The 71,579-nt window shown below is 46.4% G+C and overlaps 1 protein-coding gene across 1 annotated transcript; it reads right to left on the bottom strand.

Moving 5' to 3' along the window:
* Positions 1-20,740: 20,740 nt before the first annotated feature.
* Positions 20,741-47,323, bottom strand: ATP1A1 (ATPase Na+/K+ transporting subunit alpha 1). The gene is made up of 23 exons (XM_021549148.3): positions 47,032-47,323; positions 39,553-39,657; positions 38,279-38,338; positions 37,072-37,275; positions 36,605-36,718; positions 35,975-36,109; positions 35,705-35,822; positions 34,979-35,247; positions 33,802-34,000; positions 32,306-32,415; positions 30,778-30,912; positions 30,068-30,260; positions 29,417-29,592; positions 28,748-28,884; positions 27,312-27,462; positions 26,615-26,783; positions 25,868-26,022; positions 25,404-25,527; positions 24,479-24,624; positions 24,222-24,352; positions 23,561-23,662; positions 22,394-22,485; positions 20,741-21,960 (listed from the first exon to the last, which is right to left on the bottom strand). Exons 1-23 carry the CDS (start codon positions 47,041-47,043, stop codon positions 21,932-21,934), a joined length of 3,066 nt encoding a protein of 1,021 aa, XP_021404823.1. The 5' UTR covers positions 47,044-47,323; the 3' UTR covers positions 20,741-21,931.
* Positions 47,324-71,579: the final 24,256 nt, after the last annotated feature.

Below are 71,579 nucleotides of genomic sequence, written 5' to 3'. Positions count from 1 at the left end.
TTCTCCTAAAAGGGACTGCACAAGCCTTCTTCACTTGCCCTCTGTAAACCTTAGCTCCCTTAGCCGTTGTGGTGAGAAAACATGCGGAATAAAGAAATTTTGTCTTCCCTCCTTCCCAAAGAACCTTTATTTATTGTTTCTAGTGTACACCTTGATTTCAGGATGTTATCCTGGATTCGGATGTTTAAGTGTTTTCCCATGCCTGCTGCCTCCCTGTAACCATACAAGCCAGAGATCAGGAGATATGCATCACAGCAGGGGATCTGGCACAGCGCTCCTCTTTTTTCCTCTACTTGGAAAGAACAGGGACAAATATTAGCTTGAGATGAAAGAGAATGTCTTCACTTTGTTAGGAACAGAGCACTGATAATGGCTCTACCTCACATGCTTGGCTAGCTTTGTGCCATACCATGGGAGGCTGCCAAACTCGAGTTCAGCTGATCCCTCGCTATCTGCAAGGGAAGGCAGAGCCAATGCCCACTCAACGGGACTTTGTCCTCCCCATGGCAGGCAGCTTATGAAACGTCAGCCTTTGCGTGTGCTGGCATGGCAGCACGGCTCTGGCCCTCACAATAGCGGCGTTCTCCATGGGCTCAGCTGGAAGAGGTTCACACAGAGTTAAACCTGTGCTCAGAGCACTTTTCAGCAAGATCCCATCAGTTATTGGCAGGGCCTGAGGCAACAGCTTGGGGCTGGATGCACTTTCCATAGCATGAGTACTGAACAATGGTGTGTGTGTGTGTGCGTGCGCATATGAGTCTATATTGCACGCGTGCTCTGTACATGTAGGCTAAAACCCACGGGCTTTCAGAGCTGTTAATAATCACCCAGCACATTTCATACATTCTGTGGGGCACAGGGGAAGGCTGGCCTTGTCTGACCACGACATCCAGACACTGTGCCTTGGGCCCTGCTATCTCAGCGCTCTCTGCGTCGCTGCAGACCTGCATGCATGGAGCACCTCTTTGCCAATGCCATTAATTCTTTCCTGTTCAGAGATGTTTTCAAACGGTGAGAAAACACTGTTCTGGCTTCTGTAGTCCTTTCAAAGGGTGAGTTAACTGTTCCCTTGATGCCTTCATGTTTGGATCTGCTGCAGGCAGGATTGGGTGCATCTTCTGAACAAAAGTTGGCCCTATGGCTATTTATAAGTAAGGGTTAATAAGGAGGTGGGGCTCTGAAGAGTTTTGTCTTGTTCCTTACAAGGTCTGAGCTGGAACATGTTCCTCTGAGCCTCATTTGCACTAGCTGCTTGCAGATGGAGTTCTGCCTTCAACCTGATTTGAGAGAGCCAGTCAGGGTGCTTGAGAGGACTCTCTCCGGCTCGTAGGAAAGTAATTCATTGGCGTGACTGTGGTTTCCCAAGCAATCTGCTCTTTTGTTGGAAATCAAACTAGCTGACACAGGCAAGGGGAAATGTTTGTTCAGTTTGAGATCAGAGGCTCTTGTTTTGAAAGCTCAGTTTTATCCTCAGTCCCAACTTCTCTCTATACACCATTAATCACTTGCCTGGGAACAGTGGGTTTGAACCATCTCCAGAGCTGTACAAGCAGATTCGGTGGCTGTCAGTAGTACTCTGTAAATAAGTACCAGCAGGCAACTGTGTAAGTAAACAGCTTCTTTGGGAGCACCACTGCCTTTCTCCACAGTTTATGTTAGTGCAGCGGAAGGGCTCTGTCAGCTTTTGCAGGGACAGCCTAAGCACCACATACCAGGCAGGGACAAGCTGCATCTTCCAATTGACAGTTTTACCACCTGCTTCACTGCAGCTCAGAAAGAGCAGGATTTGTATTGGGAAGCCGGGAAACCAGCTGTGTCACAGAAACAGCTGTGCTGTGACATCGGCTTTGTCCCTTGGTGTGCATGTGTTTCAACATAGGCTATAGTTACACAAGTGTGAACTCACCTTACCTATGGGGCCAACATTCTTACAAAATGGGTTGTGCCTGCCAGAAGAAAGGCATGGTTTTAGGATGGATGACTGGAGGACAAATTCTATTTTAATAGAATAGATAGGCTTCTACAGAAAGGCATTCTGGTGCAACTGAGAGTAATATATGTCTTGAGATCTTGAGAACTCTTTGAAGTATTCTCTCTAGAAAATATTTTTATGACCATTTACATGGAATATTTCAGAATTTCTTTTTTATGTATGTGTGTGGTTGAAATGTAAAGAAAATGAATGTATTTTCCCTTAAAAATGTTCATTTCCATTAAAAGGCTATTTTTCTGCTAAATAATACCTGTTGTGTTGTTTTTTGTTTTTTTTTTCCAGCTGTACAATATTACCCAGCCCTCAGGGACCTGATGCTATTGGTCAAGACTCAAATTATTGAACCACTGAGGATATAAATAAATGCTGCTAAATGGCTTAGCTCAATGGCCTTTGCCCTTCCTGGGGGATGGAGCTCATCTTCCATCAATATGATTAGCGGAGGAGATTGTGTATTGATTAATTGTCCAGACTCATTTCTCATTAGCTGGCAGTAGCCTGTGATGTGTGACCTTTTCCTCTGAAGTCAAAGCAGCACATTTTACTCCCTAGTGGTTGGGTGCCCAAATCCCTCAGGCTCTCCAAGGTCCACGCTAACAGATTTGATAGCTCTCAATGAGGGTAAACAACCCCACACCCTCCTGCAGGAGGCCTCTGGGGCAGAGCTGAAGCTGCTTGATGGGCAGTGGGGTACGACATTCTGCTACTCCTTTGCCTTTCTAGGAAAAAGCAGTTAGTGAAAGAAGTTAGTGAAAAAGAAGCACAAAAAGCATCCCAGAGTGCAGGTGTGCTCTGAGGTGTGCACACCGCTCACCCGTGGGACCATGCATTGCTGAACAGTCTGAGTCACCCCAGCTGGGCACTGTCCACAAAATCCACATTTTCTTGCCAGGGCTGGAGTGCAGTCAGCTGGGCGTTGCTGCTTTCCCAGGGAGGAACTCGCAGTCCCACGGGTGAGGGAGTGCTGGTGCAGCTGGATGGGGCCCCAGGCTTCCAGCACAGCGTGTCCCCAGGTCTCCAGCTTCCAGAGCTGGCACCTCTCACTGCCTATTGTGTGCACGGCACGGGTTTCAGCACGAGTGTTAACCTGCACAACAACACCCGGGCACTACCGCTGCTCTCGGACGGATATTGCTTTTTCCCAGCTGAGCCTGGCTCTGGGTCAAGTGGGATAAGGAGTTAGAATTCACAAGCTCTATTCCTGTTGCTGCCATGCAGCATGACCTTGAGCAAGGCCGGTGGGAGGCAAGGGGAGAGGGGCCCGTGACAACAATGTCCTTTGCTGGGCTGTGACAGCTTGCTCCTCAGCCCAGCAAGAGGGAGCATCACCTCTTGCTCACCTTAGACAACTGTCGGAACCCCGGCCTGGTTCAGGGCTTCCGTGTGGTGGAAAAGTCTCTCCTCCAACCTGTGCTTCCAAAGAAAACTCTGCAGCCTCTTGTTCGATCTCAAGGCAGTTTATTGCAAGTTATCTAAAAGATTGTTTTCTCTGGCTGCTGTGGTTTGGTCAGCAGCTCAGGCAGAGACACACACACCCCTGACACCCTCTCTGTCTGATGTCTGCTTCTTCTCTCCCCCTGCCCCGGCTGCTGCTATCTTTTATATGGTACATTACATGATAAATGTTTACAGTTTTTCCCCAATACCTACTACCTATATTAAATAGTGCTTTTCTACTCTAAACCAAGCCATAAGTGCCAGCATCATCAAGAACATGGAGGTAAGGAATAAGAAAGAGGAGGAACAGGACCAGCCTACATTCCTCCATCTTAAAACTTCTGACTCCCATGTACAAAGTAAAAAACCCCCTGTACAGGTGTTAAACCCCCCCTGTACAATACTAAAAAATTCTCCCCTCTACTTTGTAACTACTTCTACTATAATATCTAAACTTTTGTGACTGCTTGTTCCACCTCCAAAGTTGGTAAATCATTCCCTGGCTCAAACTCAAAATCACAGCTGTTTCCAGCTGCCTGCCAGGGTCTCAAATGCCTTTGACCAGGGCCTGGAACCTCCAAAAATGTCTGAGGGGCATTTTGAGTTCCAACAGACAACAAAACCCTATCTATCTGGGGTGGAAACTTAGTGGAGGAAACACATATTTTCCACCTAAGGAATGCTGCCCAATGGTGCTGTGCCTGACAGTGCTGTAGGGCAGGACTGTGGTTCAGATGGAGGCTCAAACGCTTGGATGCAGTGCTCAAGATAAGTCCATCGTTTCCACCTCCACCTGTGTTGTCTAAGGCAGCACAATTAGGCTGAGATATCAACCAAGGAGGCACACTGACTGCACTCCCCACCTTCTTTGGCAGCTCACACCTGGTGCCAAGGGGCAGGAAACAGGTGTCTGGAGGTGGCTTCAGTCAACAACAATATGCAGGTTATTGAACCTCTGTCACCATGATGTACGATGCAAGTAGTAGTAGCTGCCTGCCTCCTGGAGAAATGAGATTCTCCATTCAAACTTGTAATTGCTGCCTTGAAGCAAAGGCTGTTGTATGTTCTGGCCTTGTGCTGCTACAGCCTGCTTTTCTACTTTAAATCAGCAGGCCACTTCAGAGCAGGGATCTGGGTAAATCTAAATTAGGATGACAACTTCTGTGCTGCTGAAACTCTGAGATCTCTTTTCAGGATTTCAGGTTTTCAGTGTAGACATGGATGCACTCAGGTAATCTCTACCATACCTGCTGAGCAAACAGAGCAGAGTTTATCAGGCACATGCAAGTTCTTCCTTGCAGCTTCTTCATTTGGAGTTCAAGAAAAAGCTTGTGGAATAGCAACAAGAAGGAGAGAAAAACTGAACATAGAAGAAAATGAAAAGAAGAGACAAGGATGGCTTGAGCTTAGATGCCAGGGAAACACGTGACCATAAACCTTTGGAAAGAAGAAGAGGCTGCAGGAAGCACTGCAAAGGGTAAGGGGAAAAGACAAAATGAAACTTTAGAGACCAGCAGGAGCACCAGGGAAAACAGGTCTATTTAATGGGGAACACCTTAGGACAAATCCTATAAAAAAGGGAATCTGGAATTGAAAATATGCTTGTCAGGAAAAAGAATAATCCAGGGATTCCTTTCATGTTGAGATAAATGAGGGAGCTAGATTCCCACTGAAATGGAAGAAGGATGACTGCAGATACTGCTCAAGGCATTTTACATACCTCAGTAAACCGTGTCCTAAGAGAACAAGGGCAAATCCATGGCCCAGACATTATGGATTCTTTGGGAACTCCTGCCAGCAGTGTGTTTTCTCTCTGAAGTCACCCAGAGAAAGAGGACCTCCCTTGGCAGCTTGAGTGTGCATGTGGAAGAACACAGCCTGCTGGGGACGAGACACCCGAGACAGGTTTTAGACTAAGACATAAGGAGGAGAGATTGGGAATGTGTCTGGGTGGGACTTGTGTGGTTTCCATCCTGGCTTTTCATGTTTAATTGAAGGAAGAACATAGATATTAAGACACAATGATGACTAAAGGAAGATAGCAGGAGTGTAATTTGAGCAGGAAACCAATACTCTATCCAAGATTATATAACCAATGTATATGGGGAAACTAGGAAGTACCTGAATGCTAAGACAAGGACCTCATGAGCAATATGCAGACTGTGTATGCCAGGACTTTCAGGGGCTGGATAGACAACTGGCATGGCTGGACCTCTGACACTGAAAGATTTGTGCTGCTTAGAGGAGCAAAGACCAGTGGAGTGTGTGACAGTATTGCCTGTGCATGATATTGTTGAATGTGAAGGCAAAAGCAGGAGCAGAGGTGATAAAACAGATTTTGTTTGGGTTCAAATCACCTTGAGGAAAGACAGCTGTAGTTCTGCTGCTGTTACCCAAGGTTGTGTCTGAATATTGATGATGGTCCCTTATGTTTTTAGAATGATATGCAGAACCAGGGATTGCCATTACTACAAGTTTTAACTTCATACATGGAGAAAAAATTGCTACGAACATAGGCTAGGCCTTGGATTTCTAGGATGACATTCCTTCACTAAAGAGGCAGCAAACGAACCACAGCTGCTGTTGTGTTTGACCTGGTCTTGACAGCCAGTGAGACATTGCAGAACAATGTGGCAGAAGATAACTTTTAACCTTGACTGTGCACAGGCTGATTCGGTTTCAATTAAATGGAAGAGTAAATATCGTGGGGCTCCAGCTAAGATCTTTCAGCCTCCAAACAGTCAGAGAAGTTATAAGACTGAAGTGATGAAGCAATTTGATTTAAAATTCTTAAGTATTTGCATGTGTCAGGCGTTCAGGCTCACTATGGCAATAGCTAACTTACTTTCCCAAACAAAGAGCAGGAGGAGACTGTATAGAAAATGTGGCTGACTGGGGAAAAAAATTCCTCAGTGAAAAATGGGAGTGGTCAGCAAAGAAATCTACGTTGCAGAGGTCACAAAGTTTAGCGAAAAGGACACGTCAGTCAGAAGAAATACAGGTGAGATATAGCTGGCAAAGCTGCTGAATGAAGTTCTTTGTAGATTAAAAAAGAACAGGCAAGGCATCAGACCTGTGTGCAGTGCAGATAAGATCAAAGCATGCTGCAGCAACCAGAAGTTTTGCTTCATTTTGCTGGAAAGATGGTGCAGAAGAAGGGGATTACAAGTTGATGGTTAAAAGTTTCTGGACACACAAAGAATCTCATCAGAGGTCAAGGCAAAATTTTCAAAGTTTGTTCAGATCAGAAGGTTCCTAGACACAGATCAAGTGGTAAATCCAATACCACTGATATACAATCAGCCTGTGCAGGTGGAAGTTGGATGGGGACCAAACAGTTGCCTAATATCAACAATTTTACCTGAATTTAATCAAGGAACAAAAAAGGGAGGTAGTTACTGACAGACCCAAGAGCTTAGAACAGCTTTTCTTTTTACCCTAGAACAAAAAAGGAATAATTAAAGATATGGAAGTGAACAGACAATCAGACAAAAATTGATGTGGCTGTATAAAAGGTAGAGTATTTGTTATTATTTTTATTTTTGGATAGGAGAAGAAATAAGTTTTAAAGCACTGGTTATGTGGTATATGAAAGATATCTGGATTTCACAGAGGGTGGTTGGAAAGTTGCGAAAGCAGGAGAGTGAAGGGATACACACTATAACTCAAAAGATGGTAACAAATTGTTTAATGAAGAGATCCTGAAACATAAAGCTGTGGGCTAATGAAATTCCTTAGGGATTGGTTTTGGCATGAGCTAATTTCATATCTTCACTGATGACCTTGGAGAAAAAATGTAAATATTAGCTGAAGAGACAAAACAAAGAAGCATCACTGATACAGAGAAAGAGAAAAATACCTTCCAAAAGGGTTGGAAAAGGAGAGAGAAATTTCTGACAAGTGGAAAGAATGGCACTAGAGTGTTCTGGACAAAAAGAGATGTGATGGTAGAAGTCTAGATGGTCTTTGCTTTTTTTAGCCTAGCAAAAGGAATGTTAAGAGGGCATATGATTTCTGCCTATTAATACATCAGATGGGTAAATCCCAATGAAAGGGAGCTGCTATTTCAGCTAAAAGGCTGAAGAGTACTGGCATGAGAACACAGAGACATCACCTGCTTAAAATAGAGGCGAGATACTAGGAGGTCATTTGAACCACAATAACAAAGAGATTTCCTTCTAGCCACATGTAAACTGTTTTCATATGTATGCCATAAAAAACAGCTTTGGAGACAAGCTCTCTCTCTCCCTCAAACAATCTCAAACAAGCTCAAGCCCTTCCCCCTGCTCTGCTGTGGGAAATGTTAACTAAGCCAAGCTGTAGGCAACTCGTAATTCCTGCTGCAGGTCAATCCCCACCTCCTCTTTAAACATCACAGATTCAAGGTCATGGTTTGTTGCCCAGATTCACATGAGCTGTGAGGTACAGCCCCTGGTCTCATTGCTCCTGGGATTTGAATGCATAGGTGGCTCCTCTTAGCATACAGAAGAAGCTTCTGTGCTGACTTTCCTAAAAATGTGAATATTTGGCATAGCTTTCACTACTGAGCAGTCCCTGACACAGGTGGGGATGTTACCACAGCTACTCCAGACAGTATTACAGGGGGTAAGGGAAATAAACACATATGGGTTAAGCAGGATGTCTTGCACCCCTAAACATCTTTAGCTTCCCTTTTCATTTTTCTCCTGAGCTTACATACTTATATATGGAGTCACTCGGCACATTCCTACTGTCAAAAATCAGCACTCCGTGATCCACATCCCAGAGGAGAGTCTGAGCTGTGTTTCTGAGCTGCCTGCAGAGTCCTCATGACAGAGCTGTGCTGCCTGGCATCAGACAAAGCCCTAAGGGGAAAAATAAGCTCCTAGGAAGCATAAGGATAGAGCAGAACACTGGTCACAAACCCCTTGTCATGTCTGATGTGGTCAACTCCACCTGTTCAGCTGCCACTCAGAAATGTTCTTCTATTGTTCAAGGAACTGCTCCTTGTGGTTGTGCTAGCTTGTGCAAACATAACCTGGAAACACAACTTCCAAAAAAAGATTTGGAATTACTTGACTGCAGGCATCTCCCAGTGGTGGGACCTGTGTGCAGACACAGTGGCCAACATGTGGTATTCCTGCTGAGGCCTTTTCTTGCACCAGAACTCCAGCTGAAGCACTGGCTCCTATGTTGACTTCTCCATACGCTGCTGTTTGATGCTCTCAGAAGTTGAAAATTATTTCCCTCTTTTCTGAAAGGGAGACACTGAAACATCAGCTTCTAAACTATTGGACTACACTGCTTTTTCCAGGTTCCCTTAGGGGACAATGACACTTTCTTGCAGAGCACTAGAAGATGTCTGCTGGTGTCATTATCTCCATGTACTTACTATTCTGCATGTCCATGCAAGATCACAGAAACACTTTGCAAGTGGGTGTCTGTGTCTCTGCCTCTAAACAGATTTTTTTGCATGTCAGGACCTGTGTGCAGGGCATGGGTTCTATTTTGTATCTCTGTATGCCTCTGTGCAGGTTCAACCCTCTGTACCAAGGACCTAAGAAAGCTAACAAGGGTGAAGTCCTTATGCTGACAAGTTAAAGAGCACTAGAAATGTGACTAATAATAATAATAATAATAATAATAGCAATAATAATCCTGCCATTCTAATAGCCCAGACTAGAACTGTTCAGAGTGCACAGATGGGGAATGCTGGGACCACATTAAATGGTCTTGCAAGTGCAATATCACATCTCAGGTCTTCATATACTGCACCACTGTGCATGCTCTCCCTTTGCAACAGAGAGATGCTGGGAGGGGAGACCTTCACACCCTGGAAGTGAGGTGGCAGAGGGTGGCTGAATGTGGCAAGTGTGCTTTCCAGCTGAGTTCCTTGTCTGGGAGAGCTCTGCCACTCAGCCTTGTATCCTTCCTTTCTGCCAGATGTTGGGCACAGTCACTTGCTAAAAATCACTGGCTGAGACACTACCTCTTCTAGAAAAACGATGCACCACATCTGGAGTTACACCAACAGCCAGAACTTGCCCCTTTTCAAGCACTGGCCAAACTTCCTTGTGTCTCTTCTTCCATAAGAAGGAGGTCCCCCTGATCAACAGCAGCAAAGACTCACCAACACCAGCTCCCTTTCCCCAGTGCTCATCTGCCAAGAAAGATGGGGGAGCAGAGTGCCCAAGGGACAAGTCTAGGAGAGCTGAGGGTAACCAGAGAGGTGAGCAAGGAAGTGATAGGAGCACTGTGTGTGCTTCTGGCATCCTGTGGACCTGCTGGCTCAGGGCTCGTGGTCATGTTTAGACTCTTGGGAGCACACAACTCCACCAAGCGATACGGAAAGGAGCCTTTGGCTGCCCCCGCCGTGGAGGGCTCTGGTGCCTGAGAAGGACACCTCCCACGGGGCAGGGGTGGCCAAAGTCCTGATGGGAGCTGGCCAAGGCATGTCAGCCATAGCTGATATAGTCCTAAAGCATCCCTGTTCCAACAGGCCTATGAACAGCTTGCGGGAGGTGCAGGAAAGAAGGGAGCCTTTGTCACCACACGGAACAAAGGCCAGTCTGTGAGGCCGAGGGTAATGCTGACCCAACCAGCATCAGCTGCCGCTGTTTCTTCCGTCACACTGACAATGCACACTTGCAGGGCTTCTCACCCTGTGAGGAGAATGGGATTTAGTGATACCATAAGTTAGTCAAACAGCAGCCAAGATACCAATTCAAGTCCCTTTCAATGGATGCAACGTTTGCTTTGTGCTGTTTTTCTTCCACTTCCTGTATTTTGCACTAAGCCTCATTTCCTCTCCCTTTTTCTCTACGGCACAAGCAACACAAATGCATACACAGACTTTCACTACTCTCCCTTCTATTTAGCTCCTATTTTGGAGGAAACAGCTGAGTATTTATCTTATAGAGAGATCAAATGTTTTTCCAACACAGCTCTCAGAGAAACAAACAATGTTAACCACTGAAACCACCACTGGCGTGCATCAGCTGTGTCATGTCCACCCAAATGAATGGGACAGTGTACCTCGCTTCTTCAGGCTGCCAGGACCTTGGGTAGACACTGGATCAGGGTCTTCCAGTAAGTTTGCTCTGGGGCTGGGAGAGAGGCCACAGCCAGTCCCTGCTGGGGGCTGACCTTGGCAGGAGCACAAGCGAGGAAGCCAGGCTGTGGAGTGACGCTTGGTTGCTGGCTGGTGACCTTGTGTTGCCATTAGATAACCCCTGGAACAAGAGCCAGCCAGGAGCTCCATGTGCCGGAGCTGGCTGAGGTGAGCTGTCCCTGCCCTTGCCACCCATCCACGCTGGGCAAAAGGGCTTTGCCCCTGTCTGCTGAGAAACACAGTCCTGGTCCTGTGGCTCCCACTGGCAGGGCTGCAGGCAGCTGGTAGAGCGAGGGAGAGGGGACAGGGCACAGGTCCTGTCACTGCCAGTGTCCTCACAGCACCTGGAGCAGTGCACACTCGGTGCACAGAGGCACGTGCTGAGCTACAGCTTCCCTTTTCTCTTGAGCTGTTATCCAGGTGTGAAGATGGCTCTCTGAAGTTTCCTCTCTATCACATCTGTGCCTGCTGTCTGCATGGTCCAGAGGAAGGCATGCTGTTGGCCTAGATTTTGTCTTTGTCTGCCAGCCACTTGCTTAACTGCTTCCCGTTGGTGAAAATTCCTGTAAAATCAGGGCAGTTCTGGCTGACTCTCTGAAGTTCTAGAGATTGGCCACAGATGAGCTGAGATGTGTGCAGCTTGAGCTGGGAAATCTCTCAAGGATCTCTCTTGTTCATGAATTCAAGGGTAAACCAGTGTCCAGACTGAAGCCAGGAAAAAAAAAATCTTTGTTCTGGTCAGGTAGGGAAGAATTGTGTGAATGTGACTTGACTTGGCTGCCCAGGATTTCATCTGGCAGATACAGTCCTGCTATTGCAAGGAGCTGGGAACTGGCACTCCTGTGCTTACAGGCTTTTGTTTGGAAAAGTTCCCATCAGTTAGAGGTGCTGGGAAGGATTTCTTGGGACAGAGAAGGAGCAGAGTTTGGAAGTAATAAACACAAAGGTGCCTCTTTATTGACCACAGGCAGGCCTCTGTCCTGCAAATTAATAACTGAATTATTAAGTAATCTGTGATGGTCACACAATGCCAGACATACCAAGAAAATGTCAGAGCAGAAGGTTGAAGGTCTTAAAGCTCCAGAGGAGCTCTGGGGCTACGGGAAGCAGCAGAGGAAGGTCAAAGACTGCTTCAGTCAGTGCCTGCATGAAATGTGAGCAAATAAAAAGATCTCAAGAAATAGTCCTATTTCTTACGCTGTCTGGCTCTGATGTGCTTGTTAGGTTTGGTAGTTTTAGGGGAGGAGAAAGGAAAAGAGGAGCATAGCCAGCTCCCTTAGAAGAGACCAGCCCATGGCTGGAACTGAAAACAAGGACTGCTGGAGAGCCAGAACTAACCCTGGCTGTGCCAAGCAACACAGTGCATCCCCCCCTAAAAACATGGCTATGCCTGGGTGAATAGTGTCCTGAAACTGTTTGCAGAGCTGGGAATCCACATCACTGCAAGAAAGGGAGCAAGGACCTGCAGAGCAGAGTGTGTGGACAAAGGATGACTGCACACAGACCTGTGGGCCCTGCGCAAGACATGCAAGCCACAAAAATCTGAATGTGGCTGGATACAGCTGATGCCATAATATGATAGTGCATGAGACTGGCTCCAGTTCAGTGGGGCTGTGGTAGAGCACACAGCATAGAAGAGATTCAGTTTGGTGGCTGCTGATGCCTATCATTGCCAGTAAAATAGAGGAATGGACAAAATGGGAAATTATCCTGCTTATTCTGAAATTATCCTTCTTATTCTTTTATCCTTCTTGTTCTGCTTAGATCCCAAGAAGGTCATAAACTGGCTCAGAAACTTTCTACACAATTCATCTCCCAGAAACCCTCCTATCACAGTCTCAAGAAGCTTTCCAGTGCAGGGCAACTATGATGTAATAGTGTAATGCCATGTGTGTAAATACAGACACAGATTGCAGAGATATACACATGTCTGTATAAAGGTGTATGTTTGCATATGTATGCATGTATATGTGGCACATATAGAGAAGAAATCTCTTTCAAAGAGCCAGAGACTCTGAACAGCCCCAGAATCACTCAGTGGGACGTGCTCTATGCCCTGGCAGTGAGGGCACTGCAAAAGGGGAGCACCTGGGGCACATAGACAAGGGCAGAGCAGCCCAGGGTAAGTTGAAGCCAGCACTTTCTGGCCAAAATTAACAGGCTCCTTGTTGCCTAATATGTAGAACTCATCCCAGGGAGTTGTGAGAGAGTCTTGAGCTGTGGTATGCACATGTGGAGGGCAGAGCAGTACCTTGCTTGAGTTAACAGTACCATCATGTGTTAACCTGGGCAGGAGTGTTCTTTTGTCACCGTTGTCACCAGGGTGTGAGTGCTAACTGGAAAGCTTCTTTACCCTGGAGTGCAGAATCTAAAGGGAAGAAGCTGGATTGCATCCTCAGCTCCCCTGGCTTTGGCACACATAGCTGAGCTCCCCAAATATTGCTTTAGCAGAGAGTTGGACACGGAGCAGAACAAGGAGGGTGTCTCTTGCACAGTGCGGTGACCCGAGCCCAGCTTCACAAATTCAGCATAAAGGAAGAATAGCAGCAAAAGCATCCTTGAGCCTCAGCCAGAATCTGCCCGAGAGGGAATTTCAGGTGCCATTTCTGCTGGAGGTCAGGCCAGCGTGGTCCAGGTCAGATTCCTGTCAGAGGTGGCTCTGCTGTCTGCAAGATGATCTCCAGGCTGAGTCTGAAATGCTGGTGGTGGGCAGCAGATGCACCTCCACCTCGTCCAGCACTGCCAAGAGTGTGGAATTTTTTCTCATGGAAACTGTCAAGCTGGGTTGAGCATGGAGATAGCTTTCCACCCTAGAGAGGGTGGATGGAGGCATTCTTTTGCTGTGGAGAGTTGGGGAGTCAGGAGGAAAACATGGCCTCTCCTGTTGCCATGCTGGTCACTGATGGCAGCCTTGCTCTGGCTGTGCCCTTCTGCCCCAGCCCCAAGTCTGCATGCTGGCTGTACTGTCCCTGCAATTTAAGGTTTGTTTGACCAGCAGGGAACCACCAAAGAGTGTGTTCAAGATAAAGACAAGACTGTATTGTTTGTGGAAGAGGAGATCAGACTGGATCCAAGGAGCAGAGGAAAGATCTCGTCTGAAGTTCATTACCTTCATGTAACTCAGGGTGGGTCAGAGCCTTGAATGTGCAGGGCAGGAAAGAGATTAAATGAGGAAGAATGGAAAAGGTAAAGCCACAAGTATTTGAAGGCCAGGAAGGGAACATTCTGCTCAGCTGCCTGGACAGGGGTTTATGATTATTTTCTATGCAGTTCAGTTGTATTATCCTCCATGAAAAATCATTGGCCGTGGAGATATCTGATAAGAACTTAGCTGGCATCAGCTGGGAGAACAAAATGTCAAGAATGCATCACACTGCACCCCCACTTTTACCAGCAGGCAGAACGTTGGTCTGGGAACAGTGTGTTGCTCACCCTTATCTCTAATTGCCCTGTTTGCCTAGCTTCTTTACTGCCTCCTAATGAATGCAAATATGATGTGTTGAGATTTGATCTTCTTCTAAGAACCCCTTCCCCTCCTGCCTCTCACCTCCTGACCTGTGTTCCCTAATACATGGCCTTGGATGGTGATGGGAGGTCTGGGGAGCTGGGAATTGTGTGAGCACAGAGGAATACCTCTAATTTGGCTAGCTCTGCACTCCTGTGCCAAGCTTCCCCACAGAGCAGGAAAAGGTTGCCATTTTTGGCAAAATCTATCTGCTCCCAAGTGCTTCACAGTGAAGCAAAGCAAAAATCCCCTTCCTCACTCATTTTGGCAAGAAAGGGGATACGAGCTGTGGGTTGCTGAACAGCCTCAGCCTACACCATGACTGTCCAGGGTAGACAGGAGATGTCAGGATCAGGCACCACCAGGAGGAACAGCTTCATGGGGAACCGATGGATTGAGGTGGGACACACAGTACAGGAGCTCAAGGGCTTTTCTTTTCCTGCCCATGCCACAGCTCCTTCCATCAAACCTGCCCCTCGCCTCCGTGGGACTGGAGAGCTGTGTCACCAGCACACTCAGTGGGTGCAGGAGCTCATCCCACACATATGTGAGGAGCTGTTTTTCTAACAGTAACACAGAAATGGCATCTGAAAACACTTTTGTTCCTCAGTAAGGTGAAACAGGCCTTGTTAGTGTGGAATCCTAATGTTAGCCTGAAATTCAAAGATGGACTGACCTCCCTTTTCCTGATCAAGCCTTGATAGGCATGAAGCTGTGAAAGAAAAGGCTTTTATTTACTCCTTCTTTTCTCAAGCTTGACTGTAGCAGAGTGTCTTTCTCAAGACTTGCTTGGAAGGCTTTTCTTCCCCCATCCATTGTGAACCATCACATACTTATGGCCCAACAAGGCATGTCCTAAACTGCTGCTCAGATCTGCTGGCAATTCGGTTAATTTCTGTGAAACCCTGGGTAAAATACGTCTCTCCCTGTGTTGTTGGATGTACAATGCAATCTCTGTCCCTGGGGACTACTGCACCCTTCCCAGACTGCTGCTGGAGGGTATCCAGAGCCAGCTCCCTGATCTCCCTTAGGGCACAGCTGGGATGCTGAGCTGCTGGGGCTCAAGCCCCAGTGACACCCTGGGAGCAATAGCATTGCTGAGCTCTCCCTAGACAGCAGGACAAGCCTACTCAAACCTGAAAGGTGGTCAGGCAAAAGAGTATTTATGTAGCTGTATTTATACAGCTGTACGTGGAAGATATTTGTGGGCATGTATTTAAACAGCTAGATCTTGCTTGAGTGATTTATTAAAAAAATACGGATATTGATCTAGTACCGATATCCAACTGTGATGGACAAAAACTCTCTAGCAGTTTAAAGTTAGAAAGTGTGTGTTTATTCAACACTGGGCAGCGTGTGGGATCTCTCCCAAATACACATGGCACCTTCCAGGTCTTTTATCCATACAAGTATTGAATACCCAAAATAGAAATACATATTCATAATTTTGGTACATCCCATTACTTGCTCCATATGCTAATAATTTCAAAAGCTATTAAGCATGCATAGTTTGTTCCTTGAAATGGGTCGGTGTCCCTTTCATAGGGAGGGGCCCCAAAATGAGGAAGTAAATGAAGTCTTCCTCATTCTGACCTTTCTACCTTTTCAATGCAAATATGACAAATGAACTCTTGGTAGAACTCCCATTCCTTGTCTTCAATTGGTTTCAGAACAGAGGAGGCCCACAATTGTCTTATGTTCCTAAAAGCTCTTTGTCAGTTTCTATATTCTTCATTATAAACCCAGCTAACTAAACATTGTGCTGACAAGCAATCAGTTATTAGTTAACTACTAACTCCTAACTTCATCAAGGCCTACTCATTTATTATTTTAATTAACTCTAGTAAGGCTTATTTCTAACTAAAATCGTAGCTCCTCTAAAATCTCTAAATTCCTTAAAGTTTACGTTTCATGAGTGTTCAGGAGTTAATATTCCACTGATATGAGTGATACAGGCCAGTCCTTCAGGACAACATGAACAGAGAACTCCTGACATGGTTGTTACACACCACGTGTGTGTGTGTTCTGGGGAGGCAGTTCATGGATGTCAGCTGAGAATCCAGCAACCACGTGCATGCAGCACTGGGTGGAGAGCTTCATTTGGGGGTAACTCATGGATATGGCACTGAGGACAGGAAGAGGTTCTGGGTGCTTCTTCCAAATTTGGTTCTAATTTGGGGATCTCACCCATGGCGTGACCCTGCTGACACCAGTGTGAGTTCCTTGATTTTAGTAATGATGTGTGGGGGTTTAAAGATGTGGATGAGTTCAGGCAACTGATTGCAAAAAACACACTGAAATCCAGAATGAAAAAGAGGAAGGCTCAGGCAAACTGTAGCTAGCTGACTGCTTCCAGAGGAGGTAGTGAGGACTCTGCCCTGACTGCTCTGTCTGTGACCAAAATAGACCTTCTCCAGCAGATCCTGGGGGTGGTCATCTCAGTATTAAGTTTTCTTTCCTATCATACCTTCATTATTTCCAGGTGATCACACTGTTCCCAGTAGCTTGTTCTGACTGCCAGCAGTGCAGCTGAGATGTTCTTGACCCCTGGTCTATGGTAATTAGAAGGCTTTGCCGGAAGCCTTCAAGTGCTATCTGTTGCTTTGGGAGTGATTTGTCCAAGATGGTCAATTTTCACTGTGGAGGAGAAGGAAGGTCACTCGGAAATGTTCTCTCCAAGGAAAAACTCCCTTCATTTCTATTTTAATCTCTCCGGGGATTAATTGCCTCCTAAAAAAAAACCTGGAAGAGCAGAGAAGTAAGAGCATGCAGGCAAGCACGTGTGATAAGGACAAGCTGGGGACAGCCATGTTTCAGACTGGCTGTTGTACAGACTTGCTTTTAGTAAGTATTTTGTAAAAGGGAAAAGCCATTAAAAAGGGACAGGAAAATGTCCCTGCATGATTAGCTGTAGACACAACTTTAAAAAACAGCAGAAAATACCCTAACTGGACAGAAAAAGCCCAGCTGTCTGCTGAGCACTCCCTTTCCCTTCTCCTCTGCCTGTGAGCCCGCTTTGTCTTCTGGGGCAGCACGGAGCTGTGGGGAGACTGTTCTCAACCATTTCAGGTTGTAGCTTGACAATGTGGTAAACCTCCTGCCATCAGATCAAACACACCCCAGCCATACACAGGGCAGATAAGTATAAACTTGTTGGTTCAAAATACTTTTTGAGCTTTTGAGACAATAGTTCTTGCACAGCCAAGCTTCATGGCTGTGCTGCTCCATTTTTTCTCTGGGTCAGGTGCTGCTCATTCTCCCACTCATGGGATGAAGCCATCAAGAGCACCACACAATGCTTATTTAATGGAAAGGAGCCCTGTCACTGTGCCTTAGCCAGACCAGATTTATAGGGATGGGTGATGCAGGAGGGCATTGGCTGGATGAAAACTATCGGATTGTCACTACAGAATACCTGTCACCAAAGATATGTGTGGATAGACAGGCAAGTGTTTTATGACTGGAGGGTATCAGGAGGTTCTGTGAAAGCCAGGTAACCAAGAGGAGTCACAACTGAGCTGGGTCAGTTTGTCTGGGCAAGGCTCACCATCAGAACTCCTTTGGCCAGTGCTGGTGCTGAGCTGTGTGGAGCTGCATCCTCCACAACAGTGCTCTTGTTGACTTCTGGGCTCCATTTAGTTGTGAAACCTGACCCTTGTATCCTATGTCCAGCAGGTATGAAGACCAAAGTAAATAAGCCTCAATAGAATCCACACTTGTTAGGGACAGAACGCGTGTTAGATTTCATAATTCACCTTGGGACTCATTTGCTGAAGGCTGCTCCCAGCCCATTAGCACTGATGTCTGTTTTTAGCCCTGATTCCTGTCAGCTGTGGGTCCCAGTCCATGAATGTGACATGCTGTCAAGAATCCCTTTTTTTTTTACCCTTTAACATTTAAAAAACAGCTGTGGGGTTTTCTTCTGCGGGCTGTTCAGCATCTTCTGCCACAGGAAAGGAAAAAGCTGAGCTGCAGTGCCTGTGGAGAGGTTTCCCATTCCTCATGGCTGAAGATTTTCTAGCCATCCCTGAATTTCTGGCTTATTTCAGTGCATTAGGGATCCAGTTCAGTGAGCACATAGGACATGGGAGTGCTGGCTAGGCAAACTTCTGGGAAGTGACACCAACCTTCCCAGGCATGCTTAGAAAGCACAGCTATTTTCCAGCTAGAGTTGGAAAGTTCTGGTGGCATTTCATGGGAGGGTTTTCAGTATCTCCTTCCTGATCAGATCTCCCCACTGGGCTGTTTGAGCTGGCTCTTTGCCAGACAGCAGCTTAAGCCTCCCAGAGGCAGAGGGAAAGTTTTGTGTACCATGCAGGAAAGTGTGGGGCCTCCTAAAGTGAAAGGAAGCACATAAATGAAAGATTGTCAGCTGCTGTTATCAGAGCTTGGCAAATCAGCCATATTTTCTTCCCAGCCTTCTGAAGAGTCAGACAGCTTAAAGGTTCACGCAAGTGAAGGAGTTACTGTGCTTGGAAAGCCAGATGAAAGAAGCACGGAGATGGATGATATAATGGGAGCAAAGATGAGTGTGATGAGATGGATTTCCATCCTTCCATAAAGGGAGTAAATCTTTCCACAGACACAGACCTTCTGCCATACTTTTCATCAGCAAAGCCCAGAGGCCCTTGGGATGGCACATGGAGTGATGGGGAAAGAGAAGGGCTGGAGAGACTGAAGGAGAGGTAGAGGAACAAAGCAACATCTGAAGCAAGTGCAGGCAGGATGTGAGCAAGCCTGCAGCAGTGAGCTGTGGGAGGGCACAGAAGGTGCTCTATGCATTGCCACAGTTTAGGAGGTGATGGAGTAAGAAGCTGTGAGTGTAAGCTATAGAAGGTCCCTGGGATGCATGTTCAAAGCCAGACTCCTGGCAAGCATATCCACAGAGCTTTACTGAATATAATTGTTTATACATTTTCACCTAATTGGGGTTAATCTGCTTTCTACTTTGGCTAATCAGCTGATTCGGAGGCCTAATAGGTTGGAGGGGGAAGTTTTGCTTTTCTCCTGTTTTCAAGGCCATGGAGTCAGGGGCAAGCGAGCACTGTGGAGGGGCTCAGAGCTGCCTGTTGTCAAGTCTGGTAGAAAAGTGCTTTATCCCTTGAGGAATGGTGCTGGGGAGCAGGTCCTCAGGAGGGACTAGTGCCTTTCTTCTTGCTAATTGGCAGATCTTGTGAAAACAAAGGATTACTAGGGAAAAATCTCCTCTGCAAGAGCCCAGCACTGAGCGAGGTACCTGCTCTGCAGAGGTCTGCTGAGGCTCCCACCTGCTGGGGGGTACCATTCCCAGCTGGCCCCATGCCCTGCCCTCATCCTTCTGCCCCAGGCCCCCACCTCCAGCAAAGGATATGCATGATTCTGGCACAGACATCTGGTGTCCATCCACTCAGGCATTGATGCTATTTCAGGCTCCTTTGCTGGGTGGTGAGTCATGGGCATCTCATGCAAAATCTTCCATGTCACTTCAGGCTAAAGGAGATGGTGTTGCCATCATAAGCACATCCTGCCCTTTGAGGGTGGGAAAAAGTCAGGGTGAGCTCAGCCATGTGTGTGTAGCCTGTGCTACAGGGAAGCTGCTGTAAATGCTGGCTCTAATTACTGCTCATTACTTAGCTTGTGAATATTGACCAGCACCTAGAGCCAATACAGAACATCCTCCATTTCCTTCTCTACCACCCTGGCCCTGGTTACCTGCTCCCTTCCCCAGGCATTGGAGCTCCAGCCACCCGAGTCACAGCTCCCTCAGCCCCTTACCCAGGCAAGGATGTCAGAGCACAGTGGGGTGAAGCTTTCCTTTAACACAAGTCCCTGCTTGTCCAGACTTGGCTTCAGAGTAGTCTTCTTTGAGAAGATGGCAACTAAACTGGTGAGTCACAGCATGAAGTGCAAGAAATGCTCCTGGCCTGGTGTGAAATGTCCAGGTGAGGTGGAACTCCTGAAGATCAACTGTAGCCAAAAAAACATTCCTGCAGGATGTGGTTGGAAAGGAGCCTCAACTACAGTGAAGCACAAGGATAGCCCAACAAGGAGCCCTGGGAGCCACTGGGGAGGGGGTCAGCTCTGGCCTCGATGTTCTGAGCAGCAGCTGGACCTTCAGGGGTCCCTCCTCACCTACCCCCTTTTGAGCCTTAGTGAGAAGCCCAGTGCTAAGGCTGTTTAAAACTGAAATGTCAGGGAGAGTAACAGGACCTCTTTTTTTTTTCCTTCTTTTTTTTTTTTGCCAGTATCTGACAACCAACACTGATTTTGCAACTTCACTGCAGTGGGTCTGAAGCACTGACTAAAATGTTTAAGGAAGTGTAAGGCCCGAGTCAAGGAAGGGTCACGCCTGGGAGGACCAAGTGTCATGTCTGCATCACTTCTCAGTCATCATCAGATCCAGTAACACACATCCCACCTTTTTTCCTTCCTCCCTTAGTGCAACTCATCCTCTCCCCTTCCCAACTGGGATCACCTCACGCCCAGTTGCATCAATTCAACTGTTAGCATGGGCAGACTCCAACAATTGGAAGACTTTATTATTATTATTTTTAATCATCTCCAACTGGGGGTTCCACAGTAGAGTGTCCAAGACAAAGTGAAAGTTGCCACCCTCAACTTCTCATTGTTTCCCTCCCTAGTGCTTTCTGAGTTTATATTGTTCAGTCCATGAGGTAAGCGACCCAGCTTTAAAACACCACCTTAAAAAAACCAAAAAGTTATGAGAAAAGAGGGATGCCAACATGGAGATTTAATTGCAGAGCCTTTCAGTGCTGTGGTTAGTGATCCTTTGCAGAGATAGACACATAGCTAAGAGGGGCACAGGCCAGTAGTTCAGGAACAGGGCTTGAAGCATCTCCAGCTTGCATAAGGAGAACAGCACTAGGAGCAATGAATAATTAGGACTTCATGGTGACTGCCCACATGCAAAAGGCCAGCTCTCTCACAGAGTTCTCACAAAAGAGAGCCATACAGGCATTAACAGTAAATCAAAGCATACAGAAAAAGGTTAGATACTCAGAGGGAAGCAGCATGACTCACTTCAGCTCAGAGACAGCTCAGACCCCAGACAACAGCAACACCTTCCTCAAAAGTGGAGGATGCAGAATCCATGGATCAGCCCCTGCCCTCATTCCACAGGAGGCACAAGCCAGGATCAGGAGGGGGCAAGTGCCATGCACAGAGGACACCAGGAAACACTATCTGTTGCTTGGCTAAGCAAGCAGGAAAATCAGCGTTGATTTTGAGAACAAGGCTGCTTAGATCCAAGTACCAGTCAGTGGAAGCCTGTTCTCACTCAGAACCCAGCAAAGAGCCCCTTAAGGCAGGCCAGCTCCTCTCCACTCAGTGCTCCATTTGCTCAAAGAAGCCAGGATGCACAGAGGCCAGGAAGCTTCCTGAGCTTTAGGCTGTGAGATGCAAGTGCTGGCAAACAGTAAGGTGCACTGGGGCTTTTACACATGCTGTTGTCTGTGGGTCAAGCAGCTCTGCTTCCCTATTACAAAAACAGGAAGCCAGGGACTAACCCTTGCACTCACCACCACACCCTAAGCCAGGGTAGGGAGGCTGCCCTGAACCAGTTTTTGCCTTGAGAAAAACATCCACCTAAGACCATGTGGGGGCATCCTCTTATAATCCATCTTTATTTGTAAAAATCCACATATAAAATCTTCGGTTTCCTTTTACAAAAACATAAAGGCACATAAAACGACTCAAACTCTCACCCCCTGGACTGATGGTCAGACATTCCCCCCCACCCCAACCTCCCCCTTGCTTTCTCCTCCAGTCCATGTTTCTTCATGTTTCCTTTAGTTTTTCAGCTCACTCCTGCTCAGACAGTTCTGCTCTTGCAAAGATGAAGTATGCACACAGGGGAGATGGTGGAGAGGTGGCATGGGCTGTGCGTGGAATGTTTTACAGGTACTTTTTAGTAGTAGGTCTCTTTTTCCACCCAGCCTGAAGGAAAAGAAGGAAAAAAGCACAGTTAGTCTCAAGGCAAACCAACTATGAGGCTCATAAGAGTTCATTTGCATTTCTTCAAAACTTGCACTGTAGCACCTGAGCTAATAAGTGACCTGCCAAATAAGAAAATCTTGCCAAATTGATGTTCTCCAGCTCTCATGACCTCTTCTAGCTTTCTAGAGCTATCCAAGCATTAATGAGTCTTTTCCACCTACTTCAGTGCATCTGTACTTTTATATAATGCAAGAGAATGTAGCAAGAAGTCCTTAATTTGAACTAACTGCACAATTAATGTTGAGGAAGGGGAAAACACAGCAAAATACAGCCCCAAATAGTGCTTAGGTGTTCCCAAGCTTTCCTGGGGTTTCTGGAGAACTTGGCAGCATGAAGAGGTGGGGAAGGAAACAGACGAGCAGCACATTCTTACCGCCAGGGTTGCGCCTGATAATGAGCTTTCTGACTTCATCATACACGAAGATGAGGAGGGAGTATGGGAAAGCACAGAACCACCAGGTCGGCCTGTGTGGGAGAAAAGACCGTGAAAACACAGGCTGTGGAGATGCTCTTTGCCTGGCACAGCTCTGACTTGATGGCACACTCAAGCACAAGAAGGCTGGCATGACCCAGCTTGCCAGTTCAGTCAAAAATCCTTCAAGCCAAGAATTACTACCAGGTTTTCTGCTGCAATAGATTAATTCACTTTTGGATAACTCCAACACAAGGTGTGTCATGGCACCTTTGCTCATCTCTGTACCAGCACCTCCCCACCTATCAATCAAGCAATATTTCCTCTAAGTACACAACCTTTGTGCCCAGAGCCTTGCTTACTGGAACTGTATTGTTTCCCTCGTGACTTACACATACTAACATCCAGCTGCTGCAGGCACTGGGCAGAGGCCAACTTTCTTGTTAGGAAACGCTCACACTTCAGCACTCAACTCTTGGAATGCAAGATGTACCCGGATTTTTTTTTTTCCCATTAAGATTTCACGACACTTAAACTTTGAACAGTCCTCTGGCTTAATACTAAACCCTGCCATGAAGTGTTGCAATGCTGTTGAGCAACACCTTAAATGCTGGCACCTTCCCAACCATTAGCAATGTTACTGTGCATCAACTGGTCATCTGCATTTATGCAGCAGCTTTTAAAAGACTTTACTACTTGTTCTTTTCCCAAGGGATGTAGGAGAAAAGGACAAGACGTCATCAGCAGTTCTTCAGTACCCAAGAGTCATTTGGCCTATGAATTACAGTGGTGCAACTGGCTTTCTTTGGAGGTGCAGGACCCTACCCATAAAAATACTCCATGAAAATAAGTGCAAGAGGCAGCTGCACTAGAACACACTGGTACTGAAGTTGTATTGTTGATTTTTAGTGAGGCATTGGACAGGAGGCTCCTCATAAACATTCCACACACAGTGAAGAAAACCCTAGTGTGCCACAGGACAGAAAAGAATTGCTGAAACCCTCTAGCCTGAAATCTAAAGACTAGGTTTGATGCTCCACTGCTCACAACTACTTTTATCCACCTCCCTACCCCAAGCACTATTGTTCTGTGGTACAATCTGTTACACAAAAAGCACATGCAGCTTACTTCAGAGGATACATCCTTAGAGCAACATCCATCCCAGGGCAGTAGGACAGGAAGGCAGCCAGAGCAGTCTCCTCAAAGAGACCAAATATTAAGATCTTGTTCCTAGAAGAGACAGGAAAGAAGTCAAGGAAAAGTGCTTTCAGAGATGACCTCCTAAAAACCACCTAGTTGCCACATGGGAATGAATGGAAACAGACATTGCAGTCTAACCCAGAAGATCGTCAGGTGGGGACTACCAGGCCATCCATCCAAGGCAACAGTAGAGTTGCCATGATGGTATTTTAAGTTTCTTCAGAGACAGCTCATGATCAGGTCAACCAGCAACTGCTTTCACCACAAATTCAGGAGGTGGCTGGGGTGTCATAAGACCTCTTAATGTACAAGATCAGGAGATCAAGGCTGTGTGCTGGAGTGCAAGTGTCCTTTGAGTTGGGCTAGCTCCTACAGACAATGCCAACAGAAGCCACCTTTGTCTCAGCCTGAGAACTGCAAGTCTACAAGGAAGAGTGCACCCAGTCTTCTTTCACCTACTACCAAGGCAGTCTAGTCAAGACTTTTGCCAAAACACCCAGACACTGCTGGGATGAAGGACTAGAATGCTATGTGCTGGAGAACACACAGAGTCCAATTTTAAATCTCTTCCATGGACAGGCTGACTTACTTCATCCCCTGCTGGAAGACAGAGTTTCTGCGGGTCTTACAAATGATCAAGTCCGCCCACTGCACGACCACAATGCTGACAAAGAAGGCTGTATGGCAAGTGAACTCCACTATCTTCCTCTGTTCATAGGTCTAGGAAGCAGACAAAGCAGAGAGCATTTATTCAGACATGCTGCCTTTGCTCTCTGGTGCTCACACCAAGTTCAAAAGGCATTAATATTTTGGCTGGCAGCCACTAAGCTGTGCCTCAAAACTTACCCATTGCTGCCCATAGCTGTCTTCCACATCGTTAATCCATCGGTCATCCCACTGAACTCTGATCCCTAGCAAGCCAGAAGGCCAGAACCCATTCTCTGCCATGATTACAAAATAGGTGAAGAAACCTCCAAGGGCCTGGATCATACCTAAACAGGTAAGAAAAGATGATAAAACTGATGAAGCTACTGTGCAGAGTAATTATAACAGAACAACAGTTTGCAGGAAACCCTAACCACCTTAAAAATTACTCTTTTCAGGGCAGGGCTCAATGTCTCAAGCAGCAGCAGTAGAAATAGTTCATACTAACATCAAACTCAGCTGCAACCCTTTTGCTGAACAGCTTCTGCCCCCAACTTTGTACAGAGTTACTTCTGTTCTGCCCTGTGCTGTGATGGCACCATACTCAAAGACACAAGATAAAACTCCCTTTGTATTCTTATTATGCCTTGCCCACCCCCACCCCTTGCAAAATACAGTCAAGAAGGTTCCCAAGGGCTGCTGCAATTAAGCATGAGCTCCCATCCTGTGAACTGGGCACATCTCTGTAGCTGCCTTTAATCAAGGCTCCTAATGCTGTGTGTTCAGGGATACACTGGAGAGAATCCTTTACTTCTAATTAAACTAACAATGGGGTCTATGTTCTTGCTGAACAAGTCTGAACCAGAGGAGGAGAGCTGGTTGTCAGCCAGTTCCTTTACAGCGCTGTGCAATTAAACAAAATTACTGTGAAAGCGATTCAATGGATCGAGCTGCACAAGCCACAGGAGAAGAATCATGGCAAGTTCTTTACTGCCTGAGGTTCTGGTTTATACACCCCAAACCTCAACCCTACCAAAATAAGCAGAGAAGTCACTGACTCAAGACTGTGTATAATCCCTGCTACCACCAAGTTCAAACTGGTGCCAGAGAAAACAGAGCAGCTTACCAATCTGCCCATAGGCCATGCTGATCAGCCGTTCATTCACCAGCTTGTCTGTTTTGGGATTTCTGGGCTGCCTCTTCATGATGTCACTCTCTGCTTGCTCATATGCCAGGGAGATAGCAGGGACCTGAGGGTGGCAGGACCGCTCTTAGACAAGTTTCAACTCTCCACTGCAGAGTCTTCCCTGCCCCATGTATTCAGTGCCAGAAACAGCACTCCCCAAAACTGATACTCCAAAAAGGACCTTAACCCCCTCCCCTTCCCCAGTATGTCCTTAGAGGGATCTGAAAGATCCTCAGACTCAAGAGTCATGAGATGAATGTGAATAAAAAGGAGTATCAGATGGTCTCTTACTTTACATCAGAACACCAGACAAAACTATTTAAGCATTTTCCTTCCACCTGTCCTTTCTTTAGGATACCTAAGAACATCCACATTTTTTCTTGAGACAAAAAAACCACATTCACCATGTCAGTGCCCAAGTCAATGCAGAGGATGGTGACTGTTCCCAGAGGAAGGGGTATGTTTGCAATGATGAAGATCAGGAACGGTGTGATTTCAGGAATGTTACTGGTCAAGGTGTAGGCAATAGACTTCTTCAGGTTATCAAAGATCAGACGACCTGGGGCAAGGAGGAGAGAACAGGGTAAGTCTCACTTGTCAGCAAAAGGCAGCCAAGCAGGTCACAGGCAGCCTCAGTGCTAACACCAAATGGCAAAATGCTAGAGTGCAGCAAATGAAAGGGCTCTCTTGTGTGTAAGAGTGAGACTGCTCCATGCACAGCAACACCTGTGGAGAGTGACACTTCTGGTCACAGCAATCAGGGCTCACTGCATACAGCAGTAGGATACTAAGCCTTGGTTTCTGGACAGCATCAAAAGCCCCTGGAGGGAACCCTCAGTTCTGCTCCTGTTTGAGAGCTACTTCTCCATCAGGGAGGAAAACTCAGTTGGCAAAGATGACTGTAAGGTCACATGTTAGGCAACAGCACAAAGTAGCTTCTGCTAATCAGCTGCTTCCTACTCTTACCCATCCCCAAAGGGTCATGCAGAACACCCAGGGAAAGAAAACTTTGAAGGGAGGAGGAAGAGTGCTGCTCTCCTTGAAAACTCTTGTCATGGAGGCAAGCTCAAAGAGCCCCCAGATGCCTTTATTTCAGAAGGGATGCTGAAGCATGTTACTTTATTGCCACAGCACACAAGTTATAAACTCACCTTCTTCAACCCCAGTCACAATGGAGGCAAAGTTGTCATCCAGCAGAATCATGTCAGCTGCCTGCTTGGAGACATCTGAGCCAGCAATACCCATAGCAACACCAATGTCAGCCTTCTTCAGGGCTGGAGAATCATTCACACCGTCACCTGTGACTGCTACAATGGCACCCTAGTCACAAAGAGAGGAACAGCACAACTGAAATCATCATGTAAGATGTTTCTGACAAAAAAAGCTTTCTCCTACCTTTCAAATGAAGCACAAAAACCTATTACTTTGCTGTAAAGAAACCTTGGTTCCTTCTTACCCTTTCCCTGTTCTGATCAGGCTCATCAAGAGAACCATACTGCTCCCTCCAAAGGAGACACTGGACAACACATGAGCATGTTGGATCCTTCTCTCCCAAGCACATTCAGAGAATTTAGGAATTAAATTTACTAATGAACATCCTAGAATCAGAACAAAACCTCAGTACAAACTGAAGATGTTTTCCTGTCAGACCCTTATATTCATGTGTGGTAGAGCAGCCTGACATCAGCAGCTGAAGGCTGCTGACAGACAGATTTAATCTGGCCCTTTGCATGAGGGCACTAAGGAGACTTAGCCCTAGCACTTCAAGAACAGAACTGCCTGGTAGTTTACATATATAAATGTCTGGGCATTTCTCTCATGTGACATCCTTATTCTCCCTCTCTTTACCTGTCGCTGACAGCCTTCCACAATGATAAGCTTCTGCTGAGGAGATGTCCTGGCAAAGACAATTTCTGTATGGTGAAGCAGGATGTCATCCAACTGCTCACTAGTCATGTCCTTCAAATCTGAGCCATGAACCACACAAGCTTTGGCATCCCTGAAAACAAGATAAGGTATGTTTTACTTCACAGTAAGTTTCTCATGAGCTGTACTTGCCCCATAAAAATAAGGCTCTTCAGTGCTCTGGGAAAAGACCAACTTCTGCTGTGACTAAATACTAATCCAGGCAGCCTCTACACAGAGGTTTGGTAGTCAAAATTTTGAGAGGCAGATGGGGAACACCTAGAAAAAGATGACAAAACAGAACCAAGCAACAGACAAAAAACCTCAAGAGCAAATTCATTCTTTCCATAGCTTTCTAAAAGGCATCAAGGCAAAGACTAGTTGCTTCCACAAATCTTAGCCTCTCTGAAAAAAAAGGAACTCCTGTCTCAGGTAGTTAGATTCCAAGGTTTCAAGAGATGCTGCTGTCTTCTGCAGGCAATCCTTTTTGCAATAGACTGATGACCATGTGACTGGTGACACATGGTTCTTCACAGAGTGTTCACACCATGCAAGTTCCAACTAATTTACACCCTTCAGCCACAAAAGTGTGCAATGTTATATTTAGACTGGTTTGGTACCCTACATGCTGCAGCAAAATACCATCTCTCCAGCCTGGCATACCATCCCTTATAGGTCTAGGAGACTATCCACACAGCTCTTGACATCACCCAGTTTAGACAGGGAAATTCCTTCCCCACCCTTGGAGCCAGCTGCTGACCTGCTCAGTCATACAGCCCAGCCAACCCCAGCCTGCATTACTGGGTTTTGAAGTTACCCTCAGAATCTAGAAAAAGAAAAAACAAAGAAAAAAATCCCAACCAAAAATACCCCAAGCAATTTCATTTCACAGGGTGTCTCTATTCACAGTTCATAAGCTACATGGCTGTCCTCCAGCCCAAACACAGGCTGGGTCAAGCTAAGCAATGCAGACAGCCCAGCCATTCTGCAAACAGCCTGCTTATGCCAAAGCACATTTTCTGAGGATGCCTCAGTCCCAGCTAGTAACCCTTAAGAGGAAGGAGCTCCCTTTTTACATTTATTCCACTTGTAGCTATGCACTAATGTCAACTCCTCTACCTGGCATAAGTCCTGCTCCTTTGCTTTTCTTACAGTCTTACTCTTAAGTACTTCCCACACACAAGACCTGCACATTTAATACAACCTTGTGCATTCTTCCCATAACTCATGAGACACACTGAAGAGCCACAATATGCTGAGCTAAGCAAAATGCCAAGCTTTTCATGTCCAGGGGAAGATGCTGAGGGATTAACCAAGGCAAGGAGAGAGGCAAATGCTGAATTCTTTGAACAGCTCTGGCATTTCCCAGCAGACATTACCTAGGGTTGACCTGGCTGACAGGAATGTTGAGTCGAGCAGCAATATCTTCTACTGTTTCATTGCCCTCAGAGATGATGCCGACACCCTTGGCAATGGCTTTGGCTGTGATTGGGTGGTCTCCAGTAACCATGATAACCTGAAATGCAAACAGACTGCCATGAAAGCCTTGCCTGTACTGCAGAGCAATGCTGCCCAAAAGGCAGTGTCCCTTACACTGAAAATGCCATATGTCTTTTGCCCTAGCGCAGAGTAAGTCTGAGGTACAGGCAGTAACCTGCTACCAGTATGTGAGGGATTGAGGTGGATGGAAGACAAAAAAATTGTTCATGCTGAGCTGAAGAAGCCAGTTCAGTCTCCAGCCTGTGCTTCCCTCTCATTTTAATCAGTACTGTGGCACATGCAGAACTCACCCTGAGCCAAATGATGGGCTTTGGGACACCATGCTCTCAGCACCTGCCAGGGCCCTAGCAGTTTGGAGTTTCACCCCTTTTTCAGTTCATGAGCACACCACCATTTGTACTTAACTTAGAAATTAAGCCTGAAGCAGTACAGTTAAATCCCGACCAATTAACTTCATCCACTCACATTACAGTAATACAAGAGGTCAAGAAAGCCCTTTATTTCCACAGGTATAAAGAGAGGTGATTTTCAACCCAGGAATAAATTACCTTGATCCCAGCACTTCTGCATTTGCCAACAGCATCTGGCACAGCAGCACGAGGTGGGTCAATCATAGACATCAGTCCTACAAAGCAGAGTTTGTCTACAGGGAAGTTCAGGTCGTCTGTATCAAACTGGAAGCCATCAGGGAACTGATCATCGGGCAGAGCCAAATGGCAAAATCCTGTAAAACATCAAACCCACATTTACTCTGTTCCTACACATCAGGAGGCAGAGAGAGTGAACACTTACTGCTTCTGCAAACAGCTGCACAAGAATAACAGGGCAGCTTAGTCAGAGGTTTAGCCAGGGCTGTTGAGACAGGAGTCACGCTCCTATTCTGATAACTCTCAGCTGTGGCTAGGTGCCCAGACACAGCTCTGTTCTTGTGCAGTGGAATAAACCCAACAATACGGTGTGGTCCCATGGAAGGTCCCAAACGCTTTGCTGCATTTTGTAACTTCACTGCCAGGACAGACCAAACGCTGCAGACTGCCTTTTAGATTAAAGGCAGGACTGTCCCTACATGGATTGCTGAAGTGACCTTAATACTATGGTTACACTGCAGGAACAGAGTGACCCTTCACTTAATCTGTGAGGACTGCACAGGAACATGAAGGATAAATATTTTCCAGTGTAATCAGGCTGGTTTTCCTTACCTAGCACTCTCTCCCCAAGGCCTCCCAACTCAAGGTAGGCATTCTGAAAAGCATCTTTCATTTCCTCATCCAGTGGTTGCTCCTTGCCATGAATAAGAATGGTGCTGCAGCGATCCAAGATCCTCTCTGGAGCTCCCTTCATCACCAGCAAGTAACGGGATTCTGATGGATTTGCATTTTTGTGGATAGACAGCTAAGGGTGGAAGAAATGAATCTGTTCTATAAACATGTACTGTGAAGGACACAGTAATCAACATCAGTGTTTTGCAACTATGGCAGCTCAGAGCCATTTGTGATATTCTGCTCTAGTTCTCAATTGCCCACACTTTAAAGAGGTTTACAAACTAAGGAATCTGTGCATTCTTTAGCATTAATGTATAACTGCAGGTGTTGTGATGACCTTTCTGTATTCAAGTGCCACCTGTTAAGGTCACTTCCCAGCAGTTCACTCCTATTCCCAGATTTGAGTTACTCCATGCTCTGTGCATTACTGCTACACAGGTTGACAGCATGTCTGATCCTTTGTTAGCAGCTAACACCTTAGTGTCAGTGCAGCTCCTTCACATGTAATTATGGTCTGATTTACAGAACAGCCTTCAAGCAAGTAACGGCTAGACAAGATTTGGGAGCCAGAACAAGTTTTGAGGCACACTGTGTGCAAATTTACACAAGTACTTCACACAGCAGCTCTCAAGAGGACACCTGCTCACCTGGTACTTGTTGGTAGAGTTAAATGGTATTTCCACCACTTTGGGATACCTTTCTCTCATCTGCTTGACAGAACCACAGCACAATTCAATGCATTTCAGAAGTGCAGACTCTGAGGCATCTCCTGCCACTGCTCTCTGAGGAAAAAAGACAACTATCAAAACATACAACCACAGAAGATTGGATATTTAAAATAGATTTTAAGAGTGAATTCATCACAGCTCAGTCCCAGCTTCTACATAACATTTTATGAAAGCAAAGAAGAAATAATTCTATTATCTAATACCAACAAATACTGCATTTCAGAAAGCCAGGCCTTCCATCTTGAGAGAACAGCAGTCTTCTTGTGACAAAGTCAAGAAGCCCTTTAAAAGGGTTAGAGAAAGGCACATAACCAGGTACCGTCAGACTAAGTGAGGCTGGAGGGTAAACTTTGAGAACTTCTGTAAAGCTGCTTGCCACGAAGAACGCTAATATGAGATGAAGACTGGCTACAGGCACACAGAAACACTTCCATGTGCTTTTCCACTCCAAGATAACACCAGCTTATCAAGCCTCTGGGAGAAATTTGATCTGTCCCTTCCCCATAAAGGCTGGCACTGGTAGAGATGGGGGTTCTCAGCCCAGGAGATCTGTATGTGCTCAATGTCCTGGTGGAGCTTCCTTTGCTGCAATTGAAACCAAGTATTTCTTGCCCTTCTGGTCTCTCTCTGTAATTTTTTTTTTTTTTTTCATTTCTGTACTAATTTTTGGTATCTAAAAACTTCTCAAAACTTCCCTCCCCCAAGCCTTCCTTAAACAGGAAGAACTCTAGCTCTTTAACTTCAGGTCACATTCTGTAGACTTAAGATATAGTCAGAGGAGTGCTGGAGAAAAATAACTTGTTCCATCATCTCTACTACCACTGCATCAGAACACCCTTGGGAGTAAGTTTATTAAGCAACATGACTAATACTTGACAGATTATAAGCATTGTACATTTAATTTCAGCCCTGGCTGGGTCACAGTTCAGAAGAAGGAATGTGAACTGGTGCTATGCCAGCATTTGCACCAGCACTGACCCAGTGAAAGCTTAAGGAGACTTGCCAGTGAGAGCAGACTGGCTAGAGACAGTCTCCCACAACCACTGCTCCCCCTGCTCTGATGCTTATTTCTCCCAGCACCAGGTGTTTGTAGCTTTGAAGCATACAAATGCCAGAGACAGCAATTCCTGGAAAAACTAGATACTGGGAAATGCCTAGGAGAGCTTTCTGGTCTTTTCTAGCCCTGTCTGAAATATCTGGCCTCCCAAACTGAGTGTAGATGGCAGTGGATGGCAGGGATTCTGCTGTGGGGGAAAAAAAAAATGTCTTTTCAATCCCATATCCCCAGCCCACAGCACACTTCCTCTAAGACTGCTAGACTGCAGAAAAGATTAAGAGTGGCAGCTACCTCTACTTTGCAGGTTTGTGTGACCCACAGGATGTAATCTCACTACCGTTATGAGAGGATGGTAGTGAGGAGCAAGACCAACACTTTTTGGGAACTCACCTTGAGAATTGGTACATTTTCCTGGCCAGCCTGAAACACAGCACGGTTACAGAGACCTGCAATTCTGGACAAAGCAGTCCAAGTGGCTGAGCTCTTGTCAAAGGAAGCACCTGAAAGCAGAGGAAGAATGTCAAAAAGCCACCCCTCAAAGTCACATAAGTTCAAAATCTCACAGGTTTAAGAGCAAGAAACCTTTATCTCAGAAACAGGAAACACTCAGAACATTACTGCATCTCTTTCATTCCTTCTCCCTTCCCAGATAATTGATGAGCAGCTGATTATTTTAAGAAAGCAGCAGTGCAAGAGAACACCACTGCTTTCAAGATTCCAGTAATGGCTGTATCCAGCAGCAACAGAGGGACACACTGACAAAGCCAGGGAATTCTGGACAGATAACATTCACTCAGAGAGCTTGAGTAAGGGATGCTGGGATCTACCTCCAGGTTGTCTTACTTTATCCATCAATCCAGGAACTGGATGAAAGAGCTCCCAAAGGAACAATGCTTAAATTAAGATACTCTCTCATTCTGGCTCTTAAGCTGGCTTTAAAGGAGATGAACTGAAGAGACAGTTAACCGATAACCTAAATACTTTCCATGAAGTGAAATCTTCTAGGTTTACTTCCACTGCAGCCAAGCCAACCCTTGACAGGCCTAGGGCTTCCAAAAGATCTATTTATAGCTCATTACTTTGCATTAGCGTTAAATAAAGTGGATTTTTTAAGTGGTGCAGATAGGCACAATGTTTTGGACTGGTTCAGAGCAGGGTGCAGCAGCACCACTGGAAAAAAATTTATGCTAATAATGTGTTGCAAGCACAGCATTTCACAAGGTAGACAACAGCTAGGAAACTCCCGAGTTTGGTTGTATTGAACAGTTCAAGAGAGCTAAGCATTTCTCTCAGTTGTATAGCACACAGATTTCATATTCTTATCAACTAGGAGAAACTTCCTGCTAAAGTCTTACATTAATTGCTGACACTATGCAAACACAGCCTGGATGTTCTGGGAAAACTCCTGTCCAAAGGCAACCATCTAGTTCCACATGGGAACTTGCCATTTATGTCCAGCCTCAAGTAATTATCCGGGCCAACACTTCTGCTGTCATTACTTTCAACAAACTTAAGATTGAGCAATTTCATCAAGACACATTTTAGCAAAGATAATCAGGTACTTTGCAAATATTTCTATGTACAGGACAAACATATGGGGTTGAACATTCAAGAGGCTCCAATTCCAATGGAGTAATTCTGCACAAAAGGCAAGCTAAACAGAATTTAATGATTAAACAGAATCATGGTACAGTGAAAAGCTTTCTATGTGTCATTTAATTTTTTTTTATGTTCATTCTAGACTGTACATTAGAAATCCTTGCATTGTGAACATCACTTGGACTGAAGAGCTACAAACACAGGTTCTTAGAAGTACCAGTGTCTAGGCAGGCTCAGAAAAAGCCATTTTTTAATGAGATGCCTCAAGCACAGAGAGGCTGTCTTACCACTCTGGTTCTCTGTAGTATCAGCCTCATGGATCTGATTGTCAAACCACATGTGGGCAACTGTCATACGGTTCTGTGTCAGAGTGCCTGTTTTGTCAGAACAGATGGTGGATGTAGAACCCAGGGTCTCCACGGCCTCAAGGTTCTTCACCAAGCAGTTTTTACGAGCCATACGCTTGGCTGTTAGTGTCAGACATACCTGGGGACAAGAAAGAAGATGTCAGGTTAGATGCACCTGTGCAGTAATAACATTGCTATCAAACTGAATGTGCACATGGAATGACAACCAGCTTCCATGCCCTGCAGCAATTCCCTAACTCCCTGCTCATCCTGCCAGTGCAAAATAAACAGCAACATTTCAGCCCAGGTGCTAGGTTTAAATGACATTTTCCTCATTACAAAACCTCCAGAAAAGGCTTCAGCCTCCTACTTCTCAGTGTATTAGGAAGGAAGTAACGTGCCTCAGACTAATGATAAGAGTTCTCAAAATAGGTGAAGGCAAGTCACATATGAGAAGGCCCAAATTAGCTCTGGTGATAAGGCTTGCAAGTTGCTGGGGTAGGAAGTGAGCAACTCCAGCTCACTTTCTTGCTAGAAGCTCTTATCTGGTTCCAGTTCCCAACTGTTCATTCCTTGGCTTGGTTGCTACTCTGCTTCCTAAGGCAGCACAGAAGCATTTTCTCCTGTCTACCACCACTCTCTGTACACCCAAGAACACCTACATGCTCTCACCACCTCTTCAGGAAACCAAACGTACAAAAACCTCTGACAGATCCTAGACCAAAAGCTGATGCTAGAGTGAAGCTTGCTGGATGCTTTGCCAGTCCTTACATGTTGGAAGGGCTGGTGTGCATGTGGGTGTAGAAACCCTGATGGTTGCAGCAGGAAAATCCCTTATTGCCACAGAAAAAGGCAGGATTTGGAACTCCTAGTCTTGCTCACCTCAGCTGTATGATGCCAAGCCTCTGTGCAGGCCTAACTTAGGGACCCATCTTTATGAGCTAAATTGCTGCAGAACTTGATGTTGATTCAGGCAATTAGTTAAAACACACTGAAAGCCCAACCCTACACATTCACCTTCCATTACTTTAATGTTCACCTCTCTGAATGCATGCTGAGATAAAGCACTCCACCTCCTTAAGCACCAAATTCAATCTTTTTTCCCAACTCCACTCACCGTAACCGTTGCAAGCAGCCCTTCAGGGACATTGGCAACAATGATCCCAATGAGGAAGATAACAGCCTCCAGCCATGTGTACTCAAGGATGAGAGACAGGATGAAGAAGGAGACACCCAGGAACACAGCCACTCCAGTGATGAGGTGGATAAAGTGCTCGATCTCCATGGCAATTGGAGTTTTTCCCCCTTCCAGTCCAGAAGCCAAACTGGCAATACGGCCCATCACAGTGCGATCCCCAGTGCTAATGACAATGCCACGGGCAGTGCCTGGAAGAGAGATGGCTTTAAGAAAACAAAAACAACCACGGCTTCATATCCTGTAGGTGTGGAAGAGATGTCCTGGGTGGGCTTCTGCACAAAAACCCCATTTTCAGAGCTGCAACAGAAGTCCTGCCAGAGATGTCTGACGTTCCCGCTTTCTGCAGCAGCTATAGGACTACATACAGCTCTACCTCATGGTTCACGTTATGCTATCTGCACTTCAACACTTTTTACTTGTAATAAAACAGACAGGCTAGAAGACACACCACGTAGCTTCTCCTCTGAAAGAAGTAAGATCAAAAAACCCAGTAGTGCTGTGGGGCCTTTACCCATTCTACAGTAGTGCAGTTGGAATGGGCAAGGACTTTGATGAGAACTTCCACCCTGCTTTTGCATTCCCACTGCTTATCTGTAGAGCTCAGTATCATTGCTCATACTTCAGGGAAGTAGGAGACACACATACCTTCCACACAGTTGGTGGAAAAGAAGGCAATGTTCCTGGTCTCCAGTGGGTTCTCATGGGAGAAGTCTGGAGACCTGGTTTGAGGCTCTGATTCACCAGTAAGTGAGGAGTTATCCACCTACATAAAATAGAGTACTTTGTCATATATGAGCAGATGCCTACTAGGTACCTTCCCCATCCTTCCCCTCTACTCCAGCCCCCATTCACAGCATAGAGACTAATTCATCCTCCTTCAGAATGAAGTTTCCCAACAGCCTGTCACTACTGTACCTTGCAGCCATGTGCAGATATGATCCGAAGGTCAGCTGGAATTCTGTCTCCTCCTTTTACCTCCACTAGATCTCCAACTACAACACCTTCAGCATTTATGCTCATCTTCTCACCGTTTCTGACTACAAGTGCTTGCTGAAAGACAGTGAAGAAACAATCTGTGCCAAAAGCAACTCTTAAGGCTCTGAAGATCTGAGAATCTTGAAATAGCTATGCTGTGCGCTTCTGCAAGGTTTCTACTAAGACATGTTTATATCTAATATATGTTATTTAAGAAAAATAAGGTTTTTTCCTTGATATTAAAGCTTCTTGTTACTAATGTGACAGTGTGATAGTTATGATCCAGGGAATGCAAATTTTAGTGCTAATCATACCAGTTACTGAACTCCCTAAACTATGGAGAAAGTGTCCTATGATTGTTAACAAGCTGGTGGAACCCACAGGTTTTCAGGAACTACCTTGGCCTATTAGCATAACTACTTGGAGCAGTCTCACAGATCCCTCAAAATTAAGAGCTAGTAACCCACATTAGCAGCCAGGCCCTTGAAATTGGAGATGGTGTTTAAAACAATTAATACCTTTGAACAAGCTATGGCTTGACAGACATCAAGGAAATTATTTATTCCATACCTGAGGCACCAAGTTCTTGAAGGACTCCATGATCTTGGAACTTTTTGCTTCTTGGTAATAAGAGAAACAGCCAGTAATGATAACCACAGCTGCCAACACAATACCCAGGTACAGCTACAAAAGCAGAGAAAGTGAGTCAGAGCACAATCTGCCTGAAAGGTTTCCAGTTTGTCCAAATTAATTGCCTGGCATTTAAGTGCCCCATCGCAAGCATGAAGGTACTTGCAGTCTCTGTTCAGTTTTAACACAAAGGATGTCCACAAGCTAGTGTTGTTAACACAACATAAAGGAAGTTGCCTGTTCATTTAATTATGTGGAAGCACTCCAAAACACATTAAGCTTGCACACTGAATTTCCCGTGCTTATGGGAAAAGCTTCTGGACTGAATGTTTAAAGGAAATTAATCTGTCTTGAGCCCAAAAGGCTGCTCAGCCTGCCTTTGAGGTAAACCAGACATTTTTACTTACATTATCTTTGTTGGGCTCCTCCTCCATCAAGCTCTGTATGCCATAAGCCAGGAAACACAGAATAGCACCAATCCACAGTAGGAGTGAGAATCCTCCGAAGAGCTGCCGACAGAACTTCACCCACTCAGGAGTGGTGGGCGGGGGGGTGAGGGCATTTGGGCCATCACGAGCCAGGATCTCAGCTGCACGTGCAGTAGTCAAACCCTACAAGACAGGTTCCTTTTTAGGCATTGTGGCAAGACCAACTGCAGAAGGTAGGTCTGAATTTGCTTGAGTTCTACTGCAGCAACAAGGAGCTGCTAACAGAAAAGGGAGATGTCGAAAGCTGCCAGGGTTCCACAACACAAGTGCAGGATGTGAGAGCTGAATGCCAAAACAGGAGCTACAGGATGCTGAATGCTACTTGAGGAGCCTGCAGGCCATGGGCTTATGAACACAGAAGAAGGGCAGGGCAAGAAGGTTACAGACAGAGACTCTGAGCTCTGAGAAACAGCATAGTGCCATTCACTGTCATCAAATTGTGGAACAAGTGAAAGCTGGAGGCCATAAAATGATGACATGTTGGAACAGCCTTCCAGGAAGTTCAGCTTTCAGAAGCCAAGATCTTGGACACAAAAATGCAAAGCTCTGTACTGTTTTAAAGAGCAGACTTTATGTGATATGCAATTATGCAAGAAATGCATTAAGCAAAGCAAACAACAGCAAAAGTGTAAAACCACTGCAGTGCTTCTGCACTGGACTCTAAGGTAGCCTAGGACATTTGCACACCTCTTACTGCAAAGGCAGAATTTTAGCTGGTATTAGCCATCATTAAGTCTCTGGGTATGTCCTAGCTCTCTAGACTACATCTGCAACATTAACAAACATTTGTCTTCATTGCATGCTCCTCTGGAAAAAAATAACACCAAGAATCAACTTGACCTTGAACGACTCAGAGGCAGATAACAGTGACCTTGTTAGAAGAAGTCACTAAAGCATTGCAGTCAAGTTGTACAATGGGAGGATAAAGAAAAGTATTTGTGAATTCAACAGTTCTCCCAAAGCCTGAGAAACTTAACTGAAGGAGGGGAGATTAAACACAAAAATAATAAAAAAAAAAACCATACCAAAATCAGACCACCCAGATCTCCCTTTGTGAAATGCTCTGAGCTGTGGCTGTTTCTTTTCAGATCAGGGCAAAGAGGGAAGGAATACAATGTTTACCTACCCGACTCAAGTCTGTTCCATATTTACGATGAAGTTCATCAAGGCTCAGCTTGTGGTCATCCTGAAAGACAAGAAATAGCTGGATGAGAAAAGAATCTAAGAAAAGAGCTCAGCAATTCCACCTCCCACCCCAGGTTCCCTATCTATAACAGCTGGTGTGATACCAGGACTCCAGTTCATCCTCTCTGTGAAGAGAAATCTCAAACTCATTCTGGAATTCAGCACAGTCTTATCCTTGGAATTCTTGTGACTATTTGGGTATTTGAAAGCTTTTTTGAAAAAGTCTGACTTTCATTGCAATCCTTACACCTCAGCAGATTCTGTGAAACCTCAGTGGGTGGGTTTTTTTGGGAGGCTGAGAGAGGAATGGGAAGAAAAGGAGTTGGGAAGGTAGGAACGTACAGAAGATTAGACCTGTAATTTCACACATTTTTAAGTAGTGTTGCTATATCAAGCACTACTTTGGGGGAAGTGTTTCTTTCCCCAGAGAGGCTTCTTTTCACAGCCTGGCTATTTTTCAATTGGATTGAGTTGGTTCAGAGCAGTGCCTCACTTAAAAAGTTGTACTGGAGGAGCAGATGCTTTAAGTACACATCTCTACTGAACACAGAATGTAATCTTTGAGCAATATTTAGAATCCCCTCTTCCTAACAGAGGGGTCAAAAATGTTAAAGCTCAGTCTCAAACCCATAGAACAGAAACAAAATCTGCACCACCTTTAAGGACAGCAGATCTAAACCAGATGATGTTCACAGACAGATATAGCATCATCCAGCTTTCACAGATGAAGATGGGAGACACTCCCCACAGCCTCAAACACGATTAGAAAGAATAACACTGAGGTCAGTCTGAGCAGAGGCCAGCAGTAAATGGAGCTGTACAGCCTCAACTCCTCAGCTGGAATGAAAACAGCAGTCCCACTCACATGACAGCACAATAAAGCCTGTAATGCTGCTACGCAGAGAGTGCTCGCCTGGCTGAGGAAATACATCCACACTGTGCTATGGGTACTGCAGGCAAGCACAGACTTAGGTTCTGTGTCAAGTGCCTTTTGAGAAGTGATGTTGCCAGGGTCTATTGTGTGCTCTTCTTGATACTGAAACACTTAGAGCACATCTGACTTGGGGACAGAGGGGAGGAGAAGGGAGATCAGCGCTTTCAGTCACACCACACCGTCAGCACACCAGCTCATTTCTCTTATAGTCAGATTAGGCACAAGGCTTTGGCCATAGCAAACATCCTTAAAGCTGCCCTTTCTGTGCCCTACACTCTTACCATCACAACTTCTTTTTTAAGTTCATCCATGTCCCTCTCCTTCTTCCCCTTCTTCTTTCCGCCATGCTCTGATGTAGCAGTGGGCTCATACTTGTCTCTTCCAGCCTGCAAGGGAAGACACAGTATTATTAGAAACATCTTACAGTCAAATTCCACAGCACTAGACATGAACTATACACACAAGACTGCCAGGCAGACAAAATTATTACAGTTTATTAAAGCTTTAGTAAAGCCTTTGACACAATTTCCTACAGCATTCTCTTGGAGAAACAGGCTGCTTGGACAGGTGCACTGGGTAAAAAAACAGCTAGAGGGTTGGACCAAGAAAGTGGTGGTGAACAGAGTTACATTCAGCTGGCATCTGGCCGCCACCAGTGGGGCTCTTCAGGCCTCAGTATTGAGGCCAGTCCTGTTTAACATCTTTATCAGTGATCTGGACAAGCAGATCGAGTGCACTCAGTCAGTTTGTAGATAATACTAAGCTGGGCAGGAGGGTTGATCTGCTGGAGGGCAGGAAGGCTCTGCAGAGGGATCTGGACAGGCTGGATTGATGGGCCAAGACCAATAATACAAGGTTTAATAAGGCAAAGTGCTGAGTCCTGTCCTTGGGTCACAAAAGCCCCAGCGGTGCTTCAGGCTGGGGGAAGAGTGGCTGGAAAGCTGCCCAGTAGAAAAGGACCTGGGGGTGCTGGTCAACAGTGGCTCCACACGAGCCAACATGTGCCCAAGGCCAGTGGCATCCTGGCCTGTGTCAGCAACACTGTGGCCAGCAGGACCACGGCAGAGATTGTCCCCCTGTGCTTGGCACTGGTGAGGCTGCACCGTGAGTGCTGTGCCCAGGTCTGGGCCCTGACTGCAAGAAGGACACTGAGGTGCTGCAGAGTGCCCAGAGAAGGGCAACAGAGCTGGTGAAGGGTCTGGAGCACAAGTCTGATGAAAAGCACATGGGATTGCTGAACCTGAAGGAGACTCAGGGGAGACTTAATTGCTCTCTGCAACTCCCTGCAAGGAGGCTGTAACCAGGTGGGTGCTGGTTTATTCTCCCAAGAAGCCAGAGGAAATTACCTCCAGTTGTGCCAGGAGAGGTTTTTGGCTATTAGGAAAAATTTCTTCATGGAAAGGGCAGCCAAGCCCTGGAATATCATGCCCAGGAAACTGGTTGAGTCAACATCCCCAGCAGTATTTAAAAGATGCATAGATGTGGCACTTGGAGAGATGGTTTAGTGGTGGACTTGGCAATGCTGGGTTAGCGGTTGGACTCAACTAATGGTCTTTTCCAACCTACACGATTCTAAGAAAGTTATGCCACTACAATAAATAACAAAAATAAGCTAGTGAATAGAGAAGTCTGCTCAATATCATATCAAACACACAGATGAGACCCAGACATTGTGCAAGCCTAGCAAGGAGGAAAGCAAGCTACACACTATTCAGGCAGTCTTGATGCATGAGCCCCAGCTCAAGCTGAAAAAGTGATGAAGAGCAGAAGAAACCAATTCCTGAGAGCAAACGTATGTTTCCTTCAAGACATTAACTCCTCCTTTCCCCTCCCAGCCTTCCACCTCCTCTGGTGAGGAGGAGCAGCCTATCAACTGAAGATAAGTAAGAGGTGGTACCTCTGTCTGGTCTATTCTGGGGGCTAAGTTCCAACACTTTCATTCTCAGTTTGGCAAACTAGCTGGCCAGTTTACACAACAGAAATCTGCTTTCAATTTATGGCAGTTTGAGCAGCAGGAATGGTATACAAAGCAGCAGTACACTTTTGCAGATTCAATCTGTGCTTAGTCCTGCTTACACTTCACAGAGCAGCTGATTTGCTTAAAGCCTCTTTATTCAGTATGATTTTTATTCACTTTTATTACAGTTAATTCTACATGAAATTGTGCAAAGATTTAGATCTAATCATAATGGGTAAACAAGCATCTAAGGACAAACAAATGATGATTTAGTGCACATAAACATCACTTAAGACAATCTTCTGTTCCCTTCTTTGTGGGACCAATTACACCTCCACACTCTGCCAAGTTTTATATTGTGAGATTTTCACCTAATAAGAACCCCGAGAAGAACTTTAAGATGAAACAGCACTTAGTGACACCAGAGTCAAATCTTTAACAAGATTAAGAAAAGGTTTCAAAGGCATTGCCTTGCTTGTTCTTTGCATGAACGCCTCAAACCACGAACTGGACTCCAGAAAGCTGGATTCCTGAGAGTGACCTGGACACAGGAACTATTGTTTGGATCCAAGACCTGTCCTGATGAGCAGCTAACACAGGAAATTATTATCTATTTTGAGAGAAGTATAAACCAAAACCAAAAGTGAAACTGCATGAAAAAGAAGGAAAATCATTACTTTCCTCAAAGAACCCATCAGTCAATCACATTTAGACAAGGATTTTTACTGTGCTGAGAAAGCTCTGTGTGCAACACTCTGCAGCCATAGTCACACATTTCACATTGGACAGAAAGTCTCCCCTTGCCCTGCTCAGTAAAGGCAAGCTTTACACGCCACTATGGAGCTGTGCAATGGAAAAAGTTTTTATTAAGTACAGAACAAAGCTATTTGCCTCCACTGATCCAGGAAAAGGACACAGAACTCCAGACTGTCAGCATTCCTGACATTCTCTACCCTGCACCTAAACTCCCATTTCCCTTCTTAAAAAACTGGAAGCCACAGTACTTAAACCAGCAAGGTCCTTGCATTCCAACATCACAGGAATTTGCCACAGGGCAATTCACAAAAAGCCATCTTTCAGTCTCTGAAAGAAACAACTTCGACTTCTGCTGGAACTATGGCAGACAAGTCCAAACACTGCCCTGCACAAAACACACGCCTCTTGATTACTGCTTGAGATGAGAAATGATTCCTACCGAAGGTGAAGGATCTAGTGCCATGTTTGACTACCACTCCATCACCTTCAGCTTCACCCCTTCTCCCCAAGAGAAGCTTGGCAAGCTCTTGCAGGTGATCTAAAAACCTCCTGGGTTCTTTGAAACTTCTGCGAGAAATTCAGTTACTCAGCTCATTGGGGGCAGTGAATAATCCAGGAATAGAGAGATGCTTAGGCTTTTTCATCTTCAGCTGAATCAATCTACAAGTGGCCAGACATGAAGAGGCTCACTGCCCTTGTTCAAGCATGATTTGCTTAAAAAAAAAAAAACAAACAAACGAAAACAAAAAAAAACCCAGTGATCAGCTTCAGTCAGAACAGAGTGGATAGAGTTACTCGTTGCTCAAAGCACCCAAGTATTTGGGTTTTAATGGAGTCTATCTTATTAGAGTCTACCTTATGGAGGAGCTCAGCAATTCTGCAGTTTGAAAAAAAAAAAAAAGCAACAATACTTTCAATACATTTCCTTCTGTTGCTTTAGTACTACATTCCACCCTTACTGAAAAGTAAGTAGGTAAGTCAGGAGAATCACCATCAGCTCTTGTTAAAGGATCATTTCATGCAGAATTCAAACTTCCTGCTCCATCATTCAAATCTGAACTTGACACACACACAGAGTCCAAGTCCTGCCCCTGTTCTGTGCCTCCAGGGCCATTGCCTCCCTTCCTGCAAGATGAGCCCAATCTGTTCAACAAAGGCTTGTGCTGGCTGGGCTGCCAGGGGAAGAGGTTTTCATCCCACCTCGGTGCTGTAGGATTTATTTCCCTGCTCTCCCCTTCTTTTCCTGTTATACAAAAAGAAGGCCTGTGGTACTCCACAGCCACATCTTATCACGATTTAATCACATGGCCTGAACACAAAGGAAGGTCTGTCTCATCAGAAATGTCACCCCTATTCCTTGACTTAGCCCAAGAACTGACTCATCAAAACTGCCTTGGAAAAAAAACAATGCAGCTTCTTTTTTTTCCATGCAAGATTTATTTTTTTTCCACTGGCTTAAGCACAACATTTGTACACACCAGCGTAAGAAGTTTTATACATCCCCCAGAAAATCCTATTGTCTTTCAAATACAGCTGATGATTTTCCGCTCTGGACTAATTGAGCCATTCATGGCTGATGTTCTCAATACAAGCCATGATTGACCAGGAAACAGGAGGGGTACAAATCAGCAGACAAGCTCAGAAGTACCCTGTTCTAAGAACACCTAATCCAACAAGAAATGTCAAATAAGAGCCAAAACAAATTATGCAGTCTCTGGAGGACTGGTCTGTTTTACTGCTTATGTCATTATAATCAATTGTGCAGAGAAAACAGAAAAGTTACTGTCCTGCTGCCTTATGAGACAGTAAATATATTAACCAGATGAGTCATAAAACTAACTCCACCTATTGGACTGGAAACTCTGTTCCATGACCCTATGTAATCCTAGCAAGAGATGGCTTTGGATCCTTTTTACTCCTTCCCAAGAACTAGGTTCAATCTCTTATCTTGGATGAAAAATTTAACCTGCATCAATTGATCAGACTCTCAGCATCTAGATGCATCTAGTATAAGGCAGTTTTTTACTCAAAAGCTAGTAATTGCTATTGTAGTTTAATTGCTAATTGTAGTAATTGCAGTAATCTGCTGCTTCCCAAATTATGAAAGGACAAGCTCTTCTGACATGAGAAGAGATGTAAACCTAATAAGGTTTTTAATCATCAGGATAAAACAATGACCACCCACACACCTTAAGCTCTGTCTGGGTATTAGGACCAATATCCCTACTGCTCTGGAGCTGTCTGAAGACCCAAGAGCAGACACTTCCAAATGTCATCATTGCTCAGCTGAGCAGCCCATCCTGGGTTTTTTGGTGCTGTGCCAACTACAAAGAGTCACCTTCCTCACTTCTGTGCCTGTAATAGTCACCATAACTCCAGACATCCCTAGTAGTTGACAAACACATCAAGTTGAGTGGACTGGACCCAGTTTTCCCCTAGACTAGCTGGTGAAGGCTATCCCTTGGAAAGGCCTCGGTGAAGGATGAGCTGTAGTTTTCAGCAGGTCAAAACTGGAGTGGGTTGTACAGCTCACCTTACTTGCCAGAGACCCCTGTCCCTGCTCTCCTATTTTTCCAGAAGCACGTGCTGACTAGGCCCAGGGTTTTCTCTGGCAAAAAGCCTCTAGCCATAGTAATAAAAAGTGAACTGTCATAAAATAAGTCATAGCAATAAAGGAACGAAGAAGATGGGGGAAGGGGAAGGTAATATATTAAGATTCTTTAAATTGCACCAGATAAGGACTGCTTTGATTTGCATTATTTCCCCTCAGTTGGTTCCATTATGCAATAAATCTTCCTACTTTCTGACAGGGGGGAAAAATCCCTTAACTGGGGTTCAAGGAAATACAAGCTAGCTAAGGTGTTTCTGCTCAACACAGGGGTACTGGATCACAGCAGACAGCTTCAAAAAGTCTTCACATACACTTTTCTTTATTTAGAAAATACAATCTGAATTAAGGACATCTCCTCCTCATGGCCTTTAAGGCAGAGCTGACCTCCAGAAGTGACCCAAAGCACACACCACCGACTCTGTGCTATGCCTGTGTGGCAAGGGAGATGGAGTGAAACATGCTGCTGTGTACCGACAGCTTCCAGTCAGCTCTGAACAGGAATGAAATCCTGAGTGCTTTCCTCCGCTACACACTACACACTCCCCCACTGGATAATCTGCTTTTTGGGCTGCATAGCAGCAGCTGGCCCTCCCCTTGCCCCATTACCATTTAAAGTAAAACAGACTTAGCTTATCCTCACAGCCACAGAGAGAAGAAACTTGTTTTCTCACACTTAGGCTCTTTTTTTCTCTTCCATCCCATGCACCCATGGGAAAGAAGTTTCCTTTTTGGGCACCCTAACTCAGGGCAGGCACATGCTGTTCAGTGTTGCATCCACACTCTGTCTTTTTCACTGCCTCACTGTCTCACATGCCCATTTTTCAGGGGGTCCCCAAATCATATGCACACATTCTCAGCACTGACAAGCAAATCTTGTGACTTGCTACCAGAAAGCATGAGGCAGCAGTATTATCCCTCCTGAATTATTCCTTGTGGCAGCGCTTCAGTTTCAGGCTAATTGCTTTATTATCCATGCAGCCTCCAAAATCTGAAGTGGAGCAAGACAGCTTTCTACATTGGAAAGCATCTGTACCTCCTATTAGTCCCACCAAGGCAGGTGAAGCTCCTGAAGCCTTTTGTGCTGCAGTCCTACACACACACACACAACTCAAAGGCTGCTCTGATGATTTAAACAAGATTCAGAACACTGCCAGATCTCTCCTCAGTGTTTTATCTCCTAGATGAAATTTACTGTCCATACCGCCTGTTGCCTACTGGACCTAAGTACAACAGGCTGGGCTGCCAAGCAACAGAAGAACTTCCGTAGGAAAAGAAACCGCATACCCAGAACAAATGCTGAAAGCCCACCCCACACACCCCTCAACCCCGTTTTCCGAGCAACTGTCCATTCAGCCATGTTCTTGCAGCTCTCCCTACTACTCCTGCAGCTATGTCAACATTGCTGCTGCTGTAGGGCACCGATGAGGACAATACAAAGTCAAGCCAATGTTTGAACAGCGCCTGGGAAGCACTGAACACCTGTTGGCAGGGAACATGCTACCACCGCTGCCATGGCCCTGCACGGTCACCCTTCTCCTCAGGAAGCAAAGCTGGGAATTTTACAGGAATGCGTCTAAACCAAACATAAATTTACACACCTCCAACTACACAAGATAGACACGGAAGCATTCGAAGGGAAAAAACAAACATCCAAGCAACAAGCCCCAGAAACTGGTCTCTAGTTTTTTGACATAAAATGAAATCAGAGCAAGCCAAGAGGTGTTTCTGCTCCACGGGTGCTTGAGCACAACATCCCCCAACTGCCCTCACATACACTTTAGTTAAAAGACACCATCCGAATGAAGGACTTCTCCCTATAGCCCTGTAATGGGCTATAAGGTACAAACAATGCTGATCCAGGTCAGAAACCGCTGCACAGCCTCCTGCAAGAAGTTATCTCCCCAGCGAACAGGAGACCTCAGGCGTGTCCACCTCCCATCACACCCTCACTGCTACCAGCAGGCAAATTTAGCCCCAACAGCGCTGCCGGCTTCCCTTCTCCCGGCCCCCCGTGTCTCAAGGAAAGTCTAAAGTACTCTCAGGAGCCCGGGGAGCAGCCGCGCTCCCTCCCCAGCTCCGCAAGGCCACCAGATAACCCAGCCCCGGGCGGACAGGAGGCTCCTCGTCGCGGAGACACGGCCTCAAGGAGGAGCCGGGGGCTTTGGGACGCCGGCTCCTCGCCCCGGGCTCCGCCACGCCCTCGGCCCGGCTCTTCCTTCCCGCGGGCGGCAGCGGCCGCCTCGCCGCGCACGTTGCAGGGCGGCTCGGCACGGCGCCGCTCGCCAACGGCCACGGCCGCCCCCGCACCGGCCCGACCCGGCCCGGCCGCCCCGGCTCGCACACAAAGCGCAGCCTCGTCGAAGGGAAAGGGGCATCGGCCACCGTCCGGCTCCGTGGATTTCCCGCTTCCCGCCCCGGCCCGGCCTCGCCGCTCACCCCCTTGCCCATGGTGCCGGGCGACTGCGTGCGGGTCGAGCGACGGGGGGCGAGGAGCGGGGCTCAGCGGCGCCACGTGTCCCGGCCGCCGCAGGTGCGGAACAATAGGAGCACCCCGGCCGGCGCTCTCCTTCCTCTTCTTCCTCCTCCTCCTGGGCTCTTCGCCTCGCCCCCCTCTGCCCCCGCCCGGGTCGTTCCTCTCCGCTGCCGCGACCGCGCGGAGCTCCGGCGGCCGCCGGGTTCCCGCCGCATAAAGAGCCTCGCTCCGCCGCCCCGCCCAGCCCGTTGTGGCACCCCGCCCCGTGCGCTGAGGGAGGCGCGACCGGGGGCGGTGCGGGGGGAGGGAGCAGCGGCTGCGGCCGGCGGGGAGCAGCGCCCGCGGGCCCTTCCGCTGTCCCGGGTGCATCTCGGGGCGGGGGCTCGCCCTGAGGCTCGCCCGGGCCGGCCGAGCGGCCCTTCCGCGGCGCCCGCCGTGTGCCGGGGCTCCCCGGGCGCCCTGCCCGCCGCCCCGGCGGGAGCTCGGCCCCGGGGCTCCCGGAGCCCCCCGGTGCCGGTTCCCCGCGGGTTTTGCCGCCGCTCGCTGAGGGGCTCAAGAGCCCCGGCGCTCCCTTTCCACCCAGCGCTTTGTGCTGGGCACGGTCCCTGCCGGGCTGCCAACCTGCCGGAGCCTCAGCGCGCTCCGTTCCGTGCGAGATGCTCTTGCGGGAAACTGCTTCTGGTGATACAGGTCTCCATGGAGAGTTAGGGAGCAGCCTTCTGTGCCCTCTGCTGCTCCGGGAGCCTGGATAGGGAACCAAGCTTGGCTATGGTCATCCTTCCCTTGTGCTTCAAATACTGTGAGAGACAGATACAGAAATTATGACTTTGTTTACTTTGTTTGGTTTGAGGGTTTTCTTGCCGAAGTTTGTTGACTTTGCTTTTACTTCTATCTAGATTTTCTAGTAAAGAAAATTAGCTGATGCTCTTTTTTTACGCTGGACGTCTCACTAGAAGCCCTGGAACCCTGTATAGACTTGGAAATGAGAAAACGTTTCAGGAGGCTTCACCTGCTGAAGGTCGCAAAAATAGCTTTGAACTTTCTTGGGAAGGAGGAACATAGTTAGAGCTATGCTTAGCATGGCTTGAAACCCTTTCACGGGAGAAGATAACTGAATTCAAGCCTTAAACATCCTGCACAAAGAGCTTGCCTATCAAACTGCCCACGGAACCACAGTCTATTAGGGGAGTATGTGCCACTGCAAGCATCATGTTTATTTAAACAATCGTGTAGAGGCACCACACAGGTGGTGAGGCTTGGCCCTGTCACTTCCCCCTAGACCAGCTTTTAGAGCTTCTGATGGATCTGCTGTTTGTAGATGTGGGGGATGCTCCATCATTGTGACTCCAGCTGGACTTAGAAACATCATGATCTCTCAGTTCTGAGCTGCTTCTGCAACAGAACATACTGAACATGGAAGCAGAAACTAGCAGTGAGATCAGATGCAATTTTAGACAGCAGACCAGCATTTCAGAGACACTTTTTAGTCGTCTGCATAAGCTCCATATTCGAGCCTCTCATGGTCGTTATTAGATGTTGCATTGAGCTGACAAACTGGAAGGCTGATGCTTTTGGTTTACCTAGAAAATACCTGGACAGCTGTCTCCCTACCAAGCTGCGCCAATCCAACCCTGAGGCAACACTCGGATAGCTTTCATTACTTACCCTTGAAATTTTCTTCTGAAATTTCCCAGGAAAGGCTTAGTCCTTGCCTGTGGGTGGGGAGAAGGGGATAAGCATTCGGAACTAGGTCAAAATTCCAGAGCCTGTTCACTAGCAATCACCTATTAGTTTCGTTTTCACGAAATGCTTAACAGCATTTTACTCCTGAACAGCAACGCACCGTACCAAACTTGGCTTTCTTTCTATGTAGCAGTGAAGAAGCATCATCAATAGGACACTAAAAGAAGACCTCCAGACCACTTCTGCACTATATTGCCCCTTGAAGTGCTACCTAACCAGTGTAGTTGATTTATCACACTAAGTTTGATGCATCTTTTCCTTGGGGTAGTTGATGCATTGTCATTTCTGCATCATATTAAACTGTAGCATGCAGCTGTAGTGCTGTAAACCTGGATTAATGTCTGTCACTGTCAGTGTTTTAAACAGAGAACAAATCCATACGGATCAAAAGAAATTTTATTACATCAAACCAGGCAGGGATTGTAATGTTCTGTATTGGAAATGCTTGTGTTCTCTTTCCGTAATAGGTATCAGTGAGATTAGCTTAAGAAAAATCAGGAGAGCTCTGTTTTCAGTATCTACAAGCAATTACAAACTCTTTGAGACCTTGGCAGGGTGACTGAGAGAAGCAGAGATAACATACAGGGAACTTCACTTCTGCCAGCAGTTGAAATCCCAGTCAGGCTCTGATACTTGAAAATTCCTGCTCTTTGGCTTGTGTGTCCCAGTCCAGGTCATCCCAGGAGTAATCTTGAATCGTTACTTTGCAGATCTGGAACCATATATTATTTTCCCCTCAGACAGCAGCCGTGGTGTGGTTGTGGGCTGCTGCATAGCAGTCGAATTCCAAGGATAGGTAGCATGGGGTGCATTGCAAGGAGAAGGATGAGCCTTAGCTAAACAGTGCAGAGCATTTATGTGAATGTGGACATCACAAGGCCCTCCTGCCACATTTTTTACTTTGAGAAGCATGGATTGTTTTACAGCAGGGACTTTTATTATGGCCATTTTCAGAACAGGAGAACAGTCACTGTGTGGGAAGGCCGGCATGCAGAAAAGCTTTAGTAAGTTCCAGTTAAGAGTCCAAGGGTCTGAAAGCCCTTTGCTCCTGCTGCTAGATATGAGAGCTTGCTCTCAAACATGTTCCTCCTTCCAATAAGAGACTCTGTGTAGCTTGATACAGAGAAGCAAATCTTCTTTACTCTTTTACAACTGCCACAGCCTAGGGCTGCATTTGCTGGGAAAACTAGGATCCCAGCAGTGGATAGTCCCCAGAATAGGAAAGAATGCCATCTGTCATCTGTTTTTTCTTTCAGCAACATCTCCACCATGAGTTCTCTGCCAGTGTGGTTCAGAGAAGTGGTGAAAAGGGGTTCATGTTTTTGAGGGGAAACAGAGATGACAAGGTGTATGAAACGGTATTTCTATCGACCTTCCATCTGTAATTGCAGGCCTCCTACCCTCTGCTGTCTTGTCCCCTGTTTTTAATTAGGTCATTTTAAGGCATAAGGCAGTGACTTCATTAAAAGGGGTTGGGGGGAGGGAACAATATCTAACTACGGGGTGAGCAAAGATCAAGATCCACTATACCCTGTCAGGCTTGGCTAAGTTTCCGGCATGTTTTTTCCTTCCCCCGGCTGAGAGATACAAACATTTTGCATTTTTGACGGTATTTAGTATTTTTCTGAAGCCTTCCAAGTAATTCAAATAGTGGTGAAAAAACATGACAAAGGTTTCTCAAAGACCCAGTGAAAATGAGGGCTCCAGCCTCTACCACTGCATATAAATAGATTCACCTTCCGTTAGGGCGACAGTGTCACGGGCTGCAGAGGCAAAGGGCACAAATACGCAGCATTCCCGGCATTTCAAGTGCCTCAGTGCTATGCCTGGACAAAATTCCTGTGTATTGGCACTTCCCTAAGTGGGAACTCTGGCTGCTCAGCCTTTCCCTGTGCTAAGCTCAAAGTCCCTCAGGCTGAGCACTTAAAAACTGTGGATCTTTTGTGTTTTCCCAGAGAGGAGGTGGATGGAGGCTTACAAGAGTCATGCAGTGAATCAGATCAATGTGTGGGATTTAGGGGAATGTGGTTCCTGTCTGACTGCTAGGAGATGGGGTTTTACTTCTGGTTCACAGATCCCCAAAGACTACTTGCGGGCTGGGGAGGGGGGGCGATGCTGTGAGAGCACAGGAAAAAAAGCCATTGCCAGTAGATTGAATACACAATTCAAGGATTTGTGCTTAGGAATCCACAAATCAAAAAAAAAAAGAAAATAAAGGATTAATATCTTGCTCTGAACAAATCTGTAGCATGCATTTAAAATGACACTTATTTTTTAAAGCCCATACTCATAATTTATTACTCCAATTTTAGTCACCAACACTGTTATTAATTCACCCTACTTTGCCAGTGAGTTATCTGGGAGATAAAGCACCTTTGAAATCCCTAGACTCCCTGGAACCGCAGTGTATATCTGCGTGTGCACTTTGCCATTCCAGAGCAGATAAACTGAGTGCCATGTAACTTATGCCTGCTCTGGAAATTATTTGAGCACTAGTAGCTGTATGGGAATAAATCAAAGAGAGCATAAGGTTTAGCCGAAAATGTCTGCATGTACTCTTTTTTTTAATATATTTTTAAAAATTTTCTTCCCATTTGCATCTGCCTGTATTCCATAACAGGGAGGTGGTTGCATCTAAGTATAGACAAGCTGGTGAAAAATGCCAGATTTTCTTTTCAATCCATACTTTGACTGTTTTCTGCCTAACTGAGAGGACAAGTGGGTGTGTTGATAAGTAAAAGGGAGTTGAAGATTCTTGCTGTAGGGTGGACAAGGAGAAGAAAATAAAGTATGTGTTGCCATACTAGAAACAGCTCTCTTTGGCATTTTACTATCTATGGAAATATTTTGAAATATACAAAAGGCATAGATAATGTTCTACTGAAAATTTTCATTAGAAAAAGATGATGTTTCTAAGGAGAAACATGCTGAAGTCAGGATGTGCCCAAGTCCAAGTTCTGCTCTCTCCACCTGCCTGTGGTGCAGCCTTCAGCCACAGCATGCTGCTGCATCCAGCATTTCAGGTGAAACACTGCTCAGTGAAAGCTTTCAGAGGCTGAGGTTTGTGTTCACCTGCTATAATGCTTCATTTCCAAGGCTGGTGTTCTCTGGGTTGGAGAGACCCTTTCAGCAGGACAGCCCGAGGTGCTGGAGTGAGGAGAGCAGCCTGACAGGGACCCTTGCTGGCTGCAGCCTCAGAGGCCGAGGTCAGCACGGAGCTCACTGCCCTACCTGGGGACTGATGGCCGAGTAAGGGTGATGGCACAAATATTAAGACCCTCCTAGTACCTGATCTGGTCTACTGGAGGCTGTGCCTCACTTGCCCACACCTTATGCAGCCAATAAGGGTACTAAAGCTTGGTGTTCCTGGTAGGAAAAGAGGATGCTGCCTGGAACTTGTTGATCTGAAATAGCCTGAATGTGACAAGTTTCTAAGCAAGCTACATAAGCTATCAAATTGACAGGGTGCTGGGGGAGAACTGAGAATATTCTTCCCAGCATGACAGGGATGGATTTTCTGGAGGTGGCTGTTTCTTTTCCCGTACAAATGATTACTTTAAGATAATAAAAAATGAACAATATGAGTTTGGGCACCTAAGGCCTTAAATAGCCATGTCTTTAATTTTAATTTAAGTCTGCATCCATGAATAAAATATTTGATATTGTTCACTAGACAACTGAGTTCTGCACAAGATGTTCAGTTTGGCCCCAGTTCATCAAAACACTTAAATGCTTTGCTGAATCAGGGACCTGCCTCTCATTAGAGCAGGCACTTTTTATTCAAGAAAGGAGAGAGAGCACGGTGCAACCTTACCTCACTGTGTGGGCTCTCTGGACAAGTGTTGCACACAATAATTCCTTATGGGTTAGGACTATGTTTTTAAGGACCAGACTCCCACTCTGGATCTTCTACCAGACTCATTTTTCAGCTGGTTATCAAACTGTCATGGCAGTGCTTGAGCTTTGGGAAGGCACTTGTTGTTGAACACTGGTTTGTTGCTGGTTTTATTTCCCTGAACCAGGGAAATTCTTCTATACAGCCTCAGGATAAGAGAAAAAAACTTGATAGTATTGGGCTCTGAAATGGAGTCACTCACTATGCAGGTTTACTTGTATAGGAATCCAGCCCCCATTAAGAATTTTGCAGAAGTAACAAAGTCAAGTATTGTGATAAGCCAAATACTGCAGAGCAGATATTTTAGTAGTGCCTGAAGTGTAATTTCCTAAAAAGCACCATGTGTAAGAAGAAAGCAAAGTGCTAAAAGGTGTATCCCCCAGGTACATGCCTCAATAAGAAAGAGAGAGGGTAATCTCATAATTCAGGAATCTGAGACTGCCTGAATGTTCCCAAAACATCCATCAGCATTTGCAGGGCAAAAGCTTTGTCTCACCACTACAATCCCCTGGCCTTTCCTTTTCCTGCCCTGACACTTCCCATCTCTCCCAGCAGCTACTTGGGCTCAAGTGCTATGGACCTATGGACAAACACTGAAACAAGTTGGAGAACTGGTCCCACTTGAAACAAACAAGCAGAAAGCATCTCCTTTTTTTTTTTTTTTTTTTTTTTTTTTTTTTTTTTTTTTTTTGTCCCGTGGAGTTTTTATTTGGAAATCTGCTCTTACACCAGACCCACACAAACAGCACTGCCAGCACAAGGCAGCATTGTCATAGACTGGTATTGCCACCACAGTGTGGGAGACAGGAACCCCCAAGTTTGCTGGTAATCAGCTATAGTTCCTATAGCTTATAATGGCCACATCTTTCACTGTTAGGAATAGCATCCTGCCCACCTGGAATTACTAAGGAAATGCTCTTGTCTTCCTGAGGAACAGAGGCAGGGCCTCAAGTAGGATCTCCCTGGGGTCCTGCAGAAGTGACAGAGTTGGGGAAGAAGCTGTGAATCACATGAGTCTCACCCCACACTGGGTTTGGGACATTCTGAGTATGGTCCTAATCCCTGACACTCAAAAGTACTCCTTACTCCTGGAATTTATGTGCAGATAAATTGGTTGTTGTCTTAGCTGAGGTGCACAAGAATCTAGGAAGAGCAAGAATGTCACCAGCCGAGCTGGTGGTTAGAAGGTGCAGGCTCACAGTAGTTCTCCTACACTGTGTTTGCAGAGGGAGTTTTGTACCCTGGGAAACACTAAGCCCATTTGCATGATTGATGTTTAAATACAGGGCTACTTCAGGACAATGTAACTTGGGGAAAAGGATGGTTAAAAAATGGTTTTGAAACGGACAAGATAGCTCTATAAAATCTTCCACTGCCTGAGATGGAAAGCCAGCAAAAATAAGCTTTACCAACAAATACATTTAATTCCAGCTCTTGTGGTGGGAAAATAAAACAAGAGAACTGCCATAACACTAGGTTGCAGTCCATGGCATGACTGCATTGGTATCATTATGGTCTTGACATGAGCAGTTACCCTTATTAAGAAATGCATATTCAGCACCAAAATTGGCCTGTGAAGATGGGCTGTAGCCCAAGGATGTGTTATATTCCCAGTACTTACTGCTCAGAGCAACTCAAATAGGCATGAGCAAGCAAAACACAGACCAGCTATAGATTTTTTCCTTCAAGTCTTCCTTAGAATTTTAATTCTGTAACAATTTAATTCTGCAATAAGACCTGTTTGCAGAAAATCTTTCTCCTCTTAGAAACTCTCCCTGTTTTGCACTCATCACTGTTCTGGGGCAAAAGAAAAGAGCTGCTTATCAACACAAGTTAATATTACTCCATGGAAAAAAGCAAGAAAATTAATTAGAATAAGAGAATTGCTGAGTGAGAGAACTCAGATGACAGACATAGTTGACAAGGTCACTGGCTTTTACAAAGGTGTCATTTTAAAAATTTTGTGCCTGCATGTTCAGAATCTAAACAAGAGACCTTAAAAAGTAGCCTCAACTAGTGGTAATTGAGAAAGAACCTGCATAAACCTGCAGTTTTACCTGTGCTGTGGATGAAGTTCACTAGATCTGTAAAAATTAGAGCAAAGTCCTAGCAAGTGTTGTCTCTATTGCTGCTTACTCTGCATAAAGACCAGAGGACACAGAGGCTCTCACACTTTAATCAGCTTCAGCATGCGTTGCAAAGAGAGGGTTTGAATGGGCCATGGGCACTGGTGTGTGACACACTCCCAGGAGCACAGCTGGACACTGCCAAGCCAGCACCCCTTCGTGGCCATGGCTGAGCACGGCCATGGCCCGACTGCAGAGCAGAGCAGAGCTCACTGCCTTTCCAAAAGTTCCTGCAGAGCAGTGATGCCTCAGGCTCAAACCAGAGAAGAACCTGCATTATCTCCTCTGGGCATGCAGGGCAGAGCCAGGTGCCAAGGGCAAGCTCTGGCGAGGATGCTGCTCCACTGCTTCCTCCACCCTCTCTGGCCTTGGGGGGCTTTGCAGGCCAAGGGAATTTACACCCCATGCTGAGATGGCTACAAGGCTACTCCAAGTGCCATATCCTGGTATGCTGGTGAGTTACAATTTTCAGGCTGCTCCAGGCACTGCCCTGCATCTCGGCGGTCCCTCTGTGCATCTGAGGCGAGCAGGGTGGCAAGTCCTTTCTTGTGGGGCTGCCCATTGTGCCAGGCAGACTATCATGCAGCTGTCACACTCCTCTGGCTGCCCTAGATGAGAGTTGCACATAGACCAGAGGCAGTGATAGCTCTGTCTGAGGCATTACACTCAGATTAAGAGAAATTGGTTCTGTGTTTGATTAAATTAGCAAAAGTACAAACTGGCAGCTGATAGAGGCACATACCACGCACACGGGAACCAATTATTGCCAGGGAAGATGATGTGGGTTATAATGCATCTGTTCCTGTGGCTGCCCAAGGCTGAGGACAGGATGCTGCCCATTTGCCATGAGTAAGAAGTGATGGCGCACCCTTCTGAGAGCTTGCTTGTGCTCTCCTAGCTGCTCTGATGCACTGCATTAGCCACTTCTGGACTTACCCAGCTGGCAAACTGGCTCTCCAGTTGTAGTCCCATATAACAAGCCCCATCATGTCATTATCTTCATAGTACATGAGGGAGAGAGAAACACAGCACAGAGGGGCCAGGGTAGAATGTGTGCTGTTTCCAAACTCACTTGAGAGCACGTCTCCAAGAGCAACTCATTCCATTGATATCCACCACTGATCCTATAGTGAGGTGTCACTCTGGAAGACTTCTTGTTTCCCCAGAAACTTGGGCCCTGTTCAAAGACCTAAACTTTTTAATTAGCTAAAGTTAGGGGCAGTGAACTGCACAAAAACTTTTCTTGGCTCAGCTCTTTGGAAAGTTCATGGGGAAGATCTGTTCATGTTCTGACTGGGATCACACAGTTCCAGGCAAACCTGAAAGCCCAGCCTCTCCTGAGCTCTTCACCAGAATGCTGATGCTTCTTTTCGACGTCCTTCTGGCACTGGCTGCTTTGGGGCAAATGCAGATTCCCTTTCATGATACACATATGTGTACCAGGACCTCAACTTTATGTTAACAGCACCTGAAATTGTGGTAAATCTGCTGCCTTGGAGCTTGGGTTTTCCCCTGATGAAGTGTGAGATGTCTACCCCTGTGCTTTGCTCCAGGCGCTCCCTTGTTGTTGGCTTTGTTCTTTCCCACAGGCTGCTGAAAAAGCAGCATTCCCTGGGGCCACAGCGTTAACATCTAGCACTCCAAGAAGCAATTACAGTGGAGATGGCAGAGCGGGGGAGCAGCTCTGAGGAAGAGCAAGTCCCAGGAGGACCTGCCTTGCTCCCCCCATGACACTGCTCTGCACAGTGCACAGGTATCTGCCAAGTACATGCAGTTCCCCATCCCCCCCGTGTGGTTTTTTTAATGATTATGTGGTATTTAGATACATTTAGACCTGGCTTGCCAGCACATAGCTATTGTCTGCATGGGCATGTCCTCAAGAAACCATGCAAAAGGCCCATTGTGGTTAGTGATAGACCTGGGCTGGATAATTGAGATCCACCCTTAAGCCTCAAGATCTTCTGATCTAGTGCTCAAATCCAGCAGATTTCTCTCTTGAAGATAAACGGAAAAAAAATTACAACAACCAAACAACCCAAAACCCCAACCAAACCCAACATTTTCAAAGCTGAGTTTTCGTACTTCTAAAAAGCCTGAGTAATTTATTTTGGTTAGAGGGCTGTGTCAGAGTTCAGATCTTGTTCTCATATATATATGAATGTTCAGATGGACTGCTGGATGCACTATCTTGTTTCAAGCCTGGTCTCCACTTAAATTGGAAATGTTTAGTGAGAGAGGATAATCATGAGTTCAGTGAATATCTGGGAAAATTAATTTTAAGGCACGTCTGTGACAGGCTTTTTCGTGCCAGAATAACAATATTGTTAAAGAACAGCTCTTTTTTTACTTCATCTTTTTTTTTTCCTTTGGCAGAGAAGTTGAAATTTCCATAATGACAAGAACCTTAGTGCAATGCAGTTGAATCCACTTAAAAGTCTTCTTGCCAATATGTAATAATTTTTGTTTAACTTATCGAAATCAGCTAAACCAAGAGAAATCTCTTGTGACAGCAAAAGCAATATTCCCACAAGGAAGGTTTGCTTGGATATCTTTTCCAGAATACTTACACCTGGAAATGTTAAGACTAAGACATCACTGAAGTAAATACATATAAATATATGTATATTGCAAAGAGGTGATGAAGAAAACAGCCTGAGTAATCTCCAGTCTATCCCAATGGGCAGATGAGAAAGCTTCCAGTTCCTACATAACCAAAGGGAGCTTCCTGTCTCTTATTTTTGCCCCGGTGGGTAGGAAGACAACATTAACAAACACTGGGAGCCTTGCCTTCATTCTTTGAAGCTTATTTCCTTACAGTGTGCACACAAACCTCTCCAAGGGTATTGCCTAACTCACCAGCCAGCCTCCCCGAGGTGTGTTCTTAAGAGCTAATGTATGTCACACCCAGGCAATCATCTTTTCCTGCATCTCCAGGCAAGGGCTCATAAAAATATGCAAATCATTCACTGAGTGCTGTAACCAACACATAAAAGAAAGTATTTCCTTGCCCCCAGGAAGTCAATAGCAATAAAGAGATGGAAAAGACTGGGGAAGATCTAGAGAGGGCCAGCTCTTCTCTAGCTGAAATAACAGGGGTCTGACCTGGAATATTGTGTGCAGTTTTGGTCGCTGCAATAAAGGGACACTGATTTTTCTCTGTGGTGGGAGTGACAGGGCTCGAGGGAATGGCCTGAAGCTGAGTCAGGGGAGGTTTAGGTTGGGTAGCTGGAAAAGGTTCTTCACCCTGAAGGTGACTGAGCACTGGAACAGGCTCCCCAGGGAAGTGGTTATAGCACCAAGTCTGACAGAGTTCAAGAAGTGTTTGGACAATGATCTTGGGCATTTAGTGTGACTCTTGGGGATGTTTCTATGCAGGCCAGGAGTTGGACTCCCTGATCCTTGTGGGTCCCTTCCAACTCAGCATATTGTGTGATTCCATGAAGCTGGGTGATGGAGAAGCCAGAACCTCCACACTGGCCAGCAGGACTGGGCAGTGGGGCAGAGGGCTCCCCTCGTGGCTCAGTGCACCCTGAGCTGAGCAGCTCTGGTGGCCCTTGGAGGAGCTCGGGCTGCTGCTGACTGGCAGGACTGGGATGGCTCAGGCACTGTACCTGCCCAGCATCTGTCCCCCAGCTTGAGCTTGTCTGGCCCTCCTGGCCATCAGGGAGGGAGCTTAGAGAAATCTGTGGCTTTTGGTAGCTGATGTAGTGCCCTGGGCACTGCAGGAAAACATTATTTCTGCTGACTGACCGAAAGAGCTGTGATGGGCATGGAGGGGATTGCTTGCAAGTGGTTCGTGCTCTGCTGCTGGCCTTTATAGGCTGAACCTATTGCAGAAGGGGCCTTTCAAATGTTACAGATACTTTTAAAATCTTGCTTAGTAGCTTGAAGAAATAGCCTTTATCCTCTTGCTTAACTTTTTGAGCAATGTTTTCCAGGGATACTTACAAACTCAAAACATAGGCTTCCTGACATAGGCTGAATGTATAGAGGAAGAAGCTGGCATTTAAAAAATTGGAGCAATACCACCTCCCAGAGAACCACACTAGAGAAGTTTTTGCAAACCTAATCACCTACTCCTGAAGGAAGTCACTCAACCAGCTCCTCTCCAGCCAAAGCACTGAACGCTTAAACAACAAATTGAGATGTTGGCTGAAATAGGAAAAGCTTTTTAAATCTATATTGACCAATGCAGTTCAAAAGGGAGGTTTATTGTTGCGAGTGTGTATACTATAAATAAAGGGGTTATTTGGTGTTCTGAGAGTTGTGTAACAGACTGTTTTATGTGATCTTTCAAGCAATGGTTTTAGCATGAGGGAGGTGGGTGGTTCTCTGAGGTATAGGATTTCAGCAGTGTGCTAAGGCTTTTGGGAGAGCTTCCTAAGAAAGACAGATTTGTCATGCTGGGGTTTTTACCTCTCCCAGGAGACAACAAACAGACATGGTGATAAAAGGGCATAACCCCCTCGAAGCAAAGAAAAAATTGTGAGAGCAAAAGAGGAGAGATATTTTTTATTGCTCTTCCAATCAGGGAGTTGGCTCTTCACTTCAGTTTTGGAAATAACTTTTTGTTAACATTGCCAACACAGGCAGCAGTGGGGGAGTCAGCTAGATTCTAGCAGCACTCCCAGAGTCCTTGACAGCAAAACACAGGTGCCTTCGAGCTCTGTGGACATCCAGCAATCCTGAAATCAGCCTATAATATGGCAAGGATGGAAAAAAAGGTCACAGAACAAGGGTGTGTGATCAGATATGGGGAGGGTGCCACCAGGCAGGGTGCCATGAGGCAGGTGTGGCAAGCTAGAATACAGTCAAAAGATGGCAGCTCCCTTTCTTCACCTGGAGGTCTTCAGGACTGCAGAGGGACCTGGCCGTGACTGGTATTCAATCTTGTGCTGTTAACTCTTTAAATTTCCACTCTCCAGGTATGCCATGTGGAGCCTATTTTCTCTGTTCAGAAACAAGGCAGTAGATTGCAAAATGTCTCTTGCAGATGCAATGCCATTAGGAAATTTAATGGTCAGGGAAGGCCAGGGTGGAAAACAACCATGGAAGTGGATGCAAGTTACACCTCTGGTTCCTGCTGGCACACAGTGCTTGTGTCTCTGTTGATGCAGGATTGTTTTTTGTTTGTCTGATGTGGTTGGGACAGGAAAGCCAAGCTCCTTGCCATCAGTCCATCTGAGTTAATGAGTAGGGACTGGGTTTGCCTCTATAAAAGGGAATGCTTTGAAGGAACACTGTAGTGCAATAAAGAAAGGTAATCCGAGTACCGCACCTAATTTTGTGCTCAGCACTGTGTAGCTGCAATGTTACTCACTCTTACTAGATATTTACACCACTTGGATTGCAAGACTGGATTTCTACCCAACATCTGAAAGAGAAAGAAAAGTTGATCCAAAGAGTAGGGTTTAGGCCTGAACTGTGAAGGAGATCAAGCTGTAAACTTCACAGGCATTGCCCTGCTTCTAGCCATACTTAAGTCTCAAACACCATGTACTAATTGAGGAGGATTCATCATGGAGCCTAGGAAACTCCAGCTGTACCCTAAGTGGAAACCTGTAGTTCCCCACTGCACCATGCACTCCTGTGCAAGATGCCCTCCACATTTTCTCCTCCAGTTTAGCCATGAGCTCTCTGGCTGTTGTCACCCAGCCCCACCTGGCTAAATGAAGGGAATGCTGATTGAATGCATTCCTAAAAGCCTTCTTCCAAAAAGGCCATGGGCCATGCCCAATTGCCTCAGCGATTAGCTCATGGTGATCTAAGCCTCCCGTTGCTCTGAGACAGGATCCAGGATACCTCACCCTCCCTCCACTGTGGAGACAGGTTTTAAAGACTGATGGGTGGTAGCCCAGGAGCACTGTCTGTGGGTACTTACTGGAAGACTAGCAATCCTTAAAAACTTGAAAATATTGCTCCTATGCCTACCATAAATCACCTTTATTGTAAATCAAGTCAGGCCTGCCTTGCATCCATGGACATGGAGAATAATGCTTCACAACTTTTACGGTTGTGCCTAGAGGAAAAACATGACAGAGTCTACCACATCTTCCTCGGAGGTCATGTTTTCTGAGCCCTCTGCCCAGCTTGCTAATTCCTCTTAAAAGTTTTGCTCCCCCCCCCAAGCCTTTATCCTGATACAGTGCAAACACAAGTCTGAATCCTGGCCTCTACATAAAACTCGCTGTGGCCCTAAATGAACAATTTCCCTGGTGAGCGAATAGAAACCAAATCAAAGAGGATACTTGTCATTGGGTCATTATTTCATAGTCTTTTTCTAAAAAAGACTGAGTCAAAATCTTGCCTTTATCCATCTTTGAACTCTGGATAAATTTACACTTGAAATGCAAACATGGGCCCATAAGCAGAGCCTGACCCACATTAATTCCTGAGCAAGACATTAATAATGCACAAGAATTAGAAACTTGGGACACTCAGCTTGATTTACCAAAAGGTCATGTCCACAGATTGAGTTGCAGGTCTCAGCACCAAGGCCTGCGTGACTTCTCTATGACAGCAGAGGTGGAGGAGCCTTTCCAGGTGTCATTCCTTCTCCCTGTCCCACCAGCAAGGAGAGCAGAAGGCATGGTGTGCATTACTGCTCTGGGTTTCAGCACATCTACCTGGGGTAACCGGAGAAGCTGTGGCAGAGCATGAAGAAGGCAAGCTGAAATGGATCCAGTAAACGTGCAGTCCACCAGCCTATCCTGTTGCAAATCCCACTGAGAGGATGTCAGTACTGCTGTGTCAGAGATTATGGAAGAATGGGCCTTTCACGTTTTATAATTATAAATACAAAAATAAATGCAAATGAAATAAGTTTCCATATTATGTGTCCTTGTCATAGTAACTGAGAACCTGATAGGGCATGTGTAAGAAGGTCACAGCAAGAGCTGTATCTCACAGGGAGCAGCCTGACCTCTGAAGTTTAGCAACCAGGAGGAAGACACACACATCTGGCGTGCCAGGTAATACACGGAGGAGGCCACTCCTATCTAGCAGCCACTGTAGATCTCAGCTGCCAGGAGGCTTTGCCTGGCTGGAATGCATCTGTGCCTTTATCTCGTGGGACAGGGAGGAGGGAGTTAAGTCTTGTAGCTTCCTACTCCAGCCTGAAGGCACAGAACGTGCCCAGGCAGAGAGGAGGGGTGGATTGATGGGCCCTCAGGCTGCGTACAGAAAGGGAGGGTTGCAGGGTGTCTGGGGTGCCCTGTGGAAGCCAAGGGCTCTCAGGCTGCACACAGCAGCACTGGCGCAGCTGCATTTTGTACCACAGCGATAAAAGCCACCCCAAGTGTGCAGGCAAAGCAGACTGGGCTGGTGATGTTTGCAGAAAGCAATAGGTGCAAGGCATCCTGCTTGTCTGAGCTCTGTGTCCTTCCACCCCTGGCTGAACTGGCAAAGGGCATGGAGCCACCAGGAACACAGGATACCTTGAAACTGTGCATCTGCTCCAGGAGCTGGGGCACTCGGTACTTCACTCAGTTTGCAGGTGTCTGCATCAGCACCTTCCTCAGAGGGCTTCTGGCCAGCCTGCCACATCCCTAGGTGCTCAGGGCTCACCTCCATCCTCCAGAGCTGGGTGTGCCTCAAGCCTTGCACAGGGCTTGTGGCATCCACATCTCTGCACTGCTCTGTGTCTCTAGGTGTGCTATGGGGCTGTCAGAAGTGCTCCCAGTGCTGGAGCTTACCTCTGATTCCCAGTGCCTCCTAGCTCTGTGCCCCTTAATCAGAAAAAGCTATAAGTGCTCAGAAGGAGTCTGCTGCCAGGGCTGACCTGGGGCCCATCCCACAGTGAACGTGCTGGAGGAGAGGGAAGGATGGACCCTGAACAGTGACCTGACACAGGGTGATGGAGTGAGGGGCTGCCCCTCATTCTTGCTAGCACTGGGGCTTCACTGAGGGGCTGCTCTGTTTGTATAATCCCTGGCTGGCAGAGCTGCTCTGAGAGCTGTGGTTCTCCAATTGCTGCATCCTCTCAAAATGTGCCTCCTGTCCCCTTCACAACAATGAAGTGAGAAACAGATATGGATGAGACTCCTAAAGTCCCTCATCTGGGGTGCCTGAAAAGCAGTACCCAGATGACAACTCCTGCTGCTCAGATGGGAGTTTTGTATGACTTGGTATTTGGTCCTGTTCCCTGCTTTACTTGTTCTCTGCCTCGTCAAATGACAAGGGTCAGTCTCCTTATTCTCCCTAAGTCAGGCAAATGTCCAGCTGAGCATGGAGAGGGAGAAAGGAAAAGAGATTGTTAGCGGCCTTGGAATAGCATATAAATCATCTGTATCCATTGCTCAGCTCCACCATGGGGATTTGGAATGGATTGACACTGTTTTCCCACTTGTAAAAGAGAGATAGTCAGTCTTCCCTAAATGTTGCTGGGAGAAAGTTTGGCTTTGCTCATTACACCCTTTGAGGTTGTTAAAGATCAGGCTAGCTGGTCTATCACCCGGCTGGAAGGCACTCTGTGACTTGAAATACAGCAGCTTGTTGCAGGGGGGAGGATCATAAATTCCACAGGGCACCAGATAAACTGGAGGAGGTGAAAACACAAAGGGGCAGTTGAAATTTCAAATCCCTTCCCTCCCCCCCACCCCCCCATCCTCTGCCCCCTTCCTCCCACCTTTGCCATGCCAACACAACAATAAAGTTGACAGCATCTCCATCACTGCTGGGGGCTAAAGCAGCTCTGCTGCTCCAGGTCCTGCTGCCCATGGGCCTCCTTAATCCCTGTTCCTCCCCCTTGGTGGACAGCTCGAGCAGCCTCTCACCGTGCAAAAACAGAAGAGGAATGGTGATAGAGGGAGGACAAGGCTGGAGGGAGGCAGGAGGAACAGAGGCTTACAGCAGGGGGTGGGATGGAAAATCTGGAGCTGAACAGAAGGAAAAAATGGAGGTCCTGAGGTAAAAGCTGGAAGGGGAGAGAGAAGCACACAGACATGCTTGCAAAAGAAAGGCAGCAGTGGAAGCACGGAGGAGGGCTTGTCGACTGGGCTGGTGTTGCACACATTTCCTGGCAAGTGGGAAAAGATGGGAGGTCACACAGAGGCTCTATCCCAGCACACACTGCTCCAGGCAGGTGCCTGGTAGCACTGATGCACTCAGTTAGCAACCAGCTTCACCTGGCTCTGCTGGAACGGTTTTGGGACCAGGCCAGAGATCCACAGAAGTAACAACATCCCCTTCATTTGGTGCAAACAGTGCCCACTTTGCCCAGCTCCAGCCCTGAGTGTTTGTCTTCCCCATGGCAGGGTGGTGATCAGTCACACAGGGGTCACCCAACTTGTTCTGCTGCTTTGGTTGGACAACACGGAACAATCACAGGACAGTTCCCATGAGGATGAAGACAAGGAAAACAAGGCTGTATTTAAAAGTGTTACCAGCCTAATCATTTTGGAAGGGGGTTGGGAAGGGAAGGGAAGGGAAGACAGCACTCAGTCAGAGCAACAACAACCTAAGTATGGGTAGAGTTATACTGCAAAGAAGTACTTTTAATAGGAAAGGTTATTTCGCTTGGAAATTCCTGCATGCAAACAACACCAAGTGTTCTGTGTGGAAGAAGTATGTCTACAAGAGCCTAGAAATGCACCCAGGTCACTGTGTTATGGCAAACTCCTGCTCATCAGCTGCTTGTTGCCTGGGGTGGAACATCTGAGTCCACAACATATGCAGGGTCATTGCAGATAGACAAAAAAGCTACAATCATTATTTATTGGTAGTTTGTTCCCACACCTAGACAGTGGCTCTAAGCACCTTCCTTGCTGTGCAAGGAAAATGAAGCTAAATGCAGCTTTGGGAATAGCATGCAACTGACAAACCAATCTGGGGAAGACAGAATCTTCGCTGGTTGTTTTTCATGGCATAGAGGAATAACTGCAGTAGCTATGCAGCAAAAGATGTGTCGACATGTCTTCCCACTGCCAAGAGAGACTTCTCTGCTAGAGATTCCCAGGGCAGGTACAGCCACAGAAAGGGGACAAAGCCAGAGAGGCTACACCAGCAGGATTGACTGACTTTCAGCCTGGCTCCTTATGCTCTTGGATTCACCTCCAAATTCTCCTTCATCCAGAAACACTAGCCCCAAGCCCTCGCTGACTGCATCTATTTTTCAGCAGCAATGCACGCTCAGGCTTGGAAAAACACCGGTCATTAATGGATCCTGCACAAAAAGGATCCCAGGCTACTTGCAGTCCTTGGGCTGAAAAACACATTCCCCCAAATGAAGGGTAAAAGAATTTGCCTCTTTGTTTTAGGGATTGTTCTCCCCAACCCTAAGCACAAGCTGAATATTCATGAACCTCCTATATGAATTGGTTATCTTCTAAAAGCAAATACAAAGTCCCCATTCTGCATGAGGTGCCCAGGCACCGGACAAAGCCAAGTGTCTGCTGTAGCCGTGGGTTTCCCAGGGACTCTGTGTGCTGCTTTAAACCAGTTACTCTTGCCTATTAAAACAGGATCAAAATGAACAAAGAGGAAAAGATCCTTCCAGAGCTGTCTGAGGCAGCTGCAGCTAGTTCAGACTTCTACATCTCTTGACCTAACATGACTCCCAGGCTGCCACATTGTCTGCGTGGGAAGCCAGAAGGGAAGGTAATGTGATTTTTATTGTGAGAGCTGCTCATCAGTGCAGTCAGCCTAATTTGTGTTAAGAGTTCGTGTTGCTAAGTAGTTTGCCAGCACAGAGGTCCAGCTTCATGTCCGAGCTGTATTTGTGGTAGGAATAAATGGGTGTGTATGAGCACAGGCCTGTGTAATGGCCCATTTGCAGGTGTTTGTGGTAACCTGCACGAGGGAAATGGGCATCTGTGGGTGGGAGCACTCCTGAGGTTGTTGAGGATATCTGAGGATGGTTCATTCGTTGTAGAGATGATGGAGCTGACATGATGGCATTTAAGAACTGGGTATCACTTGGGAGACAGACCCAGGTCCAAGTGAGCTGGCAGGAGTGTGAAAAATAAAAATAAAAATAAATAAAAATAAAAATAAAAATAAAAATAAAAATAAAAATAAAAATAAGAAAGTGAGCACTTGCAAGTGTGTACACAATATACACAAGATATGTCTACTGTCTGTGCTGGGTCTGTCAGGAATGGAGTTAGGAAGGTAACTTTTTTCATAGCAACCTGTTTAGTGCATCTGCCTCCCAAAGGGAAATGGTGAATGAATTTCTTGTTTTGCTTTGCTTCAATGCACAGCTTTTGCTTTTCTTGTTAAGCTGTAGTGATCTTGACCACAAGGGGATTTTTTTCTCCCCCTGACCTATTGAGGTGGGGGGAATGAGAGTGGCTGAGTGGGCACCTGGCAGCTGGTCGTGGTCAGTCCACCACTGTCCTGTCATTCAGGTGGCCTACCTCTTTCCCAAGACCCTGTGTGCAGACAGTGGAGATTTTTAGGGACTTGTTAGGGATTTTTTAGATTCTTTGGAGGTTGGTAAGCAATTCAGAGGGCCTGTGTGGGGAACTGCCTGGGGCTAGGCAATAGGAAGGAGTACCAAGGTCAGACTGACCTTGTGTCTGAATGCCTGGGAACACAGCTGTCATTGCCCCTGAAAATATCACCCAGTGTTGGTGCTATAGCCCAGTACAGCAAGTGCCTCTGGGCTGGCCTTGCCAGACTGGGATTTCTGAATTGCCAGGGACCACTGCCTCTCTGTGCAGTGAGGCAAGGGGGCTGCTGAAAGGGGGGATGGGAGGTGCAAACCTGGGGCATGCGGAGACCCCCACGGCAGCCTCCCCTGCCCACTTCAGTGCAGCTCAGAGCACCAGCCACGTGTGTCCCTTTGCTATGCTCTGTGCTAGCCCAGGACACCGAGGTGCCCAGGACTGTCCCTGCTGCTGATTTCTTTCCAGCTCAGAGCAGCCAGGTCTCCTGCAACCACCAAGGGGCAGAGGGGAAATGCCCTTGATCAGTCCTCATTGTGTATTCTTCCACATCTTCTGTGCAAGTGGCAGAGAGACCCAAGTTCTCCAGAGAATGGTCCTGGCACCAAAATTGGTGCTTTTCTGAACTACAAGTGATTAGTTCCCACTTGCTTCCTTTTTCCAACACACTCAGAAGGTGTTGAAGGACACCAGTGGAACTGATAGTTCCATGGGCCAACTCCACACCCTGCAGAAGCAGCAGGCACAGGCACAGACACAGCATGGTTTATGGGGTTCCTGGACACAAATCCCTTCTGCAGCATGAGCCAGAACCTGGCACATGTGCACCTGGCATGCCCCAGTGCCTCTCCCATCTTCCCAAGGGCTGTGTGTTTTTCTCTCTGCCCTTGTGCCAGCACCTTCTCCACCTCCAGGCCCACTATGCCACAAGACCTTGGTAGACTCCTCTTTGCCCTGGTCAGACAGACCACCTGCAGCCCCAGGAGAAGGTGGATGAAGAGAGGAGACCACAATGGCTGTTTCTCTCCCTGCACTTTGTATGCTTGCAGGGAGAGGTGGGCAGAAATGGTGGTGTTCTGCTCCGTGTCCCCTCCTGGCTCCCTATTCTTGCACTTTTAACCTCTGACCTTCATCCTCTTCTCCCGTGAATTGTTCCCATTTCTGTTGTTTTCCTTTATGCCCTCTCCCCCCTCCAAGAGCCATATGTTTTAGTTAGGATCAGCTGACACCCAAACTGAGGGGTAGGGTTTTCCCCAGCAGTCCTTGGCTGGTGGCCACATAATTAAAAGCAGCAGGGGAGCGGCGGCAGGAACCCAATCTGGCATTAATGAGAGCAAGAGGTTGTTGTGTGACCGGCTGAGCTGCAGGAGCCCGGCCAAAGAGCGGCTCAACAAATGGCACCGTGTGTGCAGGGCTCTGTGTTAGCATCACATGCATCTCCAGTACACCTGGGCTGCTCAGCCTCCCAGCTTTGCCCTGTCCTCGTCATCCTTCTTGCATAAGCAAATGACAAAGACTGGAGTCTACTTGTTCGCTGCAGAAAAGAAAAAGAGATGTCTGACATTTCTACTTCAGTAGAATTTTAGTGTTTCTGTCTTGCCCATCTCCAGAGCTATTGGGATCCTGGTGGGACTGGTCAGGCTAAGTGATGTGGGACTGGGAAGGGTGGAAAAGGACTATCTCCATTTTCTTTGCTGGGAGCCTGCTTCCCCCAGCAGGTAGTGAAGCTAGCAAGGTGTCCATAGGCAGGGAAGACCAGGCAGGGTACAGAAAGTTGTTATTGTTAGGTTTTGCTGTCATCACTGCATGGATCTGACCATGGCTTAGATTTATGAGTTGCTGTTGCTTTGGGCCTTACTGCCCTTCAGACTCCTCAAACACTTGTTCTTTCTTTATGCAGACTGACCACAGGCTGTCAGCTTCAAAATTCTCTTGGCTGGCCACTCTCTCACAAAGTCTGTGTTAAGACACTCCTTCTCACTGCTATGTTGTACAGCAAAACATGAGGGGCTTTACAGCAGCTACCAGTTGCAGTTTATTTCAGCTCCTCCATATACAGCACAGCAAGGACTTGCTACACAGCATAGTAAGCCAAAGGTCCTGCTTTTGCACAGCCCTAACTGGTAGCAGATGTGGTGAAGGTCCTGAAGTCCCTCATGTGAATACAATCAGATGTAATTATATATATAGTGTAGCTATTACTATACCCCTGCACACAGAAGTGGTCTCAAACTGGAAGTTTGGAGGCAGTCCATAACCTTTGTGCAATTCTGGGAATTGATTGCAGGCCAGAGACATCAAAACAGGGTATTGCCCACAACGAGCAATCTTCACACGGTATTAGCTAAGGAGTGACATGTCATAGGTGGTCATATCTATCATCTGTTTAGCTACACCACATAATTCACAGACACAGAAGTCACATCCCTAAAATTTCCCAAGTGGACAATCCTCATCATGGTCTTCTGACATCCACATAATTCAAGCTGCTCAAAGCAGCTAAGCAAGCACTAAACTTTCAGTGTAAGAAACCCTCTGAACAAAACTAGCACCTTAAAGGCTAGGTCACCATCCAAGAGTTTCTCAGCCTTTTCTGGAATAAGGGAATGCATGAGCAGTTTCTGCTCTTTTAGAATATGAATTCAGAATAAATTCTGCAAGGAGCTTCAAAATTCCTCATTTGGAGATGGGAACTTAACAAGACAGGCAGCATTTGGTCTGTGTACATCAGGAGAGTTTGTAGCAGCATCTGCATTTCTGCAACAGAGGTGTGACTCATAAGAGTCACAAAAAGACTCATACTTTTGCACCCCATGTAGAAAGCAAACCCATCACAGGTGTTTTCACAGACCTTTTGCACAGATCACTACTGTAAAACTTCCATCTCAGGGCAGGAATTCTGAGCTGTGCCCTCAACAGAAGGGATATATGAGATATTTATGATATTCTGAGGATGTTTCCTTTGCATGCAGCCTGAGTGGTGGGGGGGAGACCTGTGAGGTTGACCTGACCACATCTCCAAGGTCAGTGACAGAGTTGCTCTGGGGATGGAGGTGGAGCTGTTCAGGGCTGAGCACAGTAATGCCAAACTGCCAGAGGCGTTGCTGTGCTGCTTGATGAGGATGTGGCGTGGCCCCCACATCAGTGAACAACCAAAAACTGCCACTGGGAGATGTCACCAGCCGCCAACATGAAGTGCACCCTGGTCCACATTTGCTGTGGTTGTGAAAGCTGCTCAGCTGCTCTCAAAAGCCTCTGTGAGCACATTCACTGGGGTGAATCATAAAGTTCTCCTGTGCAACACAACTGCATCCCAGCAAAAGCCCCAGTGCAGGACCCTCATACTGGCTTTGGAGAGCCTTCCATAGGCAGAACCTCCCCAGCACCTAAAAATGCCCTAGGCTTCAGCTCTAAGGAGAGCTATTGAAATGTTACCTGTAAACATGATTTTGTCTTGCTGAACACTCCACTGCAATATTGTTGGGGTGACCTGGGGGTAGGGGGGTTAGACAATAACACAGGAAGTGTGCCTGTGCAATAGGTTAGATATGGAACAATGTTCTGTCATAAACATTTTGGCCTCATCTGCACAGAAGGGATCAACCTAAGTTTACCATATCACAGCCTTGCAGAAATCATGGACCAAATCCTGACATTTCACTAGCTTCAAGAGTGGTGCTAACTCATAAAATAGTTAAATGCATTTCTAGTTTTCTGTGAATGAAAGGATTTATTTTCCAGTATCACAAGGGGAATACTGTACCTGGCTGCTTCAGGGCTGTGATAATTGCAACAGGGATGGGACTTCGGCAGGCCAAGGAGTAGGAGGCAAGAACAAGCCATGAACTGTATCTGTGAGGCCACAACAACAGATGGGGCTGGAAGAAAACCATCCAACTGAAAATTGTCCATGGGTGAAGCAAAGACTGGCTTGCAAAAACCTGTCTCTGAACGTGCCCACGCAGAATGGGTGTTTGGGTCTCAGTCCAAGCCTTCCTGGAAGCTCAGTGGTGTAAGAGGTTAAGAGTCAGAGCAGAAGAGATCCCAGGGTTCATATCAGCAGAGGGTTCAAACCAGGTAACAGAGTCCAAATCCAGCAGCTCCTTTGTCCAGTGACTCATGAGGATGAGGGCAGTTTTGCAGAATCAGAGGTTCAGGCCTTTGGATGTTTTGAAGAAAGCACCTCAGTGCTGATGCATGTGAACTGCTCTCAGCTGAGCTCTGTGAGTAGAGATCATGGATGGCATTTGACCAGTTCTGGTTTTATCCACTCCCTCTGTATCACCACCATCACAGACAGTGAAAGAATTGCACAAAGGTTTGCTCAGCTGCCTCCCCCACTCTGACTGTGGTGGGAGGTGAGAAAGCACGGGCTGTGTTTTCATCCAGCCTGGAGGGGACTGTGAGAAGCTGCAAAAGGCAAAGGGGGAAGAAAAGAACCTGTTCTCTTTTCCCACTGGGAAAAACAAAACTTATGTGCCTTACACACACTAAGAAGTCCCACATCAATATTATTAACATTCTCTATATAATAAGGTGAGTGAATCACTTCCTAAGTAGGCTGGAGGGTTGTAGGGCTGTTAAATACGTGTCAAAAAGCATCTGTCAGGCTAGGTTTAGTTAATCCTGCCTTTGAGAGGAGGATGAGTTACCTGATCCCAAGGTGTTATTCTATGTTCAGTGATTTCCCCATTCCTCATGGTACTGAGGAATTAAATACAGCTATTAAAAGCTTGGTAAGATCCCTGTTGGTTTGTGTTTCTTCCATTAAAAAACCCAATAACAACAACAAAACAAAAACTCAAAAAACCAAACAGACTCACCCATGGTTTATTTAGGAAGGAAATAGATATTCAGGGAAGGAAAACATCCTCTATTTATTCCGTAGTCAATGCTTAAGGGAGGACTGTGAGAGGAACCAGGTCCTGCAGTGCTTTCTAAATGCAGGCAAAACTTGTCCTGTGGTAACAAAAAGATAAACCACAGCCAGCACAGCAATCTCTCCTGTAAGTGCCTCCAGTTTTTTGGACTGGTAGCTTTCAACTTCTCTGATTATAGATCTTCCCATGATTTTCTCCCTTTGAAGATGCAGGCCCCATACAGTGAATTTAAAGTGGCCAGCAAAAGGCTTGCTCTCCTTAATTACCTTTCAGAATAGAGGGTCTGCAGGCCACAGGTCAAAGGGCACTTTGCTGAAGAGAATTCAGAGTTAGGCTCTTCAAAACCAAGTGCAAGGGATCAGGCATCTGAACATGGTATTTCCTGGGGCTTTGCCTTGGATTACGCTCCCAGGGAGCATTTTGTATTTCGGAGCCCTTCTTTGGGACAGACCTAAAAATAAGTAGTTCAGTGTAAAGGGA

Source organism: Lonchura striata, chromosome 2, assembly GCF_046129695.1.
Source record: "Lonchura striata isolate bLonStr1 chromosome 2, bLonStr1.mat, whole genome shotgun sequence".
Taxonomy (NCBI): Eukaryota; Metazoa; Chordata; class Aves; order Passeriformes; family Estrildidae; genus Lonchura; species Lonchura striata.
Note: the sequence above shows the minus strand (reverse complement) of the source record. Positions and strands in the feature narration are given on the sequence as shown.

Coding starts and splice junctions, on each gene's coding strand:
- ATP1A1 (XM_021549148.3), bottom strand. Junction 36,110..36,604: donor TCAAGAACTTGGTGCCTCAG/GTATGGAATAAA, acceptor ACTGTCTTTCAG/CAAGCACTTGTAGTCAGAAA. Junction 32,416..33,801: donor TACTACAGAGAACCAGAGTG/GTAAGACAGCCT, acceptor CTCTGCTTTCAG/GTGCTTCCTTTGACAAGAGC.